Raw genomic sequence first — 60,948 nt, forward strand, 5'->3', positions numbered from 1 at the left:
CCAGCAATGCTAGCGCGGCAGCGCCAAACAAAAACACACCAGGCTTGTTCGAGATGGTTCGGCTTCACGCAGACCGATCGCCGCGTGACATTAAAGCACTGCGAAAGCGATCCAAAAGCACAAGGAGTCGTATGCTCTCCAAATACTCCCGGAGCTCTGATCGGTCCGCGCCGCTCCGATGCATCTCGAACAAGTCTTACATCAACAATGGCGTTCGTTGCGTTACTATTGATGCTCATGGCTTTGCGAAACTACATCGGCATCCAAACACGGTGAATCCAACGCGTTCGTGCAGCTCGCCGTTACTTGCATAGACGGAGATTACAATCGAGCAGCTATAGCTCGATTAGCAGCTATTTAAAAAATGGCGGTCACAAGTTTCTTTTCGTCTTGTTGGTCACGGTAACCCCGCCCCCAGCCCCTGACGCAAGCGGTTCTTACTCTAGCCCAGCAATGTTTTGGTGCTACTTAAGAACCACTTTTACTGGTTCGGAGCTGGTGCTTTGGTGGTCGAAAAACAAAGAACCGATTTGAAACTAGGCTCTGGCTCCGAACCAGCACCAGCTCTGCCTTGGTGGAAAAGGGGTATTGGAGGGCCACTGTCCAACACAGTTTAGCTCAAACCTGCCTCAACAAACCTTGATTAGCTGTTTGTTTTATTAGGGTTGTGTAGCTAAACTAGGCTACTTTATGCAGGACAGTGGCCCTCCAGGAGCACCCCTGGTCTAGACCCTACCCTCTTATGGCCGGTACACAGTGTACATTATTGGGCTGTCCCAGATGAAAGATGACCAAACGTGGCGATTTCTGTGTCCGTGGCTCATGTCAAGTCAAGTCATCTTCATTTATATAGCGCTTTTAACAATGTAGATTGTTTCAAAGCTGCAGAGATAAACGTATAATTTAAGGTAACAGATTGTTTTGGCTTTTGGCTAAAGTTAGTTTTGATTAATTCATTTCCATCGAAAGGATCATTTGTTATTAAATTAGGGGCCGCTAAGACAACACCGTTCTCTCTAAACAGACTCTAAACGCGAACCTGTGAGAAACGCAGATGGCGCTCACTGTGTGCATTAAGAATGAATTCTATAGTTATGTGCGTTTGAATATATGTGCGCATGTTTGTAATTCCCTACAAACCAAGCCTTAAACTACTTGTCCTGCCTATAAATTAGGCGATTTCTGTGTCCCGTGGCTCATAAAAGGTGGTTCTACCTCGTACAGTTAGAGAGGTTCAAAGACGGCCGTTGTCACAGTCTTACAACCAAAGATACAGTAGCCTGCGATAGTGTCAGAAATTTAACATGATCATCTCACAGTGTGTTTGCTTCTACGACCTACGTCTACTAACTCAACAATAAAAACGCAACATGAAAATGGCATATTGATCAACGCGGCATGGCGCTAAAACTACCTAGACAGCAACATAGTGTCGGCCCACATCTGGTACACAAGGCTTCAACGCGTACCAGATGTGGGCCGGATCTGGGCCAACACTATGTTGCTGTCTGGGTGCTTACCTCAAGCTCCATTTGCAAAATTGGCATGCCAAGTTGGCCTCTTTTCCCTAGTCCATTTTCTCTTCTCTTCCTCCTCTTTTTTCAGCGCACATAAAAGTCACAATTGCCAAAGTGCAATTTATCTTGCTCTATTTGTTTAACCCCAGCGCATGCTGATAACATTTTATTCCTCTATACTGTACTTGTGTCGTAGCCTACGATTCAATAGGTGTCATCATCGTACAGTCTACATACATGTCGTACAGTGTGAATTATAATGCTCTTATAGGATTGCCGAAGTCACAGTCTGTAGCAGGCATTATTTTGTCACACTCCACATCACATGTGAGGGAGCGCAGAGTGTGACGCACAAATATGGTTAAATGAATGAAGCCATTACGCTGTTTATGAGAGAGTGGGGAAGGACGCAGATGGAAAAGATACAACTGGTAATGGCAATTTTAATCGCAATCTGTGTGTTTTGGCGCATCATAGCTATTGGTGCGCATAATTCTTAAAACACGTAGGCTGTTTTTGTTTGTGACCGTTCAATCACATTAAACCTCATGAGCGTCTACACTACAAAAGCAATCCATATGCGTTTTGACTGCTTCTGCTACCTCTTTAACGTTGAACCAGATGTAAATAGGGCCTACAGCATCCTAACTAAAATATTGCAATTAATTTAGGGTTCTGCATTAATGACTCCCATAATATGTTGTCTAAATCACAATGATAGACAAACGCATTCTGAAAAAAACTAAAAACACACAAACAGTTTTGTCATTTTTTTTATTGCAGAGACATCCTTTCCAGAAAGCATGTGCTAACTCATACTCTTAAGTCCATTATAGATCATGCAAAAATACACCACAGATATGTACAAAAAGAGGAACAAGGCTAGACAAAGAAAACATTTCTGCAGCATGCTATCATTGCTTTTAAAATGCACTTCTATGAGACATTTAAGTGTGTACTTCCTCAGAAATTAGTGTACAGTACACGTGTTTGCTGTACCGCTTGTCATCCTGCTGAATCTGCAGAGCCAGTAGTCTAAATTAATGTGAATTTAAACAAAGGCTAAATAATGGCAAGAAAACACATCGGGCCGAATGTGCTCGTGCTTTTATTTTGCATCTAGCTCGAACAGTGTAGTCTGATTCACCAACAACTGATTCTGATTCTGTCAGACAACTGATTCTGTCACGACTAACATCGTCATATACGCACTCCACGTTTTATTTAATTAAATGTATTTTATTCTTCCTACCTTGGAGAGAAAACAAGTAGCAATATTAGCCAATAAAGTGTGCACAGATCCACACTTCGAAAATCTACTGGGAATAGTACACTTTTCAACACACTATGCTTTGGAACACTTATCGGACTTATTCTAATCTCACATTTAATTTGGATGGATAGTATGTGCATTGGGACACAGGGGTTCTGATTCTATCCGCGCAGTTATCTGAATCAACATACTGAATCACAGGATCTCAAACTGCTTGCAATCACATCATTCTCTAGAGCTCAGCTGATTGGCTCCTGCTGTATCAGTAGCCAATGAAGCTTGCATGCTCAGCCTTCAAATACTTGGTTAGCATTTGCCTTTGAAGTGCAGCACACTTTCAAAAACCCTCCACCTTCCCCAGCTCCACCTGTATAGATCTGCAATGGGTAATTTGTGTATTGCTATATTGTATATCAGCAGCATGTCTTACTTGCTCACAGCAGTGTGTCATGTATGTATTCCATTGGTAGTAGCAAGTCCCGTATAGAGCAGCGTAGCAGATCTATTCCAACAAGACCAAATATATCAACATTGTCATATGCCAAACATTACCATGCCAAACACTCCGAGAGTTGTCATGACAGAAATGCATTTCACTAAATATAAAGTTTCAGAGGCGAAACTAGCCAAAACTAGATCATCAGTCTTTTTCTCCGATCACAGAATCCCACATGAGATTCATTGCCAGGACCATTAACCCTCCGCCCTCCCTAAACGCACTCCATTTTTTTTTCTCCTATTTTTGGCCTAAATCTTATTATTGAGTTATTGAACGTACAGTTTCCACCTCTACAACAGCAGATCAGACACACAGCAAACCTCAGCAGAATGAACACGCTGAGAGCTCTCACACACCCAGAGGAACTCAGTGTCAAACAGTACAGTCTGACCAGGAAGCTTGTACTAATATTATCACAGTCCATTAGACACTGTATAAATCATTAGTAAATCAACGACTTTGCTGCCATCCATTTGCAAACAATCTGGTTTAGCGACACAGCTACAGTGGCTCAATAAAGTCCCTCTTAAATATTGTATTGATGTCATTGTGTTACATAAAACCAGTGACATCAGCCAATGATGCTATGTCTCTACTAATTAGCTTTTATAAATGCACACACAAATAAATACATTGTTTGTCTTTGTTATATTTCATTAAAACGTACTCAACTTCATAAATGGTTTCACTTTTTGTAATCACTAAGCAAGCACTTTTATTTTTTTCCACCTCTTCTTCCTTCCCACTATTCACCATCTAATCAGTTCTTGATAGATACATTTTTCTTTTCTTGTTGAACAACCTGTCTTATCACATTACTGGAGTAGAATGGGTTGTGAATACGGCAGGCCTTTTCCTGTTGACTTAGCGTGTGGATTACTGTAAGTGTCCAAATATTAAACAATGAACAAGATTTATAAGAAATATGTGCATCCTTACACTATCCTTTGCTGTAGTAAATCAGCACACATAAATATAAGATATCAATGTGTTAAAAAAATATTTTGTCTTTCATCATTTCATTCAAATTTTAAGTTAAAGGAGTGAAGATGGAATGAGATATAATTCAACAGCAAAGGAATGTATCAGTCTTTTAAAAAATGCTAGAACATTTCATTTGACGTCAACTGAATGGAGGTTACATAAATAATCAGGGTTCAGAAAAACATTCACTCTTTTTGAGCAAAATATGTTGAAAGACAGATGAATGTTTTGAATGTTTCATGTTTTATGCCTTTCAGCACAGTATTATTTTTGATAGAGAAGTCTGTTAGGCCGTCCTTGACCTGGGTGCTCAAAACACTGCAGCCCATTTACAGAAAAAAAATGTCACTAGAACATTGTTGACATTCAAAATGATTTACATGGGAAAGAGAAAGAAAATCTTTGAGTGGCTAACTTTGCTTTTATTTCTTTGTCTGTTTTTCTTTTTATAGGGCAGGAGAGCTTCAACTCCAAGAGTTTGGCCCTTCAGGCCCAAAAGAAGATCTTGAGTAAAATGGCCACCATGGCCGTGGCAAACCTCCTCACGGACGACACCAGCAGCGAGATCCTGGACGAACTCTACAAGGCCAGTCGTGAATACACCAAGAGCAAAAAGGAAGCCCACAAGATCATCAAAGATGTCATCAAGATCGCGCTGAAAATTGGCATTCTCTACCGGAACCACCAGTTCAGTAATGAAGAGATGGAGACCGTTGAGCGCTTCAAAAAGAAGATGAACCAGGCAGCCATGACGGTGGTGAGCTTTTACGAGGTGGAGTACACGTTCGACCGCGGCATTCTTTCCGAGCTGCTGATGGAATGTAGGGACCTTCTTCACGAGCTGGTGGAGCACCACTTGACCATGCGCTCCCACGGGCGAATCGACCACGTTTTCAACCATTTCGCAGACGTGGATTTCCTGACCGAGCTGTACGGCCCATCTGAAGAATACAGATTTAACCTGAGGAAGATCTGCGACGGGGTAAACAAACTCCTTGATGAAGGCACACTTTAACCTCCAGTTCACCGTCCGTCAGATGAGACTCCATCAGGCCGCTGGGATTCGAACTGAGTGATTTTACACAACTTGTGTTTTTTGTTTGAAATATAGGCTGTCATGATAACTTGATGATGGGATTGTAACCCAACCTGTAGGGATGTTCACCCAGACGCAGATTAAAGTCAAATCCTGGTCTGTTTTTGTCAACGTTCCGAATGATTGTTTGGGGAAAATCTGTTTAAGTGGAAAACCTGAATGAATCGGTGTCCCTAAAACCTGCCCTTTGTGTGAAATTGCGGGGAACGTTTTAAATTACGAGCTCCTTTATATGCACTGTATGAAATTTGACCTACCTATCCTTTAAGAATGGCCTATCAATGCAACCCTAGCTCTCTTCAGTACGTCTACAAGAACCAGTTAAGATGTCCAGTTAATCTACTCGAAAGTTAAAGGGATATAGTTCACCCCGAAATGAACAGTCTGTCATCATTTACTCATCCTTATGCTGTTCCAAGCCGGTATGGCTTTATTTTTACTGCGGAACACAAAGGAGATGTTTAGCATAATCTTTCAAGTAAAATGAAATCAACGGGAACAAAAAGTAACAATAAAAATAATCCACTGAAATTTGTCCATATTCACTGATCATTTTTTTCATTATACCAAAATTAGGGTGAAATAATCAGTTATGAAAAATGCACAAAACAATGTCATTTGGTATTATTGATGGCAAACCTGACCCAATTTGTTCTCACAGCATATTCAAATGTGGATGTGAATGACTTAAATATATCATTACTTCATTTTGAAGTTCAACGCCATTTACTTTCTTGTATAAAAAGCATCACCTCTAAGTAATACAGGCTTAAAACAAGATAAGGCAAGTAAATGCTGATGGAATGTATATATTTGTGGATGAACTATCCCTTTAAGATTGCAAAAGCATTGAGAGTTTAATAAAAAATATGGCGCAGGCCTTTGTTGAACAGAGTGTTCGCCAAAAATAAATAACTGAAGTGCAGCAGAAAGATTGTAAATAAACTTTGGGGTTATGGTCTTTTCTCTTTTGCCTTTGTAATGACTCAGTGTCACAGCAGCTACCATGATCCTGTGCTTGGTTTTTCCAGATCCTGATGTTTCAGAGCATGTAAATGTGTGTATACATGCTGGAGAGAAATGTGACTATTTCTATAAGCCTGTTCAGTAACCCCAGAGTGTAGCGCTATTAGCTGTCATTAAACGATCCGTATGAACTTCCTGTAGTGTCTTTTTGTCATTTCAACTACTGTGATTGCTCTGTGTTTAATTAGTCCATACTATTTAGCCAGTTCAAAGTCAGATATGGGATATTTCTACTTCAATATCTTTCCCCCAACCATAAAGCATTCTGTTGCCATTTAGAAACTGGTGTATTGTAATTCTCCAAGTAGGAATTTGGATGGATGAGTTGAATGGATCTCAGCATTATTCTACTCTACAAATTTGTTCAGTTAAGCCAAGTGCACACGATTTATAATAGTATTTTACGACTGTTGCATGTCAGACTGTACAAACATTATCTCCGCTGTAAATCATATCACACTGTGGGATCTCAGTTGTCTTTAAAGGTAATAGCATTGAAAGCATGAGATCTCACCCTCCCTTCAGAGCGTCTCCAAAGCCACTCCTTCAAAACACACGAACATACACAGCAGGGTTTGCAAAGCGTCACGAGATTATTACAATAATAATGAACAACTTAAAGCAGGGCTATGCAGTTTCGGGAATTTCTTCGCTGTATTCTCGCTTTTTGCTCGCAGGTTTCTCTATAGAGCTCCCCCTACAGCTTCGGAATAGATATTTGACAACACTGTCGAAAAACTCGTTGGCGACTCTCAGATACCAGAGGCTAGTAGATCAACGACATCAAAGCAGACGGGACATTCTTTACAACGTCTTCTTCATTCGGGTTCGAACAGCGTGAGGGAGTGTAATAATGACAATTTTAGCCATTTTTTGTTTGCCGTAAAGCAATTCGTTACATCGCGAGACCTGTTATCACGTGATACTTTCTGACGCGGCGGCCCAAAGTTGCAAGGTTGGTTTTTCCGCTCACAGGCGATAGGGGGGTGCGAGACGACCACCATTCGACCCGAAAAAAGTAATATAATCATTACGTAGCTGTTCAGGTAAGGTAAAAAACCTGCATAGTTCACCTTTAAAGAACTGTTACTTGTACCACCTGACTGGTACAGATTCATTTTGGCGTTGATAGTGTTGCCATTGAAACCAATAAATTAGAGTCACGAACTGTTCTGATTATAACGAATGCAGTGATTGGATGGACATTTTATGGTCCTATGCAATCCACAGACGATAAATACATTTTGAGCTTTTTACATTTTGAGCTTTTTACAAAATATGTACGAAATTGAATCATCAACATTCATACAGTACAAATATAATCAATAACAATATGCTTCCACCATACTTCTCTATTCCCACTGATAATAATGACTTTATGTGCAAAATTATCCTTCTCACAGGACTTGAATGCAGCATTGGATAATGTGTCTAATGGGAGTTAAAATAACTCTATTCTACCACAACTAAAGACACATTTCATACAACACAAATAAATTCTTGAAAATATGGAGCAGATCCTTTAAAATTAGAGAAGAGCACCATTTACTAACAGTATGTCCGAGCTTTAAAACGTCATTTTCTGTTAACAAAGTTGTAATTCCTCTTTTCTGCACACATAAAGAGAACAGACTGGCATTTACATATTTGAAACAGTTAAAGCATTAAGACAGAAATTAATGCAAGACAAAAAAGCATTAACGACAAACGTCTGGTGAAAATGTTCGGTAGTACTTGCTATTCATTCACTTTTAAAAGTGACTAGCACTCAAATTCCCTCTTAGGCATTTATTCACATATAAACATTCATTAATGGACACGTCAGTTATTATAAACGGAAGCTCAAGCATTTTCGCTTGACGTGCAAGAACCAATAAGGTTCATTCTCGTGTGTATTGCAGCATTTTGAGCTTCTGCAAGGACCAATGAGGTGTGTTCCCGCACGTCAAGATCAACTTTTATATACGAATAAAAGCCTAAATTAAAACTGTTCACCATATAAAGCGATCGAGTCTCTTCCGAAAATTCACATGGATTAGTTTTATGATCTCTTTAAGAAGTTCTTGAAGGCTGAAGCGTCAAAGTTTCAGTTGCGTAGCTGACAATGGAGGGACAGAAAGCTCCCAGATTGAAGATGAAAGTCTTACGGGTTTGGAACGACATGAGGGTGAGTAATTAATGACAGATTTTTCACCACAAATTCAACTGTAAAAATAAGTTGAAGTAATGCAAACGGATACCATCGATTAGCAACCCTGGAACTTACAGTAGATCTTTCTTTACAGAGAAAAAACATATTCTTTGGGGCATATTTCGCCCCAAAACATCACAGAAAAAGTGAGATGCATAAGCAGATTCTGTCTGGGCTTGCTAATGAGGAATGACACTAATTTTTTGAACAGCTCATGATCTTCCAGTGGCTTCACGGATCGAGAATGTGCGACCGAGTCCAAATTTAGCTGCAGCAGCAGACAGCATGAGTCGGGTTGCTCAGAGATGAAATAATTGGGTTATTAAAGAAAAGAAAGACATGACAGGCTGTTAGGCATCAACAGGCTGCAAATCAACACACACACTAAAAAAAACCCACACAGTGTGCACTAACTGGGGAACCGTAGTAAGATGAATGACAGAGCGCTGATCAAAGCAGTGGTTTTGCTTCCTTCAGGGGAGGCGAAGTGTTTTTTTAAAAAGCACTCCACAGTTCAAATCGATTAAACTGATGGTTTGATTCGTCACTCAAAGATGTTTCGCTGCAAGATTAATTGTCTTAAATCTGTACATTTGTGAAATATATTATTGCTCAATGATATCATCGCAATGTTTTCTAAATTGTGGTCATAAAAAAAATAGTTTTTTTTTTTTTTTTTAGGGACTGTTTATATTTTCTTGCACAAATGTGTAAGTTTGTGGTATTCTGTCACTTATTTTGTTAATAAGATTTTACAGCATGCTTGAACAAACTTTGGTTATAGTTTGAGTACCAAACTTAAATTTTTTTTTGCACCAAACTTTGTTTGAATAAGAAAGATCTCCCTTATCCAACTCGTCATGAAACGTAAGTTGCAATAGTTTTTTTTCTTCTTCCCTACATTGTGACATAGGCCTATAGAAGCTTGTCTCTGCCATTGAATAAAAATGAAAAAGGTGTGACTTTTTAAGGAGTTGGTAATTACTAATTAGTCATTTTTAAGTAACTGGTAGGTAATTGTGAGATATAAACTTGCAATTACGAGTTATAAAGTTTAAAATTGCAATTCTGAGATAGTCAATTTTCACAAATCAGACTCTTTTTTTTTCTCAGAATTGCAAGATATAAACTCGCAATTGCATGTAATAAAGTTTGCAATTGCAAGAAATGTCGCTTCTTACTCAAATTAAAGTCTGAATTTAGAGATATAAACTCGCAATTCAGATTTTTTCTAGCAATTGCGAGTTTATATCTTGCAATTGTTACGTTTTTTCACTTGCAATTTTCAGAATTGCGGGATGTAAACTCGAAATTGTGAAAAAAGTCAGAATTGTGAGATTAAAAGACAATTACCTTTTGTATTTTTTATTCGTTGGAGGAAACAAGCTTCCATATATATATATATATATATATATATATATATATATAGCTAAGGCTTCTCGAACAAGAAAAAATATAGCCTAAGGCGAGACTTGATTTTGTCAATCTGGATTGTGTCAATGCTACTTGATATTGCAAACTGATAGGCCTATTTGATATCATATTATTTACTGTTTACTGCACTTTGTCATTCTTCTAGTCATTTACCGACAGCAGCCAATGAATCGGAAGTCTCGCACATCCACAGAAAATAGGGTAGATAGATAATCCAGATTTACAAATGCTTTGCCAAGGAGTTCAATCGAAACATTAAAAATGATCGCTTCAATAGAACGATTCGTCAGAGAATCATGACTTTGATCTTCTGACCGGCAGTCAAACTTGCTTTTGAAAGTCGATTTTCTCTCCTCTGTCTAATCTATAGTTGCTCTGAACTTCCATAGCATGTCTCTATATTTGAATATCTTTGAATAAAAGGAAAAACGGCTCTATAATTATACCCATGACAGAAAGAGGGCGGGATGGAGAAAGAGTTGAACACTCTGGTTTTAATCTCTTTATAACACCCACCAACTAACTCTCACAGACCACCCACCTCTGCTCCATGACTCACTATGAAACACGCCAGCCAGCCAGAGACTCATAAAACACACACACTTACACAGACTCTTTGTTTACACGAATCATAACAGTGCAACGATTAAAATTCATTGTTTTTAGTTTCCTGAAGGTGTCTTTGAAATAAAAGAGAGAATCACATTGTGGGATAAAAGAACAGAAGATCCATCTTTAGAAATGTCTTTATAAAGATTAAGTAGTACAAAAGAGATGGTATTCACACATCGAACAATCAAATCTCTTCAAACTTTACAACTAAAAGACAGTTTTACTGTTCTTAAGTGGTGCAAATTGTTCACCTGGAAGGCAAATGTATCTTAAATGATCTATACAGCATTGAGTCACAAACAGAAGAGGCATTCTCTCTGGCGACACCATATGATATCAACAGTGTCACATGACATTAACATTAACATAACACTATGTGTTGAATCACTCATCTGAGATCTTATTTTTAATAATCAACAATCCATGAAGCTCCTGCTACAGACATAGGAGACATTAGAGGCACCAAATCAAACTCTCACCTTGATCATTTTTCCTATATTTATTTTTTGCTAACAATGTTGCGTGAGATGAGTTCTTTCATGATCTCGTTGGTTCCTCCATAGATGGGTTGAACTCTGGAGTCTGCAAAAGCCCTGAAAGAGAGAACATGAGACAGTCATTAAAACTTGTCTGCTGCCTTTTATGTATGGGTCAAGAGACAAAGTCTGGCTGGATGAATCTCAAGAATTTCCAGGTCATATTTCACCTCAAGAACAAAGGAAAATTGAAGCTTATTTTTAAGACCATTAAGATATTTCACATTGTGACGTTTTCATGGCAAGCACATTTCCCCCTCAAACTTTCATTATTATAATGGGGGAATTCTCATTAACGTAATTCATAAAGACATTTTTTTTTTTTTTTTGCAGTTATTAATTATGATTCTCATGCATGGTGAATACAGGTTGATTGGGACACTTTTTCCAAGTCATCTCAATAGCAAAAAGTGTCCCAATAACTCTGCATACACATGTATTACAAGCTATAATGCAATGCTTTCTAAAATGTGAATCAACATAAGGAATATTGCCAATTTCAACAAATACTTCACAATACAAATAATATATAATTTCTATTACATTAAACTAACAAACACCAGTTTAGTCTAACAAAAATACAAAAATGTGCCTAATTGTCATTGTCAAAAGTTTTTTGTTTTTTTTGTTCATTTCATCTTAGGAAAAGATATGCAATTTAAATATCTAAAAACTATTTATATTGAATATTAAAAAAAATTATTCAAAATTGAGCCTTTATTAAACACTAGCAGGTTTTTAAATTAATAAATAAATATAATATTCATATATATATATATATATATAAAAAAAAAATATATATTATATATATATATATAAATATATATATATTATATATATATATATATATATATTAAATATTCATATATATATATATATATATACAGTACATATATATATGAATATCCCGGGAGGTTCTGAAAGAGGCATTTCACACCTACACAGGGTACAACTACTGCCAGCAAAATATACAAAATCCACTAATCTGATTTCTGATTAGTCACTCTTGATAACTAGTCAAACTGTAGCTTCCATGGAAAGGCTATTTAAAAGTGTTTTCACAATGCACGAAAGCATGTTTGTATTAATGACAGTTCAAATGAACCCATTTAAAGAGTGTGAGATGGTGTGACAGTGCAGAGCTGAGAGAAACACACCCTCTGCTGGATATTAGAAAAACAACTGAACATGCAATTTCAAGCTGTCGCCCACATTCAAGTGTGACATCAGAAGCCACACCCGTATCCAAATACGTCACCTTCTCATTAGCATGATTCTTACCCTCAAATCACAGGACTGATTGCCTACACAAAACACTGATCCCTAAACCTACCCCTCACTGTAACCTTAACCAATGAAATCAGCAGCGGAGCGGGATTTCTGGTTTGGGGGAGAAAAATAAAATAAAAATCACGCTTCCTCATTAACTTCGAAACAGGAAGAATCATTGAGAAGACGTAATCCTCACACCTAGGTCTTTTTTATTTACTTCATATATTTTTCTTTTTTATGACAGACCTACATAAATGACAGTGACAAAACACTTTCTTTTTTTTCTTTTTCTTTTTTTGAACATGAACATCAGTCAGAAATTAAGTGTTAACAGTGACATGTTTTAGCTTTTTTATTTATTTATTTTTTACCCCTTATCCCAGCTTAATGCTGACTTCCAATGTCTAAGAATGACTCTGCATCCAGAAGCCAAAGCTAAACGGCACCATAGCATCTGTTGTCGAGATATACGCATATCCTCCAGTATAATACCCAACATACACAAGGCAGGGTTCTTATATAATGACAGGCAAAAAATATTATTAGCAAATTGTACAATATTCTCCCACATATCCTCCACCATGTCACATTAAAATATGAACCATAGTTCCTATATCTTTGTTACACCGCCAGCATAGTGCTGTATCTCTTAGTTTAATTCTAGCCACTCTGCTTGGAGTCCAGTAACATCTATTAAGAATTTTATAATTTATCAACTGGGATTGAGTTTCACGAACATTAGTATGCCATTTTGATACAACCTGTTTCCACGCTTCTTCCTTGATCATCCCCCCTAAATCTCTTTCCCATGCCACTTTAAGACCATTTAAGTTAGGTGCATTAGCACCTCTAATATAGGCGTAGAAAGCTGAACCCATCCCCTTTTTGTGACCGTCAGCAGCAGACAGAAGCTGTACATCCGTTGGTGGGTCAGGTCGATTGTTTAGGGTTGCATAGAGACAATGCAAACTCACGTGCCTGCAGCTTGGACATTCTAATTTTTTTTCTTTTGTGTATAATAGAAGGAATTAATTTGGGTTAGGAATGACGAGAGGATGCATGATGGCAGAATTTTCATTTGTGGGTAAACTATCCCTTCAACCACTGTTTGCAATCACTGTCATCGAACAAACATTGCATTCTGGTTACAAGGGCAAAGTAGACACTGCTGCTGTTACTCAGTGACTTTTACTCACTTGGCTATTGGATACTCCCACATGTAGCCCCATCCTCCGTGAAGCTGCAGGCATTGAGTGGCAACTCTATTCTGCAAATCTGTAGCCCTGAGGAGGGAAAAAGACACATTCACATTTAGTATTTAACATGAAACAAATCTTAACATGAAACAAATCCAAATTAGGGCTGCACGAAATATCGTTTCAGCATCTGTATCGCGATTGCACATCCAGCAATGTGACTATCGTGGATGTGCAATGTCAAGTAAGTCGGGATTGTAGTTGATCAGTAATCCTTTTAACAGTTTAGGGGTTTCCCCGTGCCTATAGTCATCTGTCAGTTACGTCTTTCTTCTCCGTGATCACAAGTTTGAGTCCTTTCAATGTAAAAGTCTTCTCTACTGACTGACTCATAAAGACAGTATTTGCCGCCATCTATTGGCAAAATAATGTAACTTCTGTAACTGTTCACGGTCAGGGACTATTTTTTTCAGCGGAAGGAAGGCTTTTAGTGATATAAGACAGTATTTGCCGCCATCTATTGGCAAAATAATGTAACTTCTGTAACTGTTCACGGTCAGGGACTATTTTTTTCAGCGGAAGGAAGGCTTTTAGTGATATTACTTCATGAAAGTTGCATAGATACATATTTGTTGGCTTTAATATTTGTATTGTGTGGTAACCGTTTTATAAAAGCAATAAGGTACCCGAGGCTAGTGCTGTATCGTGAACAAGTCACGGCTGAAGGTACCTTATTGCTTACGTAATAGGGGTCCTATTATGCCTTTTTATGAAGTCCTGATTTTGTTTTGGGCTGTACTAGAATTTGTTTTCATGTTTGATTGTTAAAAAACGCATTATTTTTCACATATTTTACATTACAGCTCCTCTCTCCTGTCTGTCTCGAACATGTCGTTTTCGATGAAGCCCCTTCTTCCGAAATACAAAATGTATGCGATTGGTTAGCTGGCCTAGTGTGTTGTGATTGGCACCAATTAGCACGTGTTCTTTCATAACCGCAAGTTCTTCTCTAGTGTAAATATTAAGGATGGCGTCTATTTCAAACCAATTCAAGCCCGATTCAGACCCCAAAAATGTTAGAGAACAAGAGTGGTACTGTAGTTTTTTTTTGGCATTTTCTTATAGGTACATTGATATCCACCATTGAATCATATTTGTCAGAAAACTATGGTAACCGTAATCGATTACAAAATCATGGATCATTTTCTTACGGGGCGGTGAACAGTCTTACAAAAGCTACAGTAAACACTACATCAATACTGTAATGTTAGTTATCAGGCTAGCGGAGGCAAAGCTTTGCCCTTCGTTTACACCATAGCAGTTACATAAAGCTTATAATGGGAACTGTTAATAGAAAACACAACTACAAATAATAAGAACTCTGTACTCTGTAAAATGTGCAGCGCACAGACAAACAATGGGTTTATAATGTTCAAGAACAGTGTTAAAAATAAATGAACCACTCTAAGTTCATCAGCCATTTTCCAGGGTTTAAAGAAACGCGACAACACTCTTTATCTTCCCTAGCGCAGCTCAACCAGGCCTCGTCTGGGTATTCCTTGATCATATAATCTGGAAAGAATGCATTGTAGTCCAAACGAGCCGTTTTGTTGTAGTTCTTAAAAAGTGTATTCTGTTAAATAAGATATCTCCCTTTATAGTGGACTTTGAGCTTTATAACCTTGCAGATTTGTTTTATGCTCAAACAGCAACATTACAGACTAACTAAAGAGAGAGTGGAAGTTAATCATTTTCACATATTTTTAAGTCCAGTTAGTTTAAGCATTCAAGCAATTTTAATGTAAGAACACACAAAAGAGAACTCACTGATAACACACTCATAATCACATTCTAGAATTACACATTTTTCTTTCCAAAATAGAGCTATTCAAATCATCTGTTGACATTTTTTTTCATAATCGCAATATATATTGCAGATAAACAAAATATCGCAATGTCATTGTTTCCCCAATATAGTAGAAATTAAAGTTGTAATTCTAATTGAAAGAGAGACTGTGTGTTAAATTGTAGGGCTGGGAATCTTTTACCATCTCACGATTCGATTCGATTCCGATTCTTGAGGCCACGATTCGATTCAAAATCGATTTTCGATTCAAAAAGATTTTCGATTCAAAACGATTCGATTTTATCCATAATGATTTCTAATCGGGTTTCTGATCATGATCTACTCTCATCTGCTTTGCTATACAGAATGACAAACGGAGACTTTAAAGTGTCTTTTTCACATTTATTAAGTTCAATTCTCAGGGAAGTGCCTTTTATCAAAAACATTGTCTGGTTCTCAATTGCTACTCATTAGTAGCTAGCTATAAAATAAGTTGGAACAAAACAAAAGTGCTTCTTCATAATACAAAATGGTTGAAAATAGATGCAGTTTACCACAAATATCATGTAGAACACAAAAAAAACATCTATATTTCTCAGTCAGACACAGTAACTTAAAGAATAACAAGTTATGGAAATAAAGTGCTTCTTTCAAAATGAATAATAGTCCTACCCCTAAGCTACCTGGCGATGAAGCAGCGATAGACCGAGTTTTTTTTTTTTTTTTTTTGCCCTCTCGGAGTTGGCAGGGAGTTTCGTGAAGCACTGCAGTGTGCGTTGGTCTGCAGCTGGCGGCTGACTGTACGTTCACACCGCCGCCGACTTGAGCTGCAAAAAAGCTATGGCCGCCCTGTCAAGGACGCTTGTCAAAAAGTACGGGGAATCTTGTTGACGCTTTGGCCGCTCTGACGTAGCAGCATTCACAATGAAATGTAAACAGAAAAAACAAGCAATGCATTCGGCAGTTTAGGATATCGCACAAGATTTGTCAACACAGAAAACATTTCACCACTGGAGAGTTTTTTTCCCGACACCATCGTATTAATTGATTTTGATTAATATGCGCGAGGGAGAGAGAGAGAGCAGACAGCGCTCGGGTGAGTGCGCGCGCGCCACCGGCTCTCTCTCTCTGCTCGTTCTTATGCCCTGTTAAACTGACAGGACTTAAAACACATGCAAATGGTAGGAACGAAAGATCTCCCTCTCATCCATTTGCTTCCTTTTTGTTTTAGTGATTTGCCGCTCACGTCCCGTATAGGCTAGTTACAAAAATGGAGGCGAACAGCCAGCTGATTTTATTTATTTATTAAATCGATTCTTGGACATTTCAGATCGATTCTGAATCGTTGCCAATGAGAATCTAGATTCTTCTGTGAATCGATTTTTTTGGCACACCCCTATTAAATTGCAGAGCTGGTGCACAGATCAACATTGCTAAGATCAGATGCTTTCTTAACTGCTGTTTTCTCACTGGTGTGTTTTTGTTGTGCGTTTATTTTGTGACAGAGAAGTCACTTTCAAACCAGGCAGCTTTCTAATCAGTAATCAGATTTCGCATCAGTAACTTGAAGCTGTTGCGAAATTTCGCCATTTCGCCCTCATGCAAAACATTAAAAACGTTATGAAACAGTATGGCGTGACGAAGCCTCGTTTGCTGAGGTAACATTACTTGGGGAGTTTTCCCCAAGTTTTCCAAAAAGTTGTCCAAGCTTCGTTAAGCAGTGTTTCAAAGGTGCCAAACACAAGTGTTCAGTAGGTTTACTCAACAAGATACTCACCAGTATTTGGCCATGGATGCTGTGCTAGAGTCCAGCTTCTTCTCACTGTGGAGCTGAAGGCAGCTGTCAACGAAAGCTCGACCTACACAGATGTCCGTCTTCAACTCAGCCAGTTTGTGCTGCACCACCTGAAAGACAGATAGACAATCACATATAGTTGTGATGATGATGATGATGATGAGCTGTTATTAGTGCAAACCTGATTTAGACCTCACTGATTCTACTCATCCATATGCACAAATGAACTACGTAATGGAGCTTATTTAATTTCTCTGAGCATCTGTCTCAAACTGCCGGCAGGATGGAGGGATACAGTTACAAAGTGAGAGTGTGGCCGTGACCTTACGTGAGGTTAAAAGCAGAGTAAACAAATGAGGAAACTAATTACGAGGATCTGGCACAGAAACTCAATACAACTGAAAAAGGTTTTTTAAAGGGGTTATGCCATTAAAATCTTTTTTTCTTTTTTGAGATAAGAGAGCTGATTATACTACGAAAATAGTCCAATCGTACTATACAAATAATTCCTGGAGTCGAACAAAAACATTTATTGAAACTAACTAAACTAAAAAGTCTCTCATTCTGAAATGGCTGGATTTCTGTCATCAAACCCTATAACCATAAACATGCCATAAACATTACATGTCAACAATGCCTATAAAGTGTTTTAGAATCTTGGTCTGCCCAAAGACGATAAATTGGAAGTAGGGCAGACGCTAATCACCAGAAGAACTAATGATAAGAGTAATGTGTGTTAAAGTTCCCCGGATCTTTGCTCTTGCTGGTAATGTGTAGCACCTGCAACTCTGCAGATCCATCTGAAGTTTCTTTTAAGGGTCCCTATTATAGATTTTTGAAAATGACCTTAATGTAGTGTTTAACATAGCTCTAAGTGAAGTCTTTCAAAAGTAACTCTCGAGTCATAAGCCGTTTCGTTGTGACGATCGACGAAATTAGCATATTGCCCGCCCACTTATTGTGCGCGCAGACACCAGGGAAAACTTGAACCTCAAACCGGCAGCTGATTCCTGTGGATCCTGGATAGCATTATGTCGAGGAGACGCTGTGCTCTACAATGTGAAGGTAAAGTCCGTTTTTTTCCACTGCCCAAGGACGAGCATGTGAAGAATCAGTGGTTAAAATTCATCATTGCCACGATACCACAGCAGTATAATCCTAAACTTTTGCTGTGTTACCTTTATTTTACTGACGACTGCTTCTCAAATATCGGAGTTCAATGCAGGATTCGCAAACCGCTTGCTCTTGAAATATGGTGTTCAAAATACTTAGTTTTGAGTTTTATATTGTGTAGGTCTCCTGCTAACTGGTTTACTCACATTATTAATACTTCTGCTACTTCAGTTATGGGCCACTATTACCTATAACTGTGTCTATTTATGCAGAGTGTCTGTCGTTCTCACTACTTTGAAGAAAGATTAAGCATGGAGCAAGATTTGTTTATGTTACATCAGTCATTCACACTAGAGCTCGGCAAATGTATTGCATAACGTTACATGCACTGTTATTGATACAGTTTCCACGTGTTTAGCGCAAAATATTACAAAAATACTCTGTAAATAAATAAGTACAAGTAAAATAATCGTTTTGTTGATGGACATGCAGTTGTTAATGCTGATGGTGAGGAATTGCAGTTGCAACATCTCATAATGTACCACAAACTAAGTAGCGCATCACTGAGAAACGTCCTGCTCGAGTTGTCCTAGCGATGGAGGTTCGGGTTAAATGAAAAGTTATTTCAATGTTTCATCATCGGACTCGCATTGATACAGTATGGTCGAATTGACGTCATTGTTCGTTACTGTCTTTAGATTACGGTGTAGGAAGCCTCAGGACGCGCAGAGCTGACGTTGTTATGGCAATGGCCGTTTTTGTCTTCGACGCACGCGCTGTAGGTGTTAAACCAATCACAATAGACTGAGCTGTCTGGCCAATCAGAGTAGCTCGCGGAAAGGAGGGATTTAGAGAGATTGATTCATTCGACGAGTCGTTTAACCGTGCGTTCACACCGCCGCCGGCGAGAGCGTCAAAAGCCGCTCTGCCAACGATGCCGTGGAAAGATTCCTGGACGCTGAAGGGGCCGCAAAGCAAACTCGTTATTTTTGCAGAAAATTGATCGATGGAAAGAACTTAACAATTATAGTGACATGTTTGCTAACGAAATAAACCAATTAAAAGCCATTTGTGTGGTGTGGCATTTGTGTTCATGGTTAAGTGCTAATCTAATTTGCATTCCCGCTGAAAAACAAGCGATCTATCGCGAAAATCTTGCCTATAAATAGTGTTGCGCGCCTTATCAAGTTCAAATGATCAACCTCTCCTCTATTTTGCTTGGGAACTAATGTGGTCGGAACCAAAGTTGGAATCCTCTCAAAGGGAGCACTTTTACATTCTGGTTGGTTGCCGCCGAACCGCATCATAGCTCATTACCATAAAGTTGACCTGATTTCAACTCTCCTCGCCGCTCTCGCCGTCCAAGACGCGCCGCCCTCGCCGGACCTCGCCGCCGGCTCTCATTGAAAATGAATGACTTCCGGCCACTTTGACGCTCTCGTCGGTGGCGGTGTGAATGCACAGTAAGAATCATTGAAAATGTGGTGATGTGCAAATGTATATTATGAAAAAAAATAAGTTGTTTGACCTTTGATGCATGTAAACCTGTTGTAGAAGACATTAGGAGACATTAAAATAGCATAATAGGGGCACTTTAAGTTTATTCCCTGGTCATTTCAGTCTAATCTTAATATCTTATGCAACATATTTCATTGCAGATTGTTTTTGAATCGGTCAATGAGGCTAATATAAAATAATGGAACAGGTCAAAACTATATTAGACTCGAGAGTGCTGTATCTCAGTTCACATGTGAAGTGGGTATATAGGCCCTGTTTACACCTGGTATTAAAGGGATAGTTCACCCAAAAATGAAAATTAGCCCATGATTTACTCACCCTGAAGCCATCCTAGGTGCATGAGACCTTTTTCTTACAAACAAATAAAATCAGAGTTATATTAAAAAATGTCCTGGCTCTTTCAAGCTTTATAATGGGAGTGAATGGGTGTCTGTCTTTGGAAGTCCATCAAAGCGCATCCATCCATGATTAAAATGCTCCACGCATCTTCAAGGGTGAATAAAGGTCTTCTGAAGTAAAGCGTTGCTTTATTGTATAAATAAATAAATATATTTAAACCTTTATCAACTTAAATAACTAGCTTCCGGCAGACGGCCGTACGCATCGATTTACGGCAAAAGAGTAACCCTTGAACTTGACACACAACGTAATGACGAACGCGGTTGACCAGCCCTGTTTGTTTGAACCACGAGAGGTGTCAAAGCTCACGCTACTCCAACATCCCATCCTATCTTTAGATCTAATGTACGAAATAATCCCATGCAATTTACGCGCCCCGAGACGACGTAAAAACATACGGAGAGCATCAGATTTGGTTTCTGCTCTGACATATATATCATATCACCATGTGAATTAATAAGAAATATCTGGATTAACCTATTTGATTTAATCTATTATGTATATTACTTGTTTGTAGTTGCCAGAAAGATTTTCAGTATTTGATGAAAGGCTAACACAAAATTGTGCAAACTGTGTAATAGAAAGACTTCCAAACAAATACTCTTCATGCTCAACTAACAGAAAAGCCTCTCTGTATGACGCCTTTAAAAAAAGAAGAAGACCCCTTTAATATTTACCTGCAGGTCAGCGATGGTCTTGCCAAATGCCTTCCGCTGCATTACATAGTTCCTTGTCTCTTCAAACATGAATTCACAGCTGGCAAGGCCCATGGCTGCTATAAGAAGGCGTTCCTGCAAAATGACAGAGAAGGAAAAAATTACTGAAATCTCTCCCTATTCCTATTACATAATGGTGTGTCAGCCTATTTGTAGAACTGTTCAACTTTGAAGGCAGTCAGTTTCCTTCAAAGCTCAAAAGTAGAAGATTTGTGCTCTCACTGTTATACCTGTGGCAGCTCATTCATCAGATAATAAAATCCTTTATTGACCTGACCCAACAAAGCTTCAGCGGGCAAACGCGCGTCCTCAAAAAACAGCTCGGCTGTATCCTGCACAGAAACAAAGACCCAATATATTTATAACCAGACCACTAAAATGTTTCAATAAATTCTATTCACTCTTAAACAAGATAGAAAATCATATATGCATATAAAACAGTTGTTATTTATATAAAAAGGATTCAGGAGGCACCTGAGCTTTGAGCCCGAGCTTCTCCAGCTTGCGGCCCTTTTGGAAGCCCTTAGTGCCACCATCAACCAGGAACAGACTGATGCCATGAGCTGCTGTCTTCGCTTCGCGGTTAGTCACGGCAACTACAATCACTACATCACTCATCCAGCCATTTGTGATGAACACCTGAAAAAAAAGTGACCGAAATAGAAGAAAAACCCTGATGGAAAATTCAAGAATACTGAAATTAACAAATTAATATTGAAAATAAAAAGCTTACCAACTAATCTGCACTCTCTCAACTTAATATAATATTTAATAAAATATAAAAAAGCAGTAGCACCTAAATATTTTAAATACGAGAGGACCCAAAACTTCCGCGTTAGTCTATGAACAGTTTTTATTGAAATCATACTGCCAAAACAACTCGTTTTGTAATCCCTCCTCTTTCTTATGTGACAGAGATGAAAACAGAGAACATCATGTATGTAAAAAGTGCTTTAAAACATTTCATAAATAAATGCAATGTTCATTGAACTTTCTATTGATCAAAGAATCCTAAAACAAATATCAGCATTTCCACAAAAATGTTAATGTCGACATGAAATCAAAATTGACCCTATTTAATTTGTTACCGCATATTACTAGTCTTGTGGTGAACAATTAATCTGTGCAAGTTAATACACAGAAATAGTTTGTTTGCCGTGGTAATCTTTAATCAAAATCTGAAAAGATACTTCCGGTCTGGAATGCCGTCCTATTTCTGATGACGTAGGTTTGACCGCTTGGGTTGAAAACGCTTGACCACTCCCTCGAACCGTTAGTCTGCTATGAGCAGAGATGGAGAGGAGGAGCGCTAAAGTAAAACCCTGCCCTCTGTTCAATATTCCGTTCCACTTGGAAATACGTCACAACACTTTTTCACACACAAGAAAAGCCATTTGCAACTTCCGGTTCACGGGGACTTTAAGCAGCACAACGGTTCTCAACATTGATATTAATAATAAGAAATGTTACCTGAGCACCAACTGAATGATTTCTGAAGGATCATGTGACACTGTAGACTGTAGTAATGATGCTGAAAATGTAGCTTTGCATCACATTTTAAAATATATTCAACTAGAAAACAGATATTTAAAAAAATTATATATATATTTTTTAATAGTACTGTATTTACTGTATTTTTGATCTAATAAATGCAGCCTTGGTGAGCATAACATTCTTCTTTTAAAAAACATAAAAAGTTTCCAAACTTTTGACAGGTACTGTATTTCTTTTCTAGTTTGCTTAATAAAGTGATTTGAATTGAATTGAATTGAATTGAATTGAATTGAAACATTTGATTGTTGATCATTCTTTTTTTAATTCTATTCTATCATTTAAATGTTTTATTATAAACTATTTTTGTATTAATTTAATTGCTTGTATTTTGTGTCACAATCATTTGTTTACACTTGTCAATAACCTGCATTTGATTAGTTTGAAAGATGCTATATACATTACGATTGATTGATTGATTGATTGATTGATTGATTGATTAAATCTTTGCATCACTTGCCATTGTTCATACCTTGCTTCCATTAAGAATCCAGTCGGTTCCATCTTGTTTTGCATACGTCTTCACTCCTTGAAGGTCACTTCATAGAGAAAATAGAAGACGTGAACCGGGACGACTCAGTGAACAAAACAATATATCACAATATGTCTTTGTATCTTTAAAAGTGAAGTTAATTTGTTCACCCATCCGAGGAACTAAAGTCCCATTTATTCTTTAATGTCATGCTTGCACTGAATCCCACCTGCCGGCTCCAGGTTCTGTCATAGCGATGGCCCCGATGCATTTCCCAGCAGTCATCTGTGGAATATAGCGCTCGATCTGAGCCTTAGAGCCATAGTGACTGATATAAGGCATTACAATCTCAGAGTGAAGAGAGAACCCAGGACCACTGCAGTTACAGTACATTCTACAACACAAACAGAGCCAGAACACCTGCTACATTACAACACACACAGACACACAAAGCCGAGGGGAAAACTGAACTCAATACAATCAGGGTGGTGCACCATTCAGAAGCGAACTGCATTTTAAAATTCCAGTCCTGAATTTGAATTGAGACAGCATGAAGGACACAGAATCGCAATTCAAGTTTTCTTTGGAGAAAGCAGAATTACAATGGAATCATTAAAAACATAACATACTGTATGACTGCTGTAAGTATAAATCATATAATTTCTTTAAGTGTATTTTTAAATAATTACCCAAAAACATATCCTGCAGATTACATGCATTTTAAGAAACATTAGATGATATTCATATCAATAATCAATGCTTGGAAATGTCACCTGTACACATACTGTATTTTAATATGGATTTAAATTTATTTTAATTTATGTCAGCATCTATTATTCAATATTACTATATGCCATTGTCCATATTCCTATCTATTACATTTTCTTTCATCATTTTTTTATGTTTCCGGAATATAATATGTAGGACATTTTGTGGCGTTTGTTTTGTTTTGTGGTGGTAAAATTAAAATGTGTATTGATGACTGTGGTAAATATTTTGACTTTTCTTTGTTTAAAAAAAAAAAAACAGACTTCATATTTATTTATTTTGTGAGCTAATTTGAAGAGACAAGAATCTTATATTTATTTACAAGCAGCAAAAATGCCCCTTCCCGCGCCCAAAACAAGGCATCTGTGGATGAGAGAACGTTGTCCTGCACCACTTCACAGATGATAAGTGGAAAGAAGGAGAATTTTAGAAAGACATTTATGACACTATATTCAAAAATGTAAAGAAATATAGCCAAGTCTATTTTAAGGTGTTCATTCGATTCCCAGAATGCAGCATGCTGAGCTCCAGCATGGGAGCTCGTTCTGTGCATCATACGTCATTATACCGTTTCTATGTCATTGCACATGTGCAGAAATTTCAAATCCAATGGTTTTCAATCCAATCAAGTGTTTACATGTCCTATTGAAGAGGTTTAAACACACCCTTACAACCCGAAGGAAATTCGGATGTGGCCAGTTCATTCCGATCGACATGGTTATATGTACCGGTAACTTGTTTTATTCGGACTGGGCAACTAGTCTGATTACAAACAGATTATTAGGGTCCATAATAATATCATTTTAAAATGAAGAATTGATCCCAATCTACTGTAGGGTCAGACAGGTAGGGGAGGAGTTACTATGACAGACAGCAGGACAGGGTTACTCACTGCTCCTCCCACACGATATTAGCCGACAGGAGGTCTCCTCCGATTCCTCCATGCTCCTCAGGTGTATATATCCCCAGCAATCCGTGTTCTCCAGCCTTTTCCCAAACCTCTCGGCTGACCTCACCAGCCTTCTCCCACCTATAAGCAAGCACGTGCATACATTTAACACTGTACCACATTTTCATCCTGTATCTATTACAACACACAATCAGGATGAGATGGTTCGAGAGAGACAAACTGGTGACTTACTGAGTGTGATATGGAACAACTTCCTCTTGGAAGAAGCGCCGCACATTCTGACGGAACAGGTCGTGTTCCTCAGAGAAGATCCGTCTGGTGCCGATGTCCATCAGGGTCTTGGCCATGGATGTTTCAGGTCGAAAAGGTGCTGCTGTTTCCCCATCCTGGAGCTCCGCAAGCTGCATTCTGGGAATCAAATTAACACCTTAAAATAGACTTGGCTATAATTATAGTACATAGGCTATAAATATATTTTTACGTCTGATGTAATAATATATTCAACCACATTCGCATACCATTGTATTTATGTGGCACTCAAAGGTACTTTAACAAAAACAACGGTCCATATACAGAAAAGCATGATAATATTACTGTTGGTACTTTTTTGTAAATTTAATATTCTTCAAAAAGTTCTATTAATTTGCATTCTAATTTCACTGTAAAAAAACACGAAGGAAACACATTTAACACTCTGATTAACCGTTTTGTTTGACAAAAAGCTATTTCTAACAATTCAGGATGTGCGTTACAACCAAACCACCATGAGGTGATTTACTTTTGACCCATTTCCATAATTTGATTTAGCTATCCACTTTATATTTCATTATGATAACATAAATTCAACATGTCTAATGAAAGTGGTGCCCCAAGTAATATTTAAAAGTGTCTGCTACTATACATAATTTAGGGGGAAATGGATCGGTAACGATTATTTAACTGTAGAAAATTAATAATTTTAACAGGGGAGAAAAATATATAGGCCTAAAGTTAAAAGTTAAGAGTTAAAAACCTGTTATTGGTCAACTATGTTAACTTACCATAAAAAATAAAGATTATACTATATTTTACAAGACATTATGTATTGTTTTAGAGGTACTTAATTGATTTAAGCTAACTATTTTTTTACAGTAAAGTTAGAGTAACAACACCTAGGCCTACCTATTTTAATAATAAAATTATAACGGTTTTGTATCAGTAAAAAAAAAAAACTAAAAAAAAACCTATTTGTCTGTTTGAATTTTTAATTAATGTAGCCTATCAGAGAATTTATTTTAAGATAAAACATTAAAGAAAATGACATATGGGAGAAACAGATTAAAACAATAAAGAAAATGACTCACCTAGACATAGTCACGGCAAAAGCCCGTTTACCCTGTAAATAAACATTTTTAGTCGCAGGAGAAAACCTCCTTAGTGTCTTAAATGCAAACATGCTGAAGTGGAAGTGATCGACTCAAACGCTGCAGCTCAATTTTTGACAGGTCGAATACTGTCCGTGAACTTTACTCTAGTTACTGAAAAACACTTCCGTCTAAAAGAATACATTAAGATTACATGTCAAAATAAGAGTCTCGTTACATTACTGGTGTTGGTAAAATTACATTTGAAGCTGCACTAATGCCATGACTGTAATTCACTATATGGATAATGGAAAAACGCGTGTACATTTTCTAAAAAGTAAAATTCAACTAAATTCAATTCACATTTATTTGTATAGCACTTTTACAATTAAAGCAGCCTTACAGAAAATGCGTGTAGCCTATTTACATTGCAATTTCAGTCATTTGTTATCAGAGGTGACTGTGTCCAAGTAGGCTAATGTCAATAGCCTCAGAAACGTACAGTTCTAAGATAGCCTAATACAGAAAACAAATGCAGTTAGCTAACTTCATGTAGCCTATTCATGTATCAGAAACAATTATCTCATTAAGGCAGTTATTAAACGTTGTGTGGTATAAGTACAGTATTATTTTTACAGATGTATTTTGAATGTTTTCATTGGAATGACTGACACCAAGCTATATTTTCCAATACAAATCTGCCATTTGAGGTAAATTCCCCCCCCCCCCCCCCCCCTTTCCATCAACTTGAACTAACACTTGCAGGTTTGATAGATGTAGAGATGACTTATTCAGTATGATGAGTCTTGTTGTAGAACGAACCTAATCCATTTCTCAAATCTCTGTCCACCCTTCTAGAGAGAAGACATCAGTGACCTCTACAGGACACTAAAAATAAACACAACCAAAAATCTCTTTATGTTTTTTTCATTTGAACTGCTATATAATAGGCTATATATATTAGAAATAAGCAGTTCAAATGAAAGAACTATAAAGAGATTTTTGGTTGTGTTTATTTTTAGTTTTAGTCTTACAATTATTTATATAATATTTTTATTTCTAAAAGTAATTGTGTAGACACAGTCCTCTTTGTGAATCTTTGTGTCATCTTTTATCCTAAAATACTGAATGAAGAAATAAAATACTTTGTTTTGTTTTATCAACGCTGCATCATTGAGTTCTCAGCTTGAATGTAACGATAATGATTAGAACCTGCATTACTTCAACAGAAAAGCCTTATCTTCCTAATGATGCGTAAACTGGAGCATGAGTGTCACAGGCTGAGAGACTGATGCAGTGCAGAACATGTGGAGCAGCGCTAATGAAGAATCAGAACAAAGAGCCTGTTGTGTTCCGACTCACAGAGAAGAGTCGACTGAACTCTGTCCCACTTTCACAAATAGGCACAGTGCCATATCAAGACATACAAAGTGAAATCAATCTCATGGTCATGCCTTGATCAGTAAATAAATTGTATAAATATGCCAATGACAACTAAAAGCATCTTAAAGACACATAACTGTGAAAATCATTTCATTTAGATTAACTTGACGTAATAACTAAAACAAATAAAAATGTATTAAATAAATATTTATAAAAACATAGACAAAATATATAGACAGACTATTACATATAGACTAAAACGATTTGACCGACTGAATGGGAAAGTTGTTCCAAACCTGAATGAATTTCTTTATTTTGCTGAACACAAAAGAAAGTATTTTGAAGAACAGGGGTAACCAAACAGTTGATGGGGTCCAAGATCTGGTTACAAACATTCTTCCAAATATCTTTCTTTGTGTTCAACAGAACAAAGATATTTATACAGGTTTGGAACAGTTTGAGGCTGAGTGAACTATCCCTTAAAACAAGCTCAAGTAATCATGGGTCACCTGCCCACAGCATATAGCTGCAGTCCAGCTCTTCACCGAGCCTCCGACTGCATTGGGCCCAGAGGTGTTGTACCTCATTTCCCTCCTTCTGGGCAGTGGGCACAGTAGATGCATAACACAACTTTCCCATTCAGTCGGTCAACTCGGTACAACACATGACTATGGGACATATATGCACGCCCCGCAAGTTGCTGAACTAGATGTAAGGGACCAGCACCACCACATACCCCTTTTCCTTTTCAAGGGAGCGACGGCCCCTGGCTTAAAGCCCCTGCAGTAAGCACGGACCGAGCCGCTGTCAAAACAGTGACATCTAGTCGGTAAAACCGATAAAATGTCCTCCACAGACACCCCTCTAAACAACGGCCATGATGTTGCCATGCCTCTTGTGGAATGCGCCCGTACCCCTGCCGGCAATTGAAATCGCCTAAACAATCCAATGCGAATGACGCTGTTTAGACAGCGGTTTCCGACGAACCGAGATGGGTAAACACACAAAAAGTTGGTCAGACGAACTTAGAGCCTGCGTTTGCTCGATATATCTGCGTAAAATTCGCACAGAGCATAACGCATGGAGTCTCCTGTCTTCCTCAGAGTCAATCATGACGTTTGACAGAGTGGGCAGCTCGAACGAGAGCGCACTTTATGCCCCTGACATGGTTTTTGTTGCGTTCAGACGCAACACCACTCTTGACCCATCCAGCGCAAACTGGAGGCATGAGGGATGCACTGACAGCACATGGAGATGGACAGTCAGGTCCCATGAACCGAATAGCCAGCGGGTGTGTGCTCGGCGCAGCACCATTAATGCCCTTTTTAACTTTTAGTGTGGAATGGGAGCGAACTGCAAAAAAAACTGAAAAATCTATATTCCCGCAGTCGGGCATTGATATGGCGACAATGATCTTCGCCCGCCCCGCACCACTGTTCAAATATGCGCCACTTCATAAACCCCCTTCGTCGACAGCGCTCTAGCGCTCTGTATTGTGGCCACAACATTGATTGGGAGCCCTGCTGCCATTAGAGTCTCCCTATCAGCGAGTAGGCCCATAGGGACCACAGTTCCAGTCTAGGGTGTAGAATCTGTTCTCCTGCCTGGGACAGCAGGTCCCTGCATTGGGGAAGACACGACGGTGTCCCTGACAGCAATGACATGATACTCGTGTACCACGTTTTCGCTGGCCAGCGAGGGGCCACTAAAATCAGTAACAGACCCTCCTGACGCACTCTAGAGTGGGCTGTCTCAGTTTTACCGGTGGAAAGTGTATGACCCAAGTTTTGGGTCATACATGAGACTGTTATCGAAAAAAACAGTGGGTCCCAGATCAGCGCCACTATTCTCGGCCACTCCCTGACCTGTGGTCCTCCTCTGGACAGCAGGTCTGCTCTGCCATTCAAGCGGCCCGGGACATGCACCGCCCTGAGCGACGCTAAATGTTCGCTGGCCCATATCAGCAGCATCTGTGTCTGTTGCAGCAGCGGAAGAGAGCGGGTACCCCCTTGTCTGATAATGTACAACATTACTGTCGTGTTGTCCATTTTGACAAACACATGTTTGCTGTGCAGGTACTGCTCAAAGTGTTTCGGCGTCAGAAGAACCACCTGCAAATAATTATGACGCAGCACGTCCATGTAGTGACGCATCTGTCGTCACTACTATACATGACGTAACTCTGCCTAAGGGAAGTCCATCTGTCAACAGACTCGAGATCCCCAGGGAACCAGAGCGTTATCTGGCATTATCATCACTTGTCTGTATAAATGCTGTGTGGCATTCAGACCAGTGCTCAGGAACCATCTCTGGAACGCACGCATAAAGAGGAGACCCAGCCAAACGACTGCTATTATTGAGGCCATAAACCCCAGCAGTCTCAACACAAGGGACAGCCCGAATGGCAGAACCTGAAATTCATATGCAGTCTTCTCGAAAGAAAACCTTAGACTTTTTCTGTGATCCGGGTGATTTGTGACATGAAAGTGTGCATTGGTCAAATCCACCGATGTGTACCATTCCCGGGGATGCAGAGAGGATAGCAGATAACGTACTGTAAGCATTTTGAACTTCTAACGTCTGAGGTGCTTGTTAAACTGCCATAAATCCAGAATCGGGAGTAGGAAGTAGAGACCTGCGCGGGACACAATGTTCAGTCCCGCTCCCGCCCGCTCCCGCAGTGTTCAGTCCCGCTCCCGCAGTGTTCAGTCCCGCTCCCGCAGTGTTCAGTCCCGCTCCCGCAGTGTTCAGTCCCGCTCCCGCCCGCTCCCGCCCGCTCCCGCAGTGTTCAGTCCCGCTCCCGCCCGCTCCCGCAGTGTTCAGTCCCGCTCCCGCAGTGTTCAGTCCCGCTCCCGCCCGCTCCCGCAGTGTTCAGTCCCGCTCCCGCCCGTTCCCGCAAAGATTTGTAATTTTTAGTCCTGCTCCCGCCCGCGATCTGTGATATTATGTCCCGCTCCCGCCCGCGAATGCCCGCAAGTTGGCAGGCAGGATGGATGTAGTAGAGCCAGCCAGCTCCCGCTGGGGTTATTTCCGCACCCACCCGTTCCCGATATATAGGCTACTACACTCTTTGTTCACCCGCTGTCTGCTTAGAATCATTTTCTCCCAGACCCGACCATCCCGCTAAATTTAGATTTCGTTTCCAGAATTTCACATTTACATTTCCACGGAGAAAATAAAAATTTAGTCTGCACAAAATTTGTATTTATTATTTTATTCGTCTTGTCAAGATACAAAATTTAACATTTTGCTGCCAACACAGTAGCTAGTGGAAAAAATGTCACAGAGCAAAAATAAATAAAAATGAAGCCATTTGTTATTTTTATTCGTAATGTCAAAATACAAAATTCGTAACATTTTGCTGTCAACACAGCAGAGTCCTTTTTGAGGGCCTTAGGCTATATTTACCACCGGTACAGTCTGAGGACAGTTATGCACATGCTGCGCGCACAGATCCCGCAAATACAATGCATGACGCAGAAAGAACTGGTCCATGCGATGCGTGCAGCGCGTGCATAACGGTCCTGAGTGCAGGGCAGGCTGTATACCGGGTGGTCGATAAGATCAAGATTAAGTAAAGCGAAGATATGCTGTTCTGAAAGGACGTGATATTGAACGTGTTATTGTTATTTAAGGAACGTGATATTGAATGACCGACCGCTCCCGTTCAAATTACACCAGAGTTACCGACCGCTACCGTGTTTTAGTCGGAAATTTAATCCTGCGGCGCAAAATATCTGGTCGGGTCGTGGGAATGCAGCCGTGGGAATGCAGACCTCTAGTAGGAAGTAACGGCTGTAAAACCCTTCCTCCATCTTCCCTTGTGGAACCACCTGCCCCTTTGTTGAGAAGAAAATGAATTTCTTCTCTTAAAACTGAGGAAACGTCTTCTGATACTGATGTCATAATTATTGAAACGGGGGGCGCGAAAGGAACTGCAGCCGATAGCCGCACTGAATTGTGCGAAAAACCCACAGTGTTGGTGCGCATGAGCACCACCGCTCGAGGCTGACAGTGAGTATCCCGGGTATCACCGAAGAAAGCGGTGCTAAATTTTCTACGCACTGAACCCCTCAGAGATTCGGCGAGATCGGTGCGGCAAGGAACGCGATCCGATCTCGTTCAGGCAAGTTTGCCAGAGTCAACCATAGATGGCGCTGAGCCAACACTGTACTGGCCATCGCATGACCTAAAGATACCAACGCGCTTGTGTTGCACACAGTATATAGTCAGCCATGGATCGTACTTCCCCCATGAGCTCGTCACACGATCTTCCCACTGACATGGCCTCGCTCAGCTTGCCAAAACAAATGGCCTGATACGTTTGTAGCAAGGACATATTGCTCAAAGCTCTAACTGTGCAGGCCAAATAAAGGAGACAAATAGAACCCGCCGAACCACAAGCTTTTCTGAATCGGGGGAGGGGTAGGCAACTCCTCCGACAGCTTTGCTGCCACTCTCGGATATAGCTCAATGAAGGGATCCACACTTCCACTCGTCGCCTCGCCTCCACCCTTCGCCTGAAAATTGTCATCTGAGAATTCATCGCCTGCCTCAAGCGAGTCTTTCTCTCAACACTCAAAATCCTGATTAAACCCAGGAGCAATCAGAGAAACATTGTTGAAATCACCCACAACCTCCTCGGCTTCCATACTATCGCCCCAAATCCCTGTGGCTTCCTCAAAAACTTCTAGAGCCGCATCCGGAACAGCACCCGAAGACAGGAGCATACCGTGCCTGTCCACTGCACAATCGAGCATCCGCTCAACAAATGCTACACACTGCTCGAGTGTCGAGCAACGAAGCTGCTGGCAGTGTATACATGCTCCGGGGTTGGATAGAGCCAGCTTGGTGTGGACAATCCCCAAACACACCAGGGAACGTCCATGAGTATCTTTTTCGGACAGCAAGTATCCGTCTTCAGCAGATGGAGCAAGAGCACGATATCCCATACTCATGTGTTGTACCGAGTTGAACGACTGAATAAGAACTGATGACTGGGGCCGGGAAACTAAGAACAAAGGAAACAGGAAACTAACTATAACAAAGTAAAAGTCCAGGAGAGTAGGCTAAAACTAAACACACAGTTTGTGACAATATCTAAAAAGCGATAAAATAAAAATTAAATAATGAAGTAAAAAATATATTTCAATTTATGTTCAAGGATGTTTTACATAATTTGGGAACAATAATGAATCTCACATGAATCTGACAAAATGACTGAATTATTAATTATAGGATGTTCATTGCTCTCAGCATGACACATAAAGGGTTAAGTGTGCATTTGATGAAGCTGTTTGAGGTCACATGTCACCTGACAGTCTGTATGTGTTAACACAGGCAGCTCACACATGTGTCCTGCAGAGGGAATCATGAGCTGTTTAACACACTCCTGCTGCCTTGAGCATCTCACAACCTCTCAAATCTACAGTGACTGTTGTCAAATAATAACACTTTCTGTAACAAAGATTATCATATAGAATGCTTAACAGAGCATTATATGTTTGATATGATATAGACCCAATGTTTGTAAGCATAATAAGTGTTATCTATTTAATTAAAGAAATATGAGTTTAAATGAAATGGAAAATGAAATTACTTGTTTAATCTTTTCTCTGTGCATGATTTCAATCATATAACAATATCATTGTAATGGGAAATTGTCACAAGGTGTATATTTCAATAAGGTTTTCAATCAAATATCTAATCAAACAAATGTTTGATTTGTTTAGCATTGGTATAACATTTTACCATCTTAATTTATAATCATTTAAGTGAATTATGTCCTTCAAACTAAAATCCCAATCTCCCATTTTTATAATACAGTAGCTTTTGGGTAAACAACTGAGTTTAATGAATTGTGTTCTCAGAACAAGTTTGCTTTTTCCTCCATAAATGTGAGGTTTGGGGATACAGCCACATTTTATTTGTATTAAATATTATAATGTATTTAAATACTGTTATTTTATTAAAAAAAATAAAAAAAAGTAAATCCTACATATTCTTTCTAAAACTCCAAACTTATTAAGTTTAATATTTTTGTACAATCTTTGTATTTCATGAATGATTTTGTGTTTCTTAATTGTTTAATGTTTGCTGAAAAGCCTAACACAAGCTATTTTTAGCCGGTTCCCATGGTGACATCTTAGACCATTTGGCATTTAGTGTCATGAAAGGTCAGTGTGTTCAATCAAGTGTATGTTTTTTTTTCTCTGAACTGTAACTTTAAAGCTTGTATCTATACAGAAATCAACATTCAAAATATCTAACCCTATAAGATATTCAGTGAAGTAGAAAGTCTGTCTAAAAGAATATATATATAAAACCAAAAAAATGTAACACTTTACAATAAGATTCATTAGTTAACTACATTAGTTAATGAACTGGATTTATACAGCATTTGTTCATGTTCATTTCAACATTTATTAATATTAAAATATTGTTAACATTAGTTAATGCACTGTGAACTAACATGAACAAACAATGAACAGCTGTATTTTTATTAACTAACGTTAACAAAGATTAACAAATACAGTAACAAATGTATTTCTCATTGTTAATTTGTGTTAGTTAATACATTAAATAATGTTAACTAATGAACCTTATTGTAAAGTGTTACAGATTATATCAAAGCTAGTAATTTTAGCTGGAGAAATCAGATTATATCTACAGTTATGCTTAAGCAAAACCTTGTTTTTTCAGATTGGTTGAATTCAGTTATAGGCTACTCAGTAATCTTAAATAATTTATTTCATTTAAACAAAACCAGTTATCGTAGATGTTACCACGTGAAGTACATTTTCTAAACTGAACTGACAAAAAAAAAAGAGTGTAGGCTACATCTCAAAGCAGAGATAATGGTGGATTAAACAAAGCAGGTCAAATCTCTATTTTTGCATTTGAATCTGCATCGTCATAAATCTCTTCTCTTTTTTTTTTACACATCAGACTGCTGTGTTATCTCTTATCTGCTCTTCATGGCGCTCATCGGTCGTTTACTGCCCCGCAGCATGAATGACTGCGAGATGCGCGTGTGACGCAGGTGCTTCAGACTGACGCACATGGGCGGATGTGACCGTGCCGTTCTCCTCCTCCTCCTCCATCCATGAGCTGCTGGAATCAGGGCCCGTTATACACGAGGAGCTCCCATCAGCTTATCCGCTGTTAATTATAGCCAGCGACCTGGTTTCAGCACTGCAGGGACTCAACAGCTCCCGCAGAACTCAAGTCTTTGCGCTTATAGAGAGGAGAGGCGCTGAGAGCGCGCGGCATCCAGCCAACACCAGCGCGTGCCACAAAAAACACACCGACGGTGCCGTTCATCTTCACAGAGGACAACACAGAAGAAAACATATCAAAACTATACGACAATTCGGAAACCAGCTAAAGCATGGCGTCAACACGCGTAGGGTTTGTGGTTGTCCTTGTTGTGATATCGCAGATCAGCGCGTTTCCCACACCTGCCGGACCCGACGGTGAGTTGTTGAATTTCCAAAAAGCCTATAGTCCAATACATCAGTCCAATATATTATAAAATAGTGAATATTTGATTTAGACGATTATTTTAATTAAATGAAACATAACATAACATAACATACATGGCGTGTAGCCTAATAAAATGCTACAAATATAGAATAATGTTGCCTATAGGCTCGGTCAGTTAATACTACTATAAATAATACTATTTGATAGTATTAAGGACAGTATCCACGTGACCAACAGTTATCTGGACTTGCAGATGCTCTGTTTTCAAAGGGAATTTTGAGTAAATAATGAGTAAAGGAAATTCATTCAATTTCAACAGTCACATTTCTTATTAAATTGTATTTTAAATACAGGTAGCCAACAATTTTAGGCTTTACACTCTAGATATTAGCCAGTGAAAACTCATATTAGTTGACTAGCCTACTAACTCCATATATGTGTAAAGAAGGCGAATGAATTGGATTGTTTATTTTGTTGTTGATGTTTTCACCATTTATTGTATATAAAGCTCTGGGCTCTGGTGTTTTCAAAGGCCTTTAATCTTTTGTCCCGTAATCCGATTATTTGGTGGCAGCTTCTCTCGAACAGTTGCAACTGAGTGCATCAAAGATCTCAAAAAAAAAAAAAAAATGCATATTAATAATATCTTTACTTTAGGGTAAAAATAATCTTCTCTAATGTCTTGATTCCATCAAAATCATACTCGATTCAAATAGGCGAGAGGTGCACAGATTTTTTAAAATGTAATAACTGGTGATGTAATAACCAATCAATAGTAATCTGAGATTGATACTGTAGTGATACTGCAGATTCTCATCGTTCCTCCTGGTCAGTGTAGAAAGGATAGTTCACCAACACGAAAAATAAAGAAGAAAAGAAAAACACTTTTAATGTATCATATCTTTTCATAAATAATTTTAACCAAAGTTAAAACATCCATTATTACACTTTATTCGCAGAATGTTACATTTGAAATTGGATGTTTGACGTGTTTAAATGCATTATACTTTCTAAAGGTGTAACCATATAGATACGTATTATAATGTATTATATCGGGTGGTTACAATTATTAATGAGATCATATAATGCATTATAAGGTGCATTATAAGGTGCATTACAATGCATAATCAATGCATTAAAATGCTTTTATAATACAGTATATATAAAGGCTATAAGTCAAGTGCCACCAAAATCCACATTTCTTTCTTTTGCGAAACACAAAAAGAAAAGTTCAGTTTTATACCTTTAAGGTGAGAAAAGACTGATCTGCGATCGTTGATCTTTGCCTTTATTGAATGCGTGTTTCTTTCCTGATCCAGATAAGAGCATGTACAACCGAGAGCTGACTGAGGAGAAGCCATTAGAACAGCAGGTGTGATTTCAGAAATACTAACTTATTGATAATTACTATGTTATGTGAAAGACACAGATGAATATACTTTGGTATATTAAGCATCAGGCTAAACTACTGTTTGCTAGAAAACATGACAATAGAAGGCATTTTTATGCCTGAAGTTCAAAATAAAAAATACATAAAAAAATACAAATGAGCACGAGTCAAGATTTTTTTTTTTTTTTTTTTTCTTCAACAGATTGCAGAAGCTGACAGCATCAGGAAGACAGGTGAGCTAATCTTATGAGGACAAATTGCTTCATAGTGATCAATAGCTCACAGTTGCTTGCTGTTTTTCCATGCAGAACCCAAGCCAACACCACCAGCTGAGACAGAATCAAACTCAGAGGACGATGACATCACTTTCCTCAAGTCTCTGGCCGAGAAGTCCAAAGAGTCAAACAACGAGACTCCCATCTCAGATTCTGAGGATGAGCGGTACGGTTCTGATGAGGCCGACTCTACTAAGAACAGACGACTGGCTGATGACTATGACTCCACTAAAAATATAATGGACTACAAATACCAAGGTAGGAACTACAATTACCATAGTAACAAAGTTTATTCAGAATGCATGGGGTATGGGTTCAGTGCACAATATGTTGATTGCACACATGCATGGGTTAGACGGATGACCTACTACAGTGCTATGCATAAGTTTAGACACCCATGCTAAAGTTGACTAAAAAGAGGAATAAAAAATCATCTTTTGGAAATTGAACTTAATGCCTTAATTTAAAAAAATAGGAAAAATCCAACCTTTAAGGACACCAATTTTCTTTGTGAATGAATAATGTATCGTAAATAAATAAATGTTCTTCCTTAAAATACAGGGTGCATAAGTTTGGACACCACTATGTTAAATTCCCATAGAGGCAGGCAGATTTTTATTTTTAAAGGCCAGTTACTTCATGGATCCAGGATACTCTGCATCCTGATAAAGTTCCCTTGGCCTCTGGAATTAAAATATCCCCACATCATCACATAGCCTTCACCATACCTAGAGATTGGCATGGTTTTATTTCAGTTAGCCTAACAGCTGGTTTGATTTGCATTGAGAGATGATCTTATGGAAAGTACTCCATGCCAATCTCTAGGTATGGTGAAGGGTATGTGATGATGTGGGGATATTTTAATTCCAAAGGCCAAGGGAACTTTATCAGGATGCAGAGTATCCTGGATCCATATAGTAACTGGCCTTTAAAAAAATAAAAATCTGCCTGCCTCTATGGGAATTTAACATAGTGGTGTCCAAACTTATGCACCCTGTATTTTAAGGAAGAACATTTATTTATTTACGATACATTATTCATTCACAAAGAAAATTGGTGTCCTTAAAGGTTGGATTTTTCCTATTTTTTTAAATTAAGGCATTAAGTTCAATTTCCAAAAGATTATTTTTTATTGCTCTTTTTAGTCAACTTTAGCATGGGTGTCTAAACTTATGCATAGCACTGTATTTGCCAAAGAGCACACTATTTGTGGAACAATGTATCCCACAATGCAATGTGCTTGCCCTCTCGAGTGTAACGAATGAACCAGAATTTATATATACCCATTTTAATTATTTAATCAAACTAACAAAATTAAAGACATTTATACATAGGGTTAAATAGAAAATTCAACCACATTAATGTCCACATATTGTTATAATACCTACTTTTTTCACATACTTAAAACAAACCAATTGTATGCAGTGTTTCTTATGTTAATATTACATTTTGTGGATTACTTTTGTCTTCTAGTCGTTTTTTGCATTCTAAATTGTAAAATGGCCAACCTCAAGAAAAAAAGTATATCTATGAATATTTTTGTTGCTGTTGTTGTTATTGTTTAGACCTGTCAAAAGCCATATTATCTCCCACTTTGAAAATGCTAATCCCTCCCTATGACTGTATGTGATCTAAATACAGGAACAGGTGGCAGACACCATAGGTCAATCAGGAGGTATTTTGGAGAGAGAGAGAGAGAGAGAGAGAGAGAGAGAGAGAGAGAGAGAGAGAGAGAGAGAGAGAGAGAGAGGATTATCCGCTGTACTGGATGTTTTGTAGCATTAAACCTCACAGTCTCCTACAACAGGACTGTCAGACTAAACCTGACAGACACACTACACACACATTAAAAGCCTTCTAACCTAGTAATACCCCCGTTTAAAAATAAACGTCAGCTGCTCGATTCCATTATTGGTATCCTTCGGAAGGGTCCTGCGGAGGTGTAGGTGCTACACACGGCAGAAAATTTGACAAACTGTGCTATGCTTTACTTTAGTTATTCTGGTGTTTAGGAATAACAGTATCTCTTCTATGTGGTTCTTATTACCTCACCGACCATTTTTCTGAATATGTGTTGTACATGTGGCCAGTCATGTGTCAATTTATTACATGTTTACCGTATCACAGTCGTTTAATATACAGTAAGCACTCTGACCACCTAGGACCTCTGACTCTCTTTTAGAATAAGCATCAGACTTTTGATCAGTTTCACGTTTCAGGCAGATGGTGAGTTTACTGGAAGCGAACATGGCAGTGTAAGTCGATCTCTGTGGTAGATAATGGCAGATAACAGAGTGGGAGGTGTTTTTGCGTGATTTCAATGGGTTACAGGAATTACAACAGACAGACAGACAAGAATTGCTGGCAGATCCCAGCTCCAACATTCAGATCTCTGTTTCACACATTCTCCTCCTACTCAGTCTTGCTTTTTAAGAGCTTTTGTAGGCTTTTGATAAAATAATTTTAGTTTCAAATACAACGCACTGAAAAATAATCCTACGGACCATGCACCTTTCGTTGTGTGTGTGGGGTGTTTTTTTTTGTCCAACATTATCATGGGGTCTTTAAAGTGTGAGTTCACTGATTTTCAAACCAAGTTTTATTGTTAAAATATCAGTAGTAGGCTATATGTAAATGAAGTTGAAATCATTGTGAAAAAAAAAAGTTTGCTAAGAAGTATTTCCTACTAAAGCAATGTGATATTTAACTCTGGTCAAGCCATGCAAGCGCAGACTGGAAGTGGCCTAGGACGGCAACATGCCCAGTGCATTATGGGTGTTTTCCTTCCTTTTCTCTTTTTCTCTAGTCAGGTAGCACCGATTTCAAATTAAAAAGACATGGAAGCTAATCTATTACCAGAATCTCTGTTAATAGATATTCGCTATTTATCATCTAAAAGACACAAACTCTCACTTCTTGACATAAAATGTGAAAGTGTTATATAATATCATATAGCATATGGATGCACTCCCTTTAGCTCATTCAAACTTTCTAAAATCTGCTTATGAAAGGTTATTAGTAAGCAAGGTATAGTCAGCCGTTATTATTGTGAAAAAACGTAATATGGTGATCAGGGTCCAGAGGCGAAACACTTTTATGCTTTTTTAAAACTGAAATATTTTATCATGTGAGAAAAAGAGACTACACTACAGTAATGTAGGAAACTTAGGCCGTTTAGTGGTATTAATATTTGACCCCAGAGTGCCTCCATAAACCAATCATAAATTCAGAGAGCCATGTAATGTTACAGCAAAGGTCTGTTCACACCAAGAATGATTACATTCTGTTTATTATAAGCATGAGCTGCAGTTATGTTGTCCCATCCTTCAAATGCTTGAGTTATTTAAAGTCGGGTGGATTCTGATAGGCATAAACTTCATAAACTGGGGAAAAAAATCGTTCTGAAAGTGATTCCATATCGTTCCTCTGTGTTGACATAATTATTGTCTCTAATTTCATACAATTAATACTGTTATTAAAACTTTATTAAACTTTATTGTTATAGTAATCCTTAGTTTTCATGCTTAGCTTTTAATATTCAGTTTTGATCATTTTGTTTAAATGGAGAGATGTGAAATATTTTCATGTGTTCGGTTTCAGATGACCCTGAAAGCTTTCGGCAGCTGGACGGGACTCCGCTAACAGCTCAGGACATCGTCCAGAAAATCGCCAACAAAATCTACGAAGAGGATGACAGAGGAGTGTTTGACAGAATTGTGTCTAAACTGCTCAAGCTGGGCCTAGTAAGAAATTCAAATCGTGGCATGAGCAGTGATTCTGATAACTACAGTGTTGATGAACCATGCAATAAACATAATTTATTATGTATTAATTGCTCTAGGGGAACAAATTCCCGTTTAACCAGCTTGAATTGCATGGAAAATAGATTGTCATACAATAATCCCTCTGTGAATTGATTGTTCTAGCAGATGTTGTGTTCTTTTGTTTGTCCTTCAGATCACAGACAGTCAGGCAGAGACGCTGGAGTATGAAGTTGCTGAAGCCCTGCAGGATCTGATCACTAAAAACGCCAAAGAGAACATGATTGGAGACCTCAGTATGGACTACCCCGTAAACGCAGATAAAGACACACAGAACAATATGGTACGAGTGTTTGACTAGTGTTTCTACCAACTATGTGTTTATAGAGAATTTATATAAACTGTATATAACTGTGTATATATATGTATATATGTATATATATATGTGCTGTTTGCTTGGATTCTTCATGTCAAAGTCCCCCTGTAGTCAATAATTGTGTCCCTTAAAATTCATCTTTGATCACCGAAATGAGATATTTAAGCGAAATATTGAATGTAATATATATTCACACCCTTTGCCTCATTTAGTATATGTGGTTCTATGAATATGCAAATTAGCCTTGACGTGATTGGTTACAAGGTAGTTTGTGACGTCAGAAACACATTTCTGAGTCTGTCTTTAGTTCACTGCCGTTTTAAGGAGAAAATACTCAGCAATGGTGTTGACTTAAGTACGGAAGCCCTGAACCGCAACGTAAAACAAAAAAAAATACCATTTCGAGATTGAAGTCGTAATATTTCAACTTTATTCTCGAAATATTTCGACTTTAATCTCAAAATTTTATATATTTTTTTAATATTTCAAATAAAGTCGAAATATTTAGAGAATAAAGTCGAAATATTTAGAGAATAAAGTCAACACATTCCGAGAATAAAGTCGAAACATTTCGAGAATAAAGTCGAAAGCTATGAGAATACAGTCTTCCGTAGAAGTTGCGTGTGTGCTTGCTGTTGTTTCACATTGTCGCACTGCCATTCATAACGGTGCGGGTCCACTGGCACAGAGCGAGTGTTTCCAATTGAATTAAATATTAACTCTCAAAATATTCCGACTTTAATCTTTAAATATTTTTACTTTAATCTCGAAATACTAGAATGTTTTTTTACGGATTTTTTTTTTTTAACGTTGCGGTTCAGGGCTTCCGTACTTCTGAATTTGCACATGGTTTGTCTTTAACCATATTATAAACACCACATAGGCATATAATTAACATTAAAAGCTTGATTTTCACCACAGGGGGACTTTAAGGACGAGGAAGACAGGCCTAGCCGACGATACGAGGAAGAGGATGAAGGTGATAATGATGGTGGCGATGATGATAATGGTGATGAAGAACCGGAGGAGGAGAGTAGAGATGACACAGTGAGGGCAGATGATTCATGGGACGCCGTGAGCGACGGGAATGACAGAAATGAACTGAACCCTGAAGACGGACTGCAGGACCTTCAGTTCTTCCCCAACTTCTACAGACTCCTAAAGAGCCTTGACTCAGGTAGACAACACAACACAAATATAACACAGGTATATACCACAACAAAATACAACATAAAATGATAAAAGAGAGTTCAACACACCACAGTAGAGGGTCACTGGGATTTGGCCAAGTAAGACTTTGTTACTGAAGACTTGATTTTGTTACTGAATCAACATATTTTGTCCGATTTTGTCACATTCCTGTCCGAAAACCCCTAAATCTAACTCTACCCATAACTTATCCCTACAATCAGAGGGAATGATAGTAAATATTAATAACACTGATGTAGAAGCACCTAATCCTGGTTTTAAGCCTAAACTTGACATAAACGTTAAACGTGTTCCTCAAATCTGATTGGATGATTAGAATGTTGATCCAGGAACATGTTGCATTTGGTGAAAGCAGGGTCACCCACAGGAGAGCTGGGCAATATGAACATATATTGTGAACAACTTAATATGAACAAATAAAATACATAACAAATAATACAACACAAAAAAAATAACCACACAAAACAAACCAAAATAAAACACACAACATTATAGAATATAGCATGACACAATACACAGAAAGCTACTGTACAAATAAAACCACCCCTTGTGAAAAGGAAGTGTGCTTAATAGTATAAAAAGTATATTTTCACAAAAAATTGTTGTTGCAGATCATATAATATGATTGAATTGACTATATTTCTTAACACACTTAAGGCCATTGCACACTGAGTCCGAAATTTTCGTATGCGTTTTTTCGTATTCGTGATTCGGTGGCTCTGAATTGTCAAAGCACCATTCAAACACCATTCAAACTGCTTGTTACGGATGCGAAAAACGCAGAAAATCGTACCCGTTTCGATTTTTTTTATGACGGACGAAAGTTTCGGAGGCAGTGTGCAAGCGTGATTGACATAACGTAAGGTCGTATTTATTTTTTAACGTGCAAAAATTTCGGATGCGAATTTCGGACTCAGTGTGCAATGGTCTTTAGTATACTAAATACATGTCAAATTTAGTTACATTTTAATTTGAATAATCTCTTGTCATGCTTTAAAGAAGTACACCTATTTGAATATGTTGACTACTAACATATAAAGCTCATGAAGCACATTGATTATCATTTTAATTGTAGTGTGTTATTCGATGTTAAATTTACTAAATTGCAACTTCATCAGTACAACACACCAGAGTATAGCACAACACAGCACACACAAAATACACACAGACCATATCGAAACACACACAACACAACACACCTCATTGAGTAAATCAACAGCTATAAGGTCAGTAGAAACATCACCATCTGGCCAAACACATTCCCTGTGGTCTCAGCTGTCCCCTTCTTCAGCAAACACCACATTAATCCAGATTAAAGTCTACTGTCATCGCTTAATCTATCACATCCTTCTCCTCTCGCTTTACAGAGCAAGATAAAGAGGAGAGAGAAACCCTGATCACCATCATGAAGACCTTGATCGACTTTGTGAAGATGATGGTCAAATATGGAACCATCACACCTGAAGAAGGAGTGTCTTATCTGGGTAAGACCAAAATACTTATACTTATGACATATTTTTGATGCAGCAAACTGGTATTTGTTATCATATTATTTTAATTTATTATCGTAATCATAAACACAATGGTTTGTAACATAGATAGTTTTACCAATTACTGCACTTTGTTATTCATCTAGTCATTAACCTATAGCAGCTAATGAAGCGGAAGTCTCGCACGCTCACAGGAACTAGCTTTCCTTTACGTTGAAAAATAAGGTAAATAGGTAACACTTTACAATAAGGTTCATTAGTTAACATTAGTTAACTACATTAGTTAACGTTAACTAATAATGAACTACACTTATACAGCATTTATTCATCTTTGTTAATGTTAACTTCAACATTTACTAATACTTAATTAAAATCTTGTTAACATGAGTTAATGCACTGTGAACTAAAATGAACAAACAATGAACAGCTTTATTCATTTTAACTAACATTAACAAAGATTAATAAATACTGTAATAAATGTATTGCTCATTGTTAGTTCATGTTAGTTAATACATTAACTAATGTTTAATAAATGAACCTTATTGTAAAGTGTTACCGGTAAATAAAGTAGAACAATTGGCAACCATCTTGGTAGTCCCTCTGGAAAAAAGCTGTTATTATAGTTTCAATAACAAGTTTAGTCACCATTTTGACCTTTAATATATGTCAAAACAGGCTGATGTTGATCTAATGCCTATGTGCGCAAGAATAAGGCTTTTTTTTAAATCTCCATACTGAAAGCCTCTATACTAACTTTAAGTGAGGTACCCTCATGCCCTAAAGTCAGATAAGCTGATAGAAGCCATAGAATATTTTATCTCCTTCACTTTAGCTGTTTAAACAACAAATATGTTCTGACTGGCTGTTGTCTCACATTACACAGTATTTTCTCTTTCAGTGAGGATAGCAGTAAATACTTGTTTGTCGTGCCTAGTTAGGGCATGTTGTATGTGTGTGTGGGCTGTAAGGAATCCCCGAGATAAGCTTAATGTGACTGCATTTGCACCTTGAGACAAAGCTTTGTCCAGCCTGAAAGAGAGACAGAGAACAGCTGTATTTTGACTTGTGGAAGGTTTATCCTCAATCAAATCAAGTATAGAAAAAACAGTTGAAGCCGATTTTTGCAGATGCAGCATCAGTGTTTGCTGTGTGTACAATCATACAACAGCATGGATATCACTTTCTTTAAAAAAAATTGTGGGGACAGTTTTGGCGGAAGTGTGTTTTTTATGACTTTGTGAAAAGATGAAAGCTCATGAATATTGCTACTTTTGCTTCCTCCATGATGACAACCGCATTAACCACTCAACAAACATTGACTGTATACAAGTACAATTTAGCACCAGATCGCTTCATACTTACCGGTACTAACCAAATATCTTAAGCATTGCTAAAAGTGATTCCTACTCGAAAATAATACACTTTAGCATACTTGTAAAAAGTGTATTGATGACGTACTGTAAATAATACATTTTAAAAGAATATACTGAATGAACTGAATGTAATGTTTTGGACACTTAATTGCTTGTTAATTGGAATTAAAAAATGTTTTATTATAGTTTACATTTATACTAAATGCAGGTATTGTCTTTGAAATATGGTTATACTATACTACCGAATGTACTGACAAGCATTTATGGTAAACTAAAACATTATTTATATTTTTTTTATATTGATATTTGTAATTAGACATTTGTAATGGTGAAGTTGCAATTTAGCACATTTAAATATATTACCATAAAATGTAATATTGAATAACACATTTATAATATAATCGAGTACTTTACATGCTTTAGTATGCAAGTCAGCACATCAAATAAGTGCTACTTAAAAAAATGACAAAATATTATTAAAACATAATGCGCTTAAAATTTAAAATGCACCTTATAGTAAAACTTTTTAAGTTGATATTACTACAACGTGTACAAAAGTGTACCCTAGTGTGTTGAGAAACATAAGGGCCTTTCATAGTTAACCCAGGGTCATTCTATCAACTGAATCCTGGATTATCTTGCTTCACTTTTCACATTGTTCATAATTTACACGGGGTTAACAATTAATCCTGGGTATTCATGAACTGACGAACAATGCTAAACCCCGTGTTAACGTTGTTATTTGCATATTTGTGGTGTCAGTGTCATTGATTGGATGAACGCAGTATGCAACCTATTTACATAAAAACTCTTGCATTGCACATCCACGTATTATATATTGCCGACGCTACTATCAAGTTCGTACTGAAGCTACTTAAACCCCTTCTTTACCCTAATTGTCACGCATTTAACATTTGTCCCCTCAAATGCTGAAACGACTGTCCAACTAACTGTCCAAAGCAAATATGAGCCACGTGGGGTTTAGTTTTTGCACTTTGTGTCACTAATTAGGGGCCAAGCACTGAAAGTGCGTAGGCACCTATTGTATCTGTTAGCGTTCCTATTATTATTATTCTTCATTGTTTCGACTGGGAGTCTATGGCAGCCCATAGAACCGTTTGCGGGAAACTTATGAAAATTGGCACAGTGATAGTGGACAGCCTGAACTATCTCCATAGCAAATTTGGAGTCTCCAACTCACTCCCTCTAGCGCCACCAGCTGTCCAAAGTTTCACTCATGTTTATGCTAATAACTTTTGAACCACAAGGGCTAGAAACAAAATTATTTTTTCCTCTGATTCCTGAGCTCACGACGATTCGACTGCACCCTATGACGTCATTTTCCGTCATAATAGTTTCCCCGCCATTTTGAATTTTTCGAAAAAACTACTTTTTCGAACTCCTCCTAGGCCGTTGCTCCGAATTTCACGAAAATTGAACCAGATCATCTCCAGACCATGACGACAAAAAGTTATGGAAATCAAGTTGATTCGAATAACCGTTCTCGAATACCGCGCAACAAAAATTTTACGTAGCGCTTGCGAAAACAGACGTAAGGCCGTATCTCCGCAACGCTTTATCGGATTCAGACCAAACTTGGTACATGTCATCACAAGCATGACTTGAGGCTGCCTGCTGCGTTTCGGCGCAGCGCCACCTACTGGTCCGGAGATATGAAGAATTTATGTTTTTGCTTATAACTTCAGAACGGTTTGTCCAAAAATCACAAAAGTGGTCTCGTTAGATTCAGGGCGTCATACTGAGTTGACTGATATCCAATTTTCCCATATTGGCCATTTTGGCTGTCGGCCATTTTTAATTATGTGCTAAAATGCTGTATTTTATGAACGCATGAACGTATCGTTACGAAACTCAGTATGGGTCATCAGTACAAGGCCCTGAAGGTACTCAAAAGATTATGAGACAGCGTCACCTTTTGGTCAAAAGTTATAATGAAATTTCCAAAAATGCTAATAACTTTTGAATAAATTTGCCTATAGTAATGACAATCTGATCTCAATAGATTCATTGGGTTATGCTGAAAACATAGATACCAATTTTGCCATAGTCAGTCAAACTTCCTGTCCGCCATCTTTATTTTCTTTTAAAACCTACTTTTTCAAACTCCTCCTAGACCGAACGTCCGATTTTCTCCAAAATCGGGTCGTGTCATCTCCAGACCGTGTTGAGTAAAAGTTATGGATTTCGTGTTGATAGGCAAAACCGTTTTCGTATACCGCAGTGGCAAAGTTGATGCATGATGCCAAAATGACTATTCAGGCTTTATATCTGCAATGCCTTGACATATTGACACCAAACTTTGTATGTGTCATTGTCACTTCACTCTGACCACATCACATCAGTTTCGTAAATGCGCCACCTATTGGTCGAAAGTGATAATCATATTTTTAGTTAATGTATGTGATTTTTCAACCATTTTGCCAAAATTTATCTTTAAATGTCTTCAATTGCTCCTTGCTGCAGTTGGTCTCACACACCCAGCCACTTTGGCATGTCTTGTCGTCTTGTTTGCGCTTGGCCCCGGTGATTGCTGCTTGCAGCTATATTCATCACTGTTTTGAGTAGACATAAGCAGATTTGTAATAAGCAATGTGCAGAACATCTCATGCCCTTATACGTCCAAGCAAACAGCTTCCTGTTTCTCTCTTTTGTTCTCTCTCTATTTCATTCCGTGTAATTACTTCGGTGTGTTTTTCTAACGAGATGGTCACGGCCGTTCTGATAGAACACAGATAACCATTTGGAATTCTCCATTGCGTAATAATGGGGTTACTCTGGCAACCTGCGCCACAGGATGACACACGCTGTAAAGATCAAATGGAATGGCAGGGTGTGTTGCCAGGATACGGCTGGTTATTGATCTGCTGTGGTTTAAACATGAGATGATCATTGTGCCCTAATGTGTGTGTGTTTGTCTATGGCAAACAGCTCCAAGACACAAAAAGTGTGTACACAACACATAATGAGCAGGGTACATCTGCATATGGACTGTTGGAAGCAGCTCTCTGTTGTTAAATATAATTCTTATTATTAAAACATACGCTCTTTTACCTCTGAGAAAGAACAAATGGACATTACTCTAACTGTAGCTTTTTTCCCCATTCACACAGATCAACGAAAACGATTAAAAACGCTGTATTTGTATTTATATATGTATGCCAGGCCAGTAGTTGGTGATGCCACTTTGTAAAGAAACATTACGTACCTATCGACTGAACATGTAATGCACATGCGTCACCGTTTTTACAAATTCACGTTTTTGTAGGTTACACGGAGACGATAATGTTATAGTTTTCAAAAACTTGCACTTTGAATCCCGTTTTCAAAAGTTTGTATTTTCAGGCCCCCAAAACGCTGTTGTCGTTTAAATGAACGGCCAAAATGCGTAAAAAGTTTTCCGTTTTTAATTAACTGTGTCGTGTAAATGGCCCAACATGTCAACTTATTGTACTAACCCTAAACTAATAGTCTCCTAAAACTCTAAATGAAAAAAGTTGTAAAGTTACTTATAGTTAAAGGGCACCTATTATGACATTTAAAATGTTCCTAATGTTGTTTTGGGAGTCCCCAACAACAGTTTTACATGCATGCAATGACAAAAAAACACTTTTGTTTTCGTATAATATGCATTTATTTTTACCTGATTTGCTCACCGACTCCCAAATGATTCGTTCAACGACTCATTTTTCAAACCCCTCCTCTGCGCGACGCTAATCTGCGATTGGTCAGATGACCCAGCAGTGTTTACAGAGATAATACTTATTGTTTAACACGGAGTACAATGATGCTTTTATCAATTAAATCGTGTTATAATAATGATTATAGTCCACTGCTTTGTAGTTTGTAGTAAAAAACTAAAAATAAGATAAAGAATTTAATGTTATGTTAGCGAGCATAGCCCAGTTCATATTGTAAAAGCACAATCAGTCTTTGTTTGCGTTAGCCCGATGCATAAACATAACGTTTTTACAACAAAAAAAATTCAGTTACGTTACTACGAGGTATTACTCTATTATTTAAGACAACTCCGAAAACAACGACAAACACTTCACATATCTCAATACAATTGTCATTGAAGACCTAGAAGCTAAACGGTGCTTACACAACAAACAAAATAATTATTAAGCATAAAACATAAAACATAAAAGCAACAATTATTATTAACACTTACAGGTTGTGATACGGAGGAGGAAGCTGATGCAAATACACTTGGAACTGAACCTTCCTTCAATATCAGCCGGCTCGCGAATCCAAGTTTGATTGCATTTAAAAAGCAATCGTCTTAAAAATGGCGCGAACAAAGCACAAGGCTCGGACTATACTTCTGTGGTATAGTTGTATATGAATTGTAGCCACTTAGGCTTCAAATGCTCCTCCTTGGGCAGATGAAAAAAGTTGGCTTTTGAGTCGCACTTCAGAACACAGCGTCTCGTCGCCATGATGTTATCCCTGCTGGCCTTGGAGCGCAATAAGTGGGCGTATCATATTCAAATAACTTGACAAGTTGACGTCATCTAGTCAGAGAAAAAGCTTCGGTCTTCTAACGATTCATAAAAATGACTCAGAGTCGACTCTTACTTTTGAAAGACAATAACTTTATATACGGTGCACTTTCAGATTTCAAACTTTGCAGGATGTTTTTGTTCACTTAGATCTATGTTACACACTACATGAAAGGTACATTTCAAAATTCCATAATAGGTGCCCTTTAATAGAATGTATAATGTGGAACACCGTAATAAAGTGTTACCATTAATATTATACAGTTTTAAAAATCGGTAATTTTAACATTACTTAACATGAACTAAACATGAGAAATACTTCTAGAGCATTTATAAATCTTAGTTAATGTTAATTTCAACATTTACTAATACATTACTCAAATCAAGTTGTATCTGTTAATCTTATTTAATAGAGCTAACATCAACTAACAATGAAAAGTTGTATTTTTATTAACTATCATTAATAAAGATTAATAAATACTGTTGCAAATGTATTGATCATTGTTAGTTAATGTTAGTTAATGCATGAACTAGTTAATGTTAACTAGTGGGACCTTAATGTAGAGTGTTACTAGAAAAATACAGTAACCCTATTTTAACGATCTAAGCGCATGTTCTAAAGCGCACAGTGCAAGCGCACTTAGGTAATGTGTGTGTTTTGAGCGTAACGTGTATTAAACCAATCCGTCTCATCTCCCATTGCCTTTAAAAGCCAGTTGCGCTATTTACATGGCGGAATTTGCAAGCGGAAAAACTGAACGCTTCTTTAGCAAAGAAACTGATCTGCATGTGCGCGAGGTTAAAGTGCGCAAGCAGACCATCTACTACAGGACAAAGTGTACGCGCGTTGTGGACCCGTCTATAGGCGCACATTACGAACACACTCTTTAAATAACAAAAAAAAATATTGCGCCATTGACTTTAGATCAGGTTTCAGTTGGCGCAGTGTATTTCAGTTGCCTAAAAATAGCAACGGCGCTGACAATGCGCCTGAACACACCGTTTTCATGGGCGAACAGATGGGTGCAAAAATATTTAAACAATGTGGAAATGAAAACTACTGTATGTCAGGATGAAACTAGCAAAAACCCTTGCGTCGCGCCTGGTGTATGGCCCACAGTCTCCAAATCGCTTAATTAATCATCACTGTATTTATAAATATTATGTTTTTCCCACAGAAAATCTGGATGCAATGATTGCCCTGCAGACCAAGAACAAGCTGGGCAAATCTCTGGTTCCTCTCAGCATTACGCCGCCTACAGGTAAATCATCGCCCAAATCCGAACCACCACCACACCTCAAACCAGCGCAGGTCACAACACTGCAAACTGCAAGTCATTCACTGCAGATTCTGCTCAGGAACACTTTGGCATCACTATACTGTTTCCCCACCTCGTTCCAGGAAAAGCAGCGGATGATGATGACAACACCAAAACAGAAGCTGCCAAGATGCAGAAGGAGTATGAGTCCTTGAAAGACTCAACCAAAGACGTCCAGGCTGCTGCAGAGATCAGTGAGTGTACAAGGATCCTGTATCATAGTCACATTTTCACCAGCATGTTTATGGTTTTGGGTCATATTAAAAGCCTCTCAGGTTCTGCTGGTGTAATTGAGCTGTTTAGCATGCTAGCAGAAGCACTGAGGCAGATACACTGATAAGCCTGCATTATTAAATACGAAACTAGCCTGCAACTCCACTGGAAACATACAGCCAGACTGCAGTATGAGTGTTATAGAGATACAGAGAGAGAGTCAGTCCCATAGGGAGACTCTGCCGCAGCCCAACAGATTGAGGGCATCGCTGTAACGCTCGGAGTGAACTGACAGCAATGAATGAGACCATGTTAAGGGAGACTTTTATTGATTCTTTGAAATGTACTGTACTTTATTGTTAAAAACTGTGATAATCACTATGGTTTATTACCTAAGAACCATTTAGAGCACACCCATTATACATTAATGCTGCTTTTATGTCAGGATTGCCACAATTATGAGATGACGGGTTCAGAATTGATGCACTTACGGAAATGATTTGTTGCTATGGAAACTTTCATAACGCCAAAGGGATCTGTGTACAAATGTGCACTTGATTGTAAAAATACATCTATTCTAAAAGCACCATTTATTCACCTCTGTATTCTCTTGCAAAATACTGATTAAGTTATATTAATTTAAACAAACAAGAATGTTTTCTTCTGTCACTGGTCAAAATTCCAACCTTGAAAACAGGATTAGTCATAAAATAATGTCACATGTGAAAAAAAATCATCTGATAATTGGACAAATTGAACTAAACTGGCTCAGAGGAAGATAGGAATCATCTCTTTGTGGTAGTTTTCCTGGTGATTCGGGGGTTTAATAATACTTTCTGTCTGTCAGGTCATCCTGGGAAGTCTGAGAGTTATCTGGATGCAATCAGGAAGAACATTGAATGGCTGAAAAAGCACAACAAGGAAGGCAACAAAGAAGGTAAATGTTCATCAGATATGACATACATGTGCTGACATGGACAGAGAATGTGCTGTATTTGCTCTTAAGTTAATCATGATTCAAGCCAGCAGATATGCGCACTGTCTTTTGTTTTATTGTTTTAATGCATATACTCTGTCCATTTTATTAGTAATATTATCCAGATACAACTGAATTAAGGGATAAATCAATTTCCACATTCTAATTAGACAGTGGTCAGATTAGTGTAATAGGTCAGCAGCCTATGCACAATACAGTTTAAAGATGTTAGGCTGTTGCTAGATTTTTGTAGAGGCGGAGCCAGAGGGGTGTTCAGGGTGCCATCTGATTGGCCACCCCGGGTGCCACCCCAATTTAATTAGCTACTTCCGTTTCACCTCCTCTTAGCATTTATTTTGCTAAGTAGCATTTATTTTGACGTGCGGTAGCGCTGCACATTGTTAATGTATTAACGTTGAATATTAAGAGAATATGTTATTTGCAAAATACTGACGATTAAGAATAAAGGGCGACCCCCTTAATTCTTAAACCTTTGTGTTTTGCAACTAACAAGCGCAGAGCTGTTCAAAATCCTGCCGTGTCACAGAGCGCCAGTCACGTAGCTTTCCTTTAAATGACAGGCCCAATTTGTCTCAAAGCATTGTTAATGTATCTACATAATGACTTCACCCTAGGCTCAGTATTTTCTTTCTGTGTACCTGTTTAATAAAGTCTGCTTATGAAGAGATATAGGCTACTAGATCGTCCTTTCTGTTTCCGTACAGTGCACAGTTTTTACAGCAAAACACATGGAAGACAAATTTTTTTTTCATTCTTGAAGTGAACTTTTTGTCTGTATGGTGATTAGATTCACTGTTTTGCGCTGCCGCCTTGAACTTGAGATCGCGACGCGTCTGGTGTGAAGCACATGGCGCTTCATCCACAGCGCGCATGCAGAGTGCAAGAGTACAGTTGCTCAAATGCAAGATTTGTCTGTTCAAGTCTTGCACTTGAACAGACAAATACACATAAAACTAAGGCAACATAGCCGTCTTGACAAGTATCACAGTAAACACAGTAATTTATGTCTTAGCTGAATGTAAACAATTAAGAAAGAAAGTCATTGTGTGTAAATATAGCCTGTTGGATGCAACACGGCTCATGCATTCGGTCTTAAAGTGACAGCAGCCTAAAATAACCCTCTGTTCTGTGACATTAATGTTAAAGAAAGAACGAAAGAAAAAACTGTTGTAGCTTTACCAATGATTAATATATATATTTAATGCATACGTGAAGATTATGCAATGTTATTTTATGTTTGATTATTACATTTTCTTAGAGCTGTATGACCCCTAACCCAAGGTTACATAGAAACATGGAGAAGAACAGTCAAATTAAAGACTCTTTTTTCCCTTAATTTGCAATTAAAATAAGCGTGGGTGAGAGCGCTCATGAATATGCGTCGGTTTGATGAGCTTGGCTCTGTTACGGCGCTGTAAGTCTGCTGTGTTTTGGACAAAAGATCTGTGTATTCCTCTCTTTATACCAGCCAGCATGAGGCTGAGTGACTATCTGTGTTCTTCAGGCATCGTCTGCTCAGCTCAGAAAATGAGAGTGTGTTTTGAGATGAGAACTGTTGTTCTATTGTTCATATTCAAAACAGATTCATTAGAAGCAGCTTGTCATGTCCAGGTCATATTCATATCTCACACACACACACACACACACACACACACACACACACACACACACACACACACACACACACACACACACACACACACACACACACACACACCACACACCACACACCACACACCACACACCACACACCAACACACACAAAAGAAGAATATTGTTCTGCATAAAGCAAACAAAGCCAAATTGTATCTCTCATTCTCATTGCTGAATTTCTTCTATGTTTTTATTTAGATCCGAATAAATTAAAGAATCTAAAACTAATAATTCCATGATGTATAAACAATTTACCTTATTTTAAATGCATTACTGAGAACCTATTCTAGTAGACCACAAAAACAAAATCAAGACTTTGTAAAAGAGCCTATTTAATTGTTATGAAATTAATGTTACAATGCAAAAACGTGTTATAATCCTAAAATTGACTTTCTTTCAGCACAATGTTATGATTTATGTTTTTTATTAATAAATACAGCATCGCAAAATATTTTAAGAACTTAAGTCACACATGTATGACAGTAAACTTTAATTTTCTAAATAACAAAATATTACTGTAAACCAAGTGTGATTTGCTTAGACCCAGAAATTGAAAAAGCACATTCAGCAAAAACATTTTACAAAATATGTTTTCAAAAAGAAAGGCTCGAAAAAGTGCAGCTATAGTTCTGAGTTCTGCTTTTGCATCAGTTTTTTTTTTTCGCTGTTGGAGATGAGACTTAGTTTGGTCACTGAAAAATAGCAACCTAAATGGTAACATCTAAATTAACAAGATTAATTTAAGTAAAAAAATAATAATATTGAACATCACCGAATTAACTTAAGTAATTACATTTATACAAACACAATTATTCTTATGGGTCAAATAAGGTTAGATGGCTGATTTCTCAGGTGCTCACCCTCTCTCTCTCTCTCTCTCTCTCTCTCAAACAGACCGTCTGAAAGGCTTTGCTAATGTGTGTGCAAGTCTTTGTCCATTGATTCTAGGGAAATTAAATTAACAGTGGCATGCATTGCATGGGAATCTGGAGAATGATTGTAAGATAGGCATGTGTGACAAAGACAGGGGAAAAAATAGAGAGGAAGAGTGTTTTGCTTGTAAAGAATGTGGGTTGTTACTTTCTTTGAATTATTTGAGTTGTAAAGCTGTCTGAAACTCTTTTAAATCCAGAACACAAACAGATCTTACAACTAAAATAAAAATCTCATCCTTAATTAGGGTATGTTTACATGACAACAATGTAATAAAAACCGAAAGGTTTTTCCTTTGTTTCCTTTGCTTTTTTCGTGTACAGATGACAACGTTGTCAAAGCGATCCCCGTTCACACGGATCTGCGAAACCGAAAACGACTAAAAACTCTGTATCGTGCTGCCGGGCAGACGATGTCACTTTGCAAAGAAACATTACGGGCCCTATTTTGCACCCAGCGCAATTGACTTTGTACACCGACGCATGCATCATTCCTATTTTGTGAACATCTCTACACAAAATCTCTACATGCTTGGCCATAATAGCGTGTGCACAACGCACATACACTTTGCTTCTCTCATCTACACAGACGCAGCAGTTCCCATTTTTGCAAACCATACATAATTACAAGAAAAAATATTACAAGTAATCATTGTGGTGTCCATGAAGATGTGAAAAATAGGCATAAATATAGCTTACACATTTACGCAAATTATTCAGGCTAATTGTAGTAATGACGGATCAAACCTGTTTGACCAATAGTGGCAAGACACATAGGTATATAAGGACATCATCTGACAATGTGCGTTGTCCGTCAAGAACCAGGAAACTAAATTCTGAAGACTGCGGAATCACCTTTACCATCATTAAGCTGCGTGCTCCTGGCAAATCCGCCGTTATAATAGCAATCCGCCATGGAACAAGCGCGCCTGCTCTTAAAGGGAATGTGAGATGACGCTCTGATTGGCTTATTTCACATTACGGCCAAACCACACCTGAGTAATGTAGCTACTTCAGACCAACCCATTTTAGATTTGCGTCGGCGCAAGAGTAATTTATCCCGCCGGTATAATAGCAACAGCGCCCGAGATCCGCCCACAAAGTTACTTGCGTTTCGCGTTTCTACTTGCATTTCAGATTGTTTTAAATAGGGCCCTACGCGGCAATAGGCTGAACACGTAATACGTATGCGAATGACGTCACCGTTTTCACAAATTCAAGTTTTTTTTTTTTTTTACATGGAGACGAAAAAAAAGTTTTCTATTTTTAGTTGAAACTAGTGTCATGTAAATGGACCCTTAAACATACATTTTTGGCGCTTGTTCTGATTATTTTGCTCTACTGTTCAAATGTCTGGGGTTTGTAAGAAGTCTCTTATGCTTACCAAGTCTGTATTTATTTGGTTGCTGAAAATATATATACTCACAATTACGAGAAATAATTTTTTATATATAAAAAACATCCTTGCAATTCTGACTTTTTTTCTTGCAATTGTGAGATAAAAATGTGCAAACTATCTTTACATTTTTTAAATTCCAGGATAGAAACAAGCTTCCATAATTTTTTTTTTTTAAATTTAATAATTTTTTTAATTCCAGGATAGAAACAAACTTTCCAAAAAAGTCTGAATCTCTGGGGAAAAACGTCAGAATTGCGAGATATAAACTTGCAATTGTGATTTGTAAAGTCCAATTTTGTGGAAAAATACTTTTTAGTTTGACTTTTAGTTAATAGACAAAAAGTCAGAATTGCAAGTTTTTGTCGCAATTCATGGATATCGATGGGTCGAGAAAAAATATCAGAATTGCAAAATGTAAAATTTCAAGTAAACTCGCAATCATGAGAAAAAAGTCACAATTACCTTTTTGATTTTTATTCATTGGCGGAAACAATCTTCCACAGAAAACTTTCACTACTATTAAACTAAAAGCTTTACAGTTGGCAGAGCACTGAATGATATTACTTAAAACAAAAAGTAAAAATTGCCTTGGCTAACATATCAAAAAATTCAACTCATCGATATCCATGAAATAAACATGTTTTAGACCACCAGATATAAATACCTAGATACACAATTTCAGCGTTTTTTGTAAGGTCTGGAGGAAACTCCACTGCCCTGTTCGTGTCTGTGAGGACTGTCCAGTTGTATTCAGTTGTAATGGTCAGTGTAGGAAGAATCCACTGGTCTACACATTTTGCCAGAGCCCACGCACACAAACGTGCGAAAACACGCTCTGCTGATAGCCAGCATTTTCAGCCCACACAATGTACTCAAACACACTCGCACACACATGCTTTGCCAAAAACTGTGAATTTAGAATATGATTTCTGCATGGTAACTCTCAGGCATTACTGTGACCTTTGACATCCAGAGTTAATAACAACATTTCTACAGAAAACATACAATCACACATTTCAAGTATTGTCTTTTCAAGACTTAGCCTTCCAAAGTACCAATAGCATGGGACAGTGTGTTATTTCAACCTACTCAGAGATTTATATAACCCATAATAATTCTCTTCTGAAACATGTTGCCACGGTGCCACCCTCAATAGATCTAAACTTTTTACAAAACTGACGTTCAGTGTAAAAATGCGGCCTTAACTAAAACATTATTAAAACACCAAACTTAACTGAAACATTACTACACAAAAAAATAAAAAACAATTGTGAACCTTTTTTTAAGATTTACTAATTTAAATGTTATAGAAAAATTCCATCAAATTGAATTGAATAATCCTTACATATTATTCATGTTATTCTCAAGAATAATATAAACTCAAGAATTAAAAGTAAAACAAAATAGAGCTTAATAAAACATTTTGTATAAATCTTAATGGAACAATGGAATGGACCATTTAGTTTATGTGATTTATATGTATAAATTTAAACATATTTTCTTTTCTTTTTTTCATTCAAGTTCATAATATGAATAAGTTAGTGTACATAACTAAAGCACACCACATTATTCACTGCCAAAAATTGATCACCATGATTTTTTGAGTCCAACGGATTAGAATGTTTGAGCTCAATGAGGCCAATATACATTTAAATGTAATGAAATAGCAATAAAAACTGTAAATATATATATATATATTTATAATACCTCTCTGGTTAACATGTCTGAAAGATCAAACCTTTATTTTTAAGGGGAAAAAATATTGCATTTATTTATTTGTTTAGTATTAAATAATCATTAAAAAAATATAATTTATATATAGCCTATATATATATATATATATATATATATTCATTATTTAATGTTACTTTGCAGTAAAGTTGTAGCATTTTTAAATATGTAACATCAATGAAAATGTACTCTGATATTGCTAATACATTTCACTATACGGCATGTAACACATTGACTTACACATTATATTGTAACACAATTTTGAAGAAAGACTAAAATAGTATTTTCTTATAAAAAGAACTCACAATAATCATTGCCTTACTTACACGAAAATCATTTTAACAGTGATGTGTTGTGAAATGAAGATGAGTGACATTCAACTAGCTTATATTTTGATGATAAACGGAAATTTGCAAATGCATTACACATTAAACCTATGTTTCTCTTTTGGTTAATGTGACCAAAGTATGCTGAACTTTTTTGTATTAGTTTTAAGTTGAATATGAGTTATTTGTATGAATATTAAGTTATTGGGGCACACAAATGGCACCATTTCCAGAGTCCCTATAGTGAAGTGCTTTCGTCCGTCTGACGAGTTTCTGTGTTCTTCTCTCTGTTTGCGTTTGTAAGATTACGACCTCTCTAAGCTGAGGGACTTCATGGACCAGCAGGTGGACGCGTACATCGATAAAGGCATCCTCGAGAAGGAGGAAGGTGATGTCATCAAGAGAATCTACGGAAGCCTGTAGGAGCCAGTCCAGCTTCACATGTTATAGTGTAACAGCGAGTCTACTAAATACTTCGATCGGGCATACTAACACAGATCCTAATGCTATAACTCCTAATAAATAAGATTTAGTCTGCAACTCAGACTGTATTTCCTCCTGAAGGCAATATCCTCTCTCAGTGCAGTCAGCAATAGGAAGCAATCTAGTTCTAGACAAGCCACAAATCACATTTGAGTTGTAAGTGTTTTTACACATTAGGACAGAATAACAGCATTGGCTACCTAGAAGAATTCAATTTAGTGGACTTTTTTGTATGACTTGCATAGAAGCTTTTGCACCTCTTTTGCAATAGACTTTTACAGTATCATAAACATATAACATTCATAAATGTATGGTGTATAGCATTCTTTCCTCTTTTGATCTGATTTGATGAAGGAAATCAACCTTTATTATTGTTTCTCAATCAACCAAAAAAATCAGCTTCGACTGTCAGTGAATTGCTTTTCCTCTTTTGTTGTTTTCTCTCCCAGTCTATAGGGGGCAGTCTTTATATCTTTATATTTCCCTTCTCTATTTTAAGTTTGGGTTTCTTGGTTTTGTTTCTCCACTATTCGACTCTGTATATTCCACATGCTATAGATTCACAAAAATCGAGTATTTTTAAATGTACATATTGTGATTTTTTCCAAAACTCTATTAAACATTGCCTTTCTTTAAATACGTAACTTGTGTGGTTGTCATTTTTTTAGGTTTCGATCCTGTTTGACTATAAATCAAATGACTGTAAAAATGAGATCAACAGTTCTGATGGGTGTAATCAGGGCCGTAACCAAGATATCCAGCAGGGTTGCCAGGTTCCCGTAACAAAACCTGCCCAAAACTAGCACAATCTAGTTTGTTTGCCTTGGATTTTGGCTTGCTTAGTTGGGGACATTTATTATTCAACAATATTATTGATCTGCCTTACTGAAGGTGGACGATGATGCAATTTTCTTCTAGAAACAAACTTTGTTGTACTATTTTATTCCCAGAAGTCCCCCTCGATTGGAATCACTGTGTCCCCCCAAATCCTTGGGCCCCTAGAATCGTAACCACCTTTCGCCCCTCGAACGACTGCCCTGGGTGTAATTTCCACAGATTAGAAATATTCTGCTTTTAGCTGATCAGAATACATTGATAGCACCACCACAGCATCCTGGAGAGGGAAACATGTCAGTTGTATGGTTTATGTAATATTCCATGTGCAGTTAACAGAGGTCATATGTGCAGTGCACTGTGCAGGGCCGTCCTTAGGTCGGTGCGGCCGCACGAGGCCCCGTACTTGAGGCTACTCCGTTTCCGCTACCTCAAACTGGGCTCCACCCTGTACTTGAACTGCCCTGCTGCCACTGTGTATACTATATAGTCCATTATAAACTTACTGTGTGTGTTGTTGGAGATTGGGACTAACCGTCACAAAGGCTATATTGACTGATATTTGAGGAGTTTTCAGTCAAATGTCTAAATACATCAATTAATTATTTCAACAGTGTTTAAAATGTTGGTTTTAAACATCTAGTTCCAAACGCTAAACACCCTAAATAATGTTTGTGAATTCTGTCCTCCACATCAAGTCACATTTATTACCCAGCTAACAAAAATATATTCTAAAAACAGTTTGCTAAAGTTCCCATTGAGTTATGAATTATTATTCATCATTCATCAGTGTGAACATCTAAACCAGTCCTGGCCTGTCACAAGGTGGCACAATTTGAATCATTCCTAAAAAGAAAAAAAAGAGAAGTGAAATAGCTTCAAAAAGAGCAGCTGCCATAAGCAACGGTCTAGTTTTAAGCAATCCAGGGGATTGTCTAGTTAGTAGACACTGTCTCTGCTGACATTCAGGACTGCATTGTGGTCGTGTCTAGGTGCAGGTCCACCATCTGATCTGAATACGGCCTGGATCCGGCTGACTTCGGTAACCTCCGGATAAGGACTAATACAGACAAATATTAACAATCATTGACAGCCTTGAATCTTAACGTTAAAGAGGTGTGTGAACTCGCAAGTACGATGTCAGACACTGACATCATCAGAGTGACTGTCATCACTCAATGGCTGGCTGTCTAAGTGGTGTCCGCAAAATAATATAGAATTCATAGACAATTGGAAAAGTTTTTGGGACAGACCTGACCTGTTGAAAAGAGATGGTATTCATCCCTCTTGGGATGGTGCTGCTCATCTCTCTAGTAATATGGCACATATTCTCAAAGCTCAAACATGAATTGGGGCTCAGGTCAGGAAGCAGACAGACTGGCTAAATTGACCGTCTGCTAGCTGTCTCACGTCACTGAGGTCACATACAATGATAAAGGTAGGGTTGCTGAATATTTGATCCCTTACTTCAAAAGTCCTTATTGTTAATGATATGATTACAGAGTATAACCTAGATGTGCTGTGTTTGACAGAAACCTGGCTAAAACCAGACGATTAAATTACTTTAAATGAGTCCACCCCCCAAGAACACTGTCATACTGTCAAACATGAGTCTCGTCTGAAAGGCAAAGCGGGAGGTGTTGCTTTAATTTATAGTAATATCTTCAGAATTACTGAGAAGTCTTGTTTTAAATATTCTTCTTCTGAAGTGTTGGTGCTTAATGTAACA

General features: G+C 37.8%; 3 protein-coding genes across 5 annotated transcripts in view; 2 read left to right on the plus strand and 1 right to left on the minus strand.

Annotated features, from left to right (window-relative positions):
* tnfaip8l3 (tumor necrosis factor, alpha-induced protein 8-like 3) overlaps window positions 1-6,751 on the plus strand; it is a 53,912-nt gene extending 47,161 nt beyond the window's left edge. The window contains exon 2 of one of the 3 annotated variants that reach the window (XM_079621176.1): window positions 4,726-6,751. In XM_079621176.1, the coding sequence (XP_079477302.1) occupies window positions 4,788-5,288 (501 nt within the window). In that variant the 5' untranslated portion in view covers window positions 4,726-4,787 and the 3' untranslated portion in view covers window positions 5,289-6,751. The remainder of the gene's footprint in view (window positions 1-4,725) is intronic. The other 2 variants (XM_079621177.1, XM_079621175.1) reach the window with 2 other exon arrangements.
* Window positions 6,752-10,754: 4,003 nt separating this feature from the next.
* Window positions 10,755-26,340, minus strand: acadl (acyl-CoA dehydrogenase long chain). The gene is made up of 11 exons (XM_079620127.1): window positions 26,068-26,340; window positions 24,956-25,132; window positions 24,707-24,844; window positions 23,276-23,440; window positions 23,047-23,113; window positions 21,498-21,662; window positions 21,254-21,355; window positions 20,985-21,098; window positions 17,260-17,387; window positions 13,637-13,723; window positions 10,755-11,225 (listed from the first exon to the last, which is right to left on the minus strand). Exons 1-11 carry the CDS (start codon window positions 26,157-26,159, stop codon window positions 11,132-11,134), a joined length of 1,329 nt encoding a protein of 442 aa, XP_079476253.1. The 5' UTR covers window positions 26,160-26,340; the 3' UTR covers window positions 10,755-11,131.
* An 8,107-nt stretch (window positions 26,341-34,447) lies between these two features.
* scg3 (secretogranin III) lies at window positions 34,448-59,028 on the plus strand. Its single transcript, XM_079620128.1, has 12 exons — window positions 34,448-34,925; window positions 36,255-36,307; window positions 36,528-36,558; window positions 36,634-36,858; window positions 40,201-40,343; window positions 40,558-40,704; window positions 41,659-41,914; window positions 43,314-43,430; window positions 50,511-50,594; window positions 50,735-50,845; window positions 51,712-51,801; window positions 58,207-59,028. Exons 1-12 carry the CDS (start codon window positions 34,841-34,843, stop codon window positions 58,323-58,325), a joined length of 1,461 nt encoding a protein of 486 aa, XP_079476254.1. The 5' UTR covers window positions 34,448-34,840; the 3' UTR covers window positions 58,326-59,028.
* Window positions 59,029-60,948: the final 1,920 nt, after the last annotated feature.

Source organism: Phoxinus phoxinus (genome assembly GCF_949152265.1).
Source record: "Phoxinus phoxinus genome assembly, chromosome: 8".
Lineage (NCBI taxonomy): Eukaryota > Metazoa > Chordata > Actinopteri > Cypriniformes > Leuciscidae > Phoxinus > Phoxinus phoxinus.

Excerpts from the sequence above, each read along its gene's own strand:
- acadl (XM_079620127.1), bottom strand. The coding sequence starts at position 26,159 with ATGTTTGCATTTAAGACACTAAGGAGGTTTTCTCCTGCGACTAAAAAT. Across the intron at positions 21,099-21,253 it reads TGATGAATGAGCTGCCACAG|GAACGCCTTCTTATAGCAGC; the intron begins GTATAACAGTGA and ends GTCATTTTGCAG. Across the intron at positions 13,724-17,259 it reads GCATCCATGGCCAAATACTG|GGCTACAGATTTGCAGAATA; the intron begins GTGAGTATCTTG and ends TTCCCTCCTCAG.
- scg3 (XM_079620128.1), top strand. The coding sequence starts at position 34,841 with ATGGCGTCAACACGCGTAGGGTTTGTGGTTGTCCTTGTTGTGATATCG. Across the intron at positions 36,308-36,527 it reads AGAAGCCATTAGAACAGCAG|ATTGCAGAAGCTGACAGCAT; the intron begins GTGTGATTTCAG and ends TTTCTTCAACAG. Across the intron at positions 36,859-40,200 it reads AATGGACTACAAATACCAAG|ATGACCCTGAAAGCTTTCGG; the intron begins GTAGGAACTACA and ends GTTCGGTTTCAG.